The sequence below is a fragment of the Peromyscus leucopus genome, unplaced genomic scaffold, assembly GCF_004664715.2.
Source record: "Peromyscus leucopus breed LL Stock unplaced genomic scaffold, UCI_PerLeu_2.1 scaffold_1340, whole genome shotgun sequence".
Classification (NCBI taxonomy): domain Eukaryota; kingdom Metazoa; phylum Chordata; class Mammalia; order Rodentia; family Cricetidae; genus Peromyscus; species Peromyscus leucopus.
Window position 1 is genome coordinate 79,089 of NW_023504491.1, and position 72,089 is coordinate 151,177.

The window sequence follows — 72,089 nt, forward strand, 5'->3', positions numbered from 1 at the left end:
AACAATACTTATGATAATGAACATAAACTGTCTATCAGATATAAGTCCATTAATTGTGAAGTACCTTGGTGTACCCAGAATGCTGACTTAGTCTCCATATATAATTCTAGAAAGTAAAATATCATTATCTGAAGAATCTTTAAAAAAGAAACAATATTACATTTACTAGATATCAAATTAGAGATTGGCATTTGTCCTTTGCAAGAAGACTCTCGAAGGAAATGATTAATGAAAACTCTGGTATGTTAACCATTCTGAAGTGGAATGCCACATGTCCATCAAAATATCATCATCACAAAACAGAGTTGATAGGTTAAAAGAAAATAAGTGTGTGTGTGTGTGTGTGTGTGTGTGTGTGTGTGTGTGTGTATTGATTGAGTAGAAAATAATTGGTAGTGGATCTCAATGGACTTTCAGCAATGTGTATTTCCTCCAAATTCACAGAACACTTAAGAAACTAAATTTAAAAATCAATAAAGTTATGTAGGTCTAGACAAAATTTGAGAGATTCATACTTCAGAAACAGCCATACTTCTAATGGTCATCTCTCTTTACTCCCTTATTTAATAAAGCAAAAGAAGCCAGTCTCAGTAAAGAATTATGGGACATCTATGTGAAAATGTCTGCTGCATATGGAATCCCAAGAGAAAATATACAAGATATCATCAAAAACGGTAAATATTTGTGTTTCACAAAGAGGATATTGATCTGAAATAAGAGAAAATAATGAAATTTCTTGATTTCCATTTCCATTCTTGAAAAACAGAAATAAAAATTATTGAGTAAATGAATGAAATTTTTAACTGTGTATATGTTGTACTTCACAGACACCTGTCCTCAATGAACCTATGGATTTGGTGAGTTAAAGTCAAATAAAAATCTTTGTCTGTCAGAATTCAATATAATAAACAAAACAAACATTTAATGAAAATATTCTATCCAGAAAAAATAAACAAGTATATTATGGGAAAACTTTTACAATAATACAAAAAAGGAAGAAACATTAAAACATCAAGAAAAACAAAAACTATACCTGAAATCATTAAGAAAATATTCCTATGCATTTTAAAGATCATAGAGTTCTACAGTCTCTTTTATTTATTATGTATGAGATGTAAATAAAAAAATAAAATTGACTGAGGGAGTGCAATCACTTCATTTCAAGGCCAATTGAAGAAATATCATGAGCAATGAATCACTATATATGATGAACACATCTGCTTAAGTGTTTAATGTGCTACACTGACTAGAATTAACAACTCACAATATAAAGGGGATTTGAATTTATGAAACTTCCATATATATTTTTCTGTACTAAATGCAAACTGAAGCACTTGATAAAATAAGGTTTCTCAGTCTAAAATCATCAGAATTGTGCAAATATTAAATCTTTAATCTAGTCCCTATGATCAAATTTCTGCTCAAGAATTCCATCATTCTGCACCTCATCTCTCAAACATGGATTTCTATAGGTTCTATAAAACTTACTGTATTCATTCGCATTTAATATATTTCCATTGATGTTTCTAATTTGAAATTTGTAATTTCACAGGTTTCAAGATTGATACGACTTGCTACATATCTGTCCATGGCATCTAATTCACAAATGTGAAGGTGGACCCATCTTTCTTTCCCAATTATGCATTCACCTTTCTTGTGGTGTTCAGATTCATCACACTGTTCTTTCTTCAAGTTTCTTCCCTTGCCCTTTTTAGTGGAATTTTCTTTCTTTGTGAATCAATGAATAAATTTCATCTACTGGCATAAAATTTTTAAAAATTTCTTGAGTTGTTTAGTTAGTATTAAATATAAATCTCCAGTGTGGGACTCATTTCCTCTATGAATGTGTGTATAGACTGTGTGTGAATGCTATGTTTTTACAGTCTGTGTGCATCTATATCAAGGTGTTTGTGTGAAGTACAAGCATAAAATCTAGGTTTGAGTTCCTCCTATCTACCTTCTTCTGGGTGCTAGGCATCAAAATCAGATTGTCAAATTTAAGAATCCAAAGCTTTGCTGGGCAGTGGTGGCACATGCCTTTAATCCCAGCACTCAGGAGGCAGAGCCAGGAGGATCTCTGTGAGTTCAATGCCAGCCTGGTCTACAGAGTGAGATCCAGGACAGGCACCAAAACATCACAGAGAAACCCTGTCTTGAAAACAAACAAACAACAAACAAAAATCCAACACTTTACACCCTGGACAATCTTATTGGTCTATGTCACATTTTAATTGAAACAAATTTTCTGACTGCCACAGTCGTGCACAATATTGGGTGCACTTCAATATTTACATGGAAAACTGTGTGGGGGTTGACTGTGAAGTTCATATCAAATGAACTTCCAAACTTAAGACTTATTTATAAAGAGTTTAAATCAAAATGTAAGTCAATTTGAAGGCTTAGTGCCTAGCACTAATGGAATAAAGCCATCTGATTGGATCCAACAAAACACGATGTGTGCTTCATAAATACATGATGAAAGATCTTGTAACCATGACAATTAAATGGATTGGAGTAAAAATATTCAAAACAGGAGTCATGGGTTGTACCTAGGGTCTAATATCTCCAAAGTAATGAGTTTTAGCTCAGGATTACACAACCTGACATGTATATATTCCTGCAGAACTGGCCTCAAATCCAATTAGAAAACTATATTTTTCTATAGTAAAAATTATATGATAAAATTCAAATATTCAAAACTGAGGGCATCTTGTCAGGGGCGACTGTAGTAGCATTCAGGGTCAAGTGCTAAGTAAGACCATGGATTTTCTTTCTACTCTTAAGTAATGAATGTTTTACACCTTCAAATGTGATATTATCCAGCAATGTCATGAGTGTCTATCAACTTTCTTCAATTATGATTAGTTTGGGGTCAATATCTACTTACCTTCCTTCCCACAGACACCCCACTTCTGCATAAAATTTCAGTAGATGTTAACCTACTACACTTTCTTCTCTGTTGTGTACAACTATGTCCATTAACTGAATGAATTTTGTGGTGTAATGATGGTAGATTTTCTTAACTATCCCTCATACATTCAATATGTTGCTTAATTCATCAATGGACATCTCATTTTTCCTCTCATGTTGCTAATTCAACACTCTACTCCTGTATTTTATTTTCAAATGCCAATGTTATCCTTTGTCTACTGTTCACTATTCTGTAAGCTACTTACCCAGAGTGGGCAGTTTCTGGACGAGACTCATTTTAACTCCAGATTAAATATTCAAAATAAATATATTGAAAGCTAGTGTCTACATATGAGACTGTTATCCACATTAAAAAAAACTTATTTAGAGTAGCTCACAAGTCCATATTCAAGGACTCAATATTCTTATTTGGGTTTCAACAAATAACAATTTCAAACAGAAAATTTAATTTGATATGTCAATGATTATGGTCAATCTTCTGAATCCATCAATTTTAACTGCTATTTTACATTACATGTCATTTGTTAAGAGGGCACAAACTCAAAGGCATTTGACTATGTATACCTTACAATCTTGACTCAGCCCACAGGAAATCAAGTAATAAAGAAATTTCATAAGGACCCTCTGAAAGGCATGTATGGAATCACACTACAATCTTGGGTACTAATTTTCTTGATCCACAGAATGTTGAGAAAATTAGCCAACTTCAAGAGAAATAACCACCATCTTTATCCAGTTTCTGACATGAGCCCTCCTATAAGTCCTCAGACAAAGAACTTTTTTGAAACTTCTTTGAGGACCTCACAACAAAAGTTTTGTAGCTTTTTTATTTTGGTCATTTGTATTCACATCAATTTAAATGAAAGCATTCATGGTACAGTATTGTGTAAATGTCGGCTGGCAGAGGCCATATTGTTTGGAATCCTCAGGAAGCAGATGGATACAACATACATTATAAAAGAGGGTTTAATAGACAGAGAAGTCAATGTATGTTTGGTCAGTTTGAAGTAATCTGCCTGGAAGATGTTTTGGGCTTTTGAAGACACCATAGGTGCCATAGAAAACCATACAACAGTGAGCAGCCATTTCAACATTATGTGCCATCTCCATTTCAGTAAGATATGTGTATGCTCCCCTTTCAGGCTCTCCTTGCCCCTCTGACAATTGTGGAGCATCCCTTTTCATCATTGGACATGACACCATTTGGACAAGGAGTGTAAGATTAGCAGGCTTGTGTGGTCATCCCTCATTGGCTGGGCATGATCAGGACCACTGTCATAGACTGTTGCTAGGCCCTCATGCAGACTCTGCAGGATCAGGAATTCCGACATCAATTAGGAACTCTGACGGTGACTTTTGCTAGGTCCTCAGGCGACTCTGCACAATCAAGGAACTCTAATATGGACTAGGAACTCTGCCAGCTACTGTTGCTAGGTCATCAGACAGACTCTGAACAATCTGGAACTCTGACATTGACTAGGAACTCTGATGGCAACTGTTGCTAGGTCCTCAGGCAAACTCAAGTTTGGCTCTCAAGGAGTAAGGTACTTGAATTCCTTGACTACTGGTCTTAGCCAATTTTCTCAACCCTGTGAGCCTGTCCTACTACATATCCACCCTTTATTTTATTACCAAGATATATTAAGGGACCCTGGTCAGCTCAGCTTCTATATTATCCACGACAGCTAACACACACAATTTTCCAAATTAATCAGACATGGCAGAGGTTGTGACCTTTGACTATTTTTTAAACTCTTGGCATGATATAGAAAGACTGTTGGATCCCTCCTGGATTCTCACTTGTGTTCTGATTGGCGGGTAGCACTTTTTTTAAATTTATTTTATTTTACAATACTATTCAGTTCTACATAACAGCCACAGATTCCCTTGTTCTCCCCCTTCCTGTCCCCCTTCCCTTCCCCCAGCAAGCCCCCATTCCCATCACCTCCAGATCATGGCCACCCCCAAGGACTGAGATCGACCTGATAGACTCAGTCCAGGCAGGTCCAGTCCCCTCCTCCCAGTTGAGCCAAGCATCCCTGTATGAGTCCCAGGTTTCAAACAGCTATCTCATGCAGCGAGCCCAGGACCTGGTACCACTGCCTAGATGCCTCCAAACAGATCAAGCCAATCAACTGTCTCACCTATTCAGAGGGCCTGATCCAGTTGGGGCCCCTCAGCCTTTGGTTCATAGTTCATGTGTTTCCATTCATTTGGCCATTTGTCCCTGTACTTTATCCAACCTTAGTTTCAACAATTCTCGCTCATATAAACCCTCCTCTTGTTCGCTAATTAGACTCCCAGTGCTCTACCCGGGGCCTAGCCGTGGATGTCTGCATCCAGATTCCTCAGTCCTTGGATGGGGTTTCTGGCACAACTATTAGGGTGTTTGGCCATCCCATCGCCAGAGTAGGTCAGACACGGCTGTCTCTCGGCCTTTGCCAGCAGTCTTTTGTGGGAGTATCTTTGTGGTTTTTTGTGGGCCTCTTTAGCACTTTGTTTCTTCCATTTCTCATGTGGTCTTTATTTACCAATGTCTCCTATTCCTTTTTCTCCCTCTCTTTTCTTGATCCAGGTGGGATCTCCCGCTCTCTTTCCCTCGACCCTCGCCGTTCATTGCTCCCACTCATGTCAAAGCTGTTCATGTATATATCATCCATTTCTCCGTCATTGGGTGATCCCCCCTGTGTTTCTTGGGGTCCTGTTTTCCCGGTAGCCTCACTGGTGATGTGAGTAGCAGTCTAGTCATCCTTGTCCTACATCTAGTATCCTTCTATGAGTGAGTACATACCATATTTGTCTTTCTGATTCCTTTTTAAATGGCTCCCACCACAAATCCCACAACAACAGGCACCATTGAGGTGACTCTACAAAAGTCAATCGCTCTTACATATCCATCTCATGGCCCGCTAAAGACATGTACATGCCTGCCTTTCTGAAATCCCAAAGGCCTGACCCTCCCAACCTGGGTAACTCCTCTGGGATGGATGCTCTTCAAGGGCTGGTAGTCACAGATGGGTAAGACCTTGCTTGGCAAGCCAACCTAAGATAGGCACAGTCTAGTTACTGGAACCCTGAGGTGGGGTCAACAGTACAGAAGCAAAGGACTCTGACTCCCACTGAGCACCCACATAATAAAATAAAGGATGGATATGTAGTAAGACAGGCCCATAGGATCGACCAAACTGGCTCAAACAAGTTGCCAAGTATTCACATGTCCTCCTTTTTATGAGTCTACCTGGAGTCTGCCTGAGGGCATAGCAACAGGCACTGTCAGAGTTCCTGATTGTGCCCAGCCGATGAGGGATGACCTCACAAGGCCCCCAGATTGTGACATATCCTGGCTGCTGGGATGAGAGTATATAAGGCCTTCTCTGTTGTTGAATAAGCAACTTTGCTGTTTGCTTTCAATGGACTCCTGGTGTCTGTGTCATTGATGCCATTTCTTCTTACTCCCTCCCCTAAGGGAGCTGTCAGTTTCCACTAACACCTCCCGCACTCTGATCCCAATTCCTCATCACAATCTGGAATTGTCTTATATTTAGAGATTCCCCGGGAAGCCTGATATACTTCTCACCATTTTTCTAAGAGGTAGGTCAAAATTGCTCTCCGGTTAGACTTTTTCAGCTTAAGTTCAGCTACATAGAGTAGAATTAAGTGTGGATTCTCACTATATTTGGCTATAAACTGGTAGTTACAGTATATAAATATATTATAATTATATATAGTATATTATACATATATCAAATACTATATCAATAATAATAATTATAAAATTAAGGAATCTTACCTGAGTACCAGGCTCTTAGATGTCACTCCAGCCTAGTCATGAGGTCAGTTCCTAATAAGTGGGATTTCCCTACATCAACCTGAGCACAGAGAGTGAGGGTTTATGGCTTTTTGTTAGAGTCATACACATGGAGATTCTCCATGGATTACAAGGTCCAGTGGGAAAATAAGAAAAGGTCATATTAGTCAGAGAAGCACATTTAACATCACCTTGTGCATAAAGTAAATGTATGTGTTACTCTTGGACAAAGATAGTTTAGTTTTCCCTTGTAGAAATAGGTAATGTCTAATATCACATTGTAGAGGAAGGAAAGGCCTAAGGATCCCTCTGACCCACGTATAGATGGAAGATCACTTATTTCAATAAAAGCGTATGGCGACTCTTTTGTACAGGGAGTTCTGTAACCCCTTTCTAGTTTCTGACTAGCTTGGGCAAGGGAGTATTTCTGAAACTCTTTATTCAGAGGAAAAAAGAGTCTAGCCACATTTTTCAGATGTGGAGATGCAATTCACCCTTTGCAGCAGGTGAAAGCCCTAGGTGACCTTGGTTAGTGGGAGAAGATTTGGGTTCTACCTCATTAAGTTCTCAATGTACCTCCCAGTTATAGATATGCATATCATGAATCAAATCTTTGAGAGTGCAGAAAGAAATCAGAATTTTCTTCCAGTAGGATGGTGCTCTTCTGTGCAATGATGCTTCCACAAGAATTTGTTTGGCTCTATGGATGAAACAGAAAATTTTCATGTACATTTACTACCTTCTAGGCTGATGAATACAATTCTCTTTTAAACTCTATATCATCTTCCCTGTTACATAGACCAGGATGTTGTGTGGCCCATCTGGAGCAGACATTGAAGTGGCTGACTCAGTCTGATGGGGAGGCTCTTATATGCAATGGTAAGTCAACATACAAAGCAAGGTCAGCTAAATACATCAGAGGTGTAGAACTGAAGTGTCTTTGAAGAGATGAGTATCTGAACCACCTCCATGATCATAAGGAACACTTTGGAGTTTTCAATTATCAGAGAATTATGCCCAAAACTACCAAAGAAAATGTAGAATATCTATAGCCCTCTTATTTGCAAGTGACATTATAGGTTCCCTAACCCACTGTGCAGTCTGGAAGCATCCAATATTTTTTTCTACAGAGAAAGGGAGTATAAGGCTCCTTTCATCTCAGTCCCTGATACTGAGTAGGAAAATGATTTTGACCCAATTGTAAGAATAGACAAATGGGAGTGTCATGTAAGACGAAATGAAAATATCAAAATCCTTGGGCCAAAGGACAGAAGTCAGAGACAGCCTTTGTTCTAAGTGATGGGTCTGACATCTTATCTAAAAGAGAATGAGGCAGTGGCTAATACATGGAATAAGGATAATTGAACATCTATAAAAGAAAAAAAAAAAAAAAAAAAAAAAAAAAAAAAAAAAAAAAGAAGAGTAAATCATGGAATCATGGAGTACTTGACACTCTATGAAAGAAAACTATGAGGAACTCTTGAACAAAACTGAATATCAGAATCCCTTGGTCCATGGTGGGAAGAGTCACACTTCCCTGTCTTAAAAGAGATCATCAGTAGAGGGATATCCCATCATGGCTCATCAGCTTTGAAATATTCAAGCAATGTTCAGTATTTCCATAAGTTGTGTTGAATCTGTGAGGAACTAGCTAGCATTAAGAAGATGTTTGTAACAGCAGTAATGACTATCACTGGCAAGTTATCACATCTATATGTGTTTTGAGCTCAGATGTGGGCATGAATGGTGGATTTACTCAATTTTTGGTGACTGGCTTGAAGGTAGATGGCATGAATTCTAGACTCTGTTTACAAACATTGGGCTCTGGGATACCTAGCTTGGATACTCTTTGGAGAAGGAGTCTCTCAAAGGTCCACATGAGAAAGATGATCAGAAAGCCATAAAGTAAAGGCTGAAGCAATCATGACTCAGAGAACATGTTGGGCATAATAGAGAAGAAAAGGGATATCCCAGAATACCTCAGGCCATAAATAAATAAATAAATAAATAAATAAATAAATAAATATCCCAGTCTATCTAATGAAGGGTAAGATGATGCTGGAATGCAATATCAGATTCAAAGTTCCTTTTATTCTACACTACCCATTCTCAAAATGTGAACCATGACCCCCAGAGGGGTCATATATAAAGTGTCCTCCCCATCAGATATTTATATTCCAACTCAGAAGAGCTGCAATATTATAGTTAAGAAGTAGCCACGAAATAATGTTATAGTTGGGTTCTGAAAATCCTTAGCCCTTGGGAGGAGATTGGATGCTCCTTTTAGTCAATGGTGAAAGAATGAAGAGACCCCTCATTAGCATATGCCACGCCCCTAACCACCATGCATAGAGGACACCCCTCATTATCATATGTCATGACCCTAATTATAGTACACAGAGGACACCCCTCATTAGTATATGACACACCCCTAATCACCATACACAGAGGAGACCCCTCATTAGCATTTGTCATGCCCTTAGTTATTATGCACAGAAGAGAACCCTCATTTCATACAACAGGCCCCTATCCACCACGCACAGAGTACATCCCTCATTATCATATGCCACGCCCCTAATAATCATCCACAGAGGAGACTCCTCATCAGGATACACCAGGCCCCTGATTTTCATGCACAGAGCACACCCCTCATTAACATATCCCAGGCCCCCAATCACTGCGAAGACAGAGTAGATCCTCATTAGTATACACCATGCCCTCAATAATCATGAAGACAGAGGAGACCCTTCATTTGCATACACCACGCCCCTATCCACCATGCACAGAGCACACCCCTATAGCATATGCCAAGCCCCTAATCATCATTAAGACTGAGGAGATGCCTCATTAGCATACCTCACCCCTAATCACCACAAGACAGACGATACCCCTCATTAGGATTGCCAAGCCCCTGCTTATTAGGCATAGAGGAGAACCTCATTAGCATATGTCATGCCCCTAAACACCATGCACAAAGCAAAACACTCACCAAACTTTTGTACTAGAGATACACAAAGTTCCCTTTATCACTGTACATCCACAGACCACACACACACATACCCATGATTATACACGCTATACACACATCTTGACATAAAGGATTCCCATAGTGGGGGTTTCTATTTAATACTAGGTAGATGCAAAAATAAATAATTTTATTTAAACACTCATTCCAGCACAAAAACATTACTCAGCCTGGTGGTGGGGGGGGTGCACACCTTTTATCCCAGCTCTCAGGAGACAGAGTCAGGATGATCTCTGTGAGTTCAAGGCCTGCCTGGTCCACAGAGTGAGAATCAGGACAGGCACCAAAACTGCACAGAGAAACCCTGTTTCAAAAGAAACCTAAAAAAATAAAAAGATGAAGAAAATCTTTATTCAATGAATCACAGAGAAAGACAACTGGTCCAAATATGCAAGGGAGGAAATTTGAGTGCAAGGACTAAGTTCAGGATTTGAACAACACAGGAAAGGTGATCAGACCACCGGGAGAGAAAAATGGTACAACTTTGAATTGGTGATTTTGATGCCATGAACAAATATGGAGCAAGTAGGCTCCGTCTTGTCACCTGTATTATTTGGAGCATTAATAAAAAAAAATGTTACATTGTAATAAAGACGTCATGCTGTATGGAATACACAAGAGCATGAGATGGATGACGGTGTGTAGAATGGTGGATTTCTCACCCTGAAATCTCATTATTCAGATTCCTTCTAAAGACAAGCAAGTGGATTTCATGCTTCCTTTTCAGGATCTTAGTATCAGGAACCTTATTTTCTCAGTGCTTGTGGTTGCATTTCTTTTTAATATAAAAGTAGTAAGTCATGTAGAAAGATGTATATGCAAGTTGGAAAGATGCAAATCCACTTTACATTATATTTTATCTCAATTCAGTGCATCACCTTCAGGACTTAGCATGATGCTAGTCCTATTTAGTCATTGATTGCCCTCCTAAATTTATCCACTTTACCTGGAAAATAAATGATCATATGCCTTACATGAATCTTTTCTATTTGAAACCCATACCAAATAATTAAATAAATAAAATGTCTATAGAAGTCCATAAGTAGGGAATTTAAAAAAAACAATTTCAGCCATATTTTATGATGTTACCAGTGTTGGAAAGATGTTTCTTCTTCTTTGTATTATTTTAAAAGTTTTTTTACAATATGTTTTGAGCATATTTCTCCAAATTGAGTATTTTTGATTAAGTAATTAATTTGTTTGAAAAATACTCGAATTCAAACAGGCATGCAGCTTTATTAACTCTCCACTCACCAGATGAATATCTCCATTGAGGACAGGTGTCTCTGAAAGAGAGGATATACAAAATAAAAACGTAATTTTTTAATCATCACTCATTTTTATTTCAATTTTTTAAGTCCTAGACATGGAAGTCAAAGGTTTTCATCATTTTTCTCTTCTTTTCTCAAATCAGTTTTTTTTTCATTTTTCTCTTCTTTTCACAAATGAATTTTTTTTCATTTTTCTCAAATCAGTTTTTTCATTTTTCTCTTTTCTCAAATCAGGTTTTTCATTTTTCTTTTCTCACATCAGTTTTTTCATTTTTCTCTTCTTTTCTCAAATGAGTTTTTTTCATTTCTCTCTTTTTTCTCAAATCAGTTTTTTTTTTTTTCTCTTCTTTTCTCAAATAAGTTTTTTCATTTTTCTTTTCTTTTCGCAAATCAGTGTTTTTATTATTCTCTTCTTTTGTCAAATCAGTTTTTTTATTTTCTCTTTTTTCTCAAATAAGTTTTTTTCATTTTTCTCAAATCAGTATTTTTTATTTTTCTCAAATCAGTTTTTTTTCATTTTCTCAAATCAGTTTTTTCCATTTTTGTCTTCTTTTCTCAAATCAGTTTTTTTTTTCATTTTTCTCAAATCAGTAGAAATGTAAAGCAAGCACAGTATCATGAGAACTACATTTCCCACAATGACTTTCTCTGTGTGGTCAGAACTACCTTTCCCACAGTGCCGTCCTCTACATCATCAGAACTACATTTCTGACAGTTCTTTTCTCTACATCATCAGAACTACATTTCACACAGGGAATTTTCTGTGTCATCTGAACTACATTTCCCACAATGGACATTCCTATTTCTTCAGAACTACATTTCCCACAGTGCTTTCTCCTCATCTTCAGAACTATATTTTCCACAGGGCTTTTCTCTATATCCTAAGAACTAAATTTCCCACAGGTTCTTTCTCTACATCATCAGAACTTCATTTCCCACAATATCTTTCTCTGTGTCATCAGAAGAAGACTTCCCACGGCGCATTACTCTACATCATCAGAACTACATTTCCCACAGTGCCATTCTCTATTTCATCAAAAGTACATTTCCCACAGTGCCCTTACTTACATCATTGAACTATATTTCTCAGAGGGCAATATTCTCTACAGAATCAGAACTACATTTCCTACAGTTGCTTCCTCTGTGTCATCAGAACTACATTTCCCAGGTGGTGTTCTCTATGTCATCAAAACTACATTTCCAAAGAACCTTTCTCTAAGTCTTCAGAATTACATTTCACACAGAGCTGTTCTGTATGTCATCATAAATACATTTCCCACAGGGCCTTTCCTGTGTCATGAAAACTACCTTGCCAACAGTACCTTTCTCTGTTCATCACAACTACATTTCCCACAGTGCCTTTTTGTGTGTTGTCAAAACTACATTTCCCACAGTGCCTTTCTCTACATCATCAGAACTACATTACCCACAGTAGCTTTCTCAACGTCATCAGAAATACATTTCCACGGTGCCTTTCTCTACACAATCAGAACTACATTTCTCTAATCTCACTGATAAAGAATTTATATCTAAAATATACATATTCAAACCAAGAAATCAAATGTATAAAACAAAATTTCTCATCTGATAAAGTTCTAATATACAAAATATATTATTGAACCCTAGAAATTAAAAAAAACAAAAACTGTCATCTGATAAACGTTTAATATTAAAAATATCATATTGAATATAATTAGACAAATAAAGCAAAAGTTGTCAACTGATGAAGGTCTAATATCAAAAAATGTACTTGTTGAACCCAAGAAATTAAATAAAACAACTTTTTATCTGATAGAAATCTAATATTCAAAATATATTATTAAATACAAGAAATTAAATAAAACAAAAATTCTCATCTGATAAAAGTCTAATGTCGAACATATCCATATTCAGCACAAGATATTAGATAAATAAAACAAAAATTCTCATCTGATGAAGAACTAATATCCAAAATATACATATTGAATGCAAGTAATCAGAAAAACAAAAATATTCACATGTGATAAAAGTCATATATCAAAATTTTCTTATTGCAAAGAAGAAATTAAAAAAAAATTCTCACCTGAAAAGCTCTAATATCTAAAATATACATATGTTCCAAAGAAGTTTAAAAAAGGAAATAAAATTCTCATGTGAAAAAGGTCAAATATAAAATATACTTATTGAACAAAGGAAATAAAATAAATAAAAAACTATTATATGATAAAGGTGTAATATACAAAATATATATATTGAACACAAGAACTCAGATAAATAAAAAAATTATGAACAGATAAAAGTCTACTATCCAAAATATACATATTGAACATAAGAAATCAAATAAATAAAAAAATTCAGACTTACTAGAGAATCTGTAAATATAAGACTATTCCAGATTGTGATGAAGAATTGGGATCAGTGTGCGGGAGGTGTTAGTTGAAACTAACACCTCTCTTAGGGGAAGGAGTGAGAAGACACAGCATCAATGACACAGACACCAGGAGTCCATTGAAGGCAAACAGCAAAGTTGCTTATTCAATAACAGGGAAGGCTTTATATACTCTCCTCCCAGCACCCAGGTTGTGTCACAATCGAGGGTCTTGTGAGGTCATCCCTCATTGGCTGGGCACCATCAGGAACTCTGACAGAGCCTGTTGCTAGGCCCTGAGCAGACTCCAGGTTGGCTCATAAGGAGTACGACTTGTGCATGCCTTGGCAACTGGTTTGAGCCAGTTTGCTCGACCCTATGGGCCTGTCCTACTACATATCCACTCTTTTATTGTAATATGTCTGGCATGCAGTGAGAGTCAGAGTCCTTTCCTCTGTTCCTGTTGACCCCACCTCAGGGTTCCCAGTAACTGGACTGTGCCTGTCTTAGGTAGGCTTGCCAAACAAGGTCTTACTTGTCAGTGACTACCAGCCATTGAAGAGCATCCATACCAGGGGAGTCACCCTGGGTGGGGAAGGTCAGGCCTTTTGTATTTCAGAAAGCCAGGCATGCACAGGTCTGTGGAGGACCATGAGCTGGATGTCCTATAGCGATTGACTTCTGTAGAGTCACTTCAGTGGTGCCCATTGTTGCCGGATGTGTGGTGGAAGCCATTTAAAAAGAAGAGAGATTAAAAGTGCTTTAACAAACTATTTTAGAAAGTTAACTGATTCAGAAGAGGTTGATATTTGTATCATTGTTTCAGATAAGTCGAGATCATTGCAGAACCAAAGACTGGGTGGAGATGCTTATGTGACAAGATTCTGGATGCTCGCTGATAAATTCTCTACTCTCACAGAAAGTAGGCTTCAGAAAGAAAAAAATGGAACCAGAGGTGTGTGAAATACTAAATCTATTCTGCTAATGATCCATCTAAGTCATTTTGGCTCCTCATTCTAAATTTCCACAGACATCACAACCCATGAACCAAGTGGGAATGTTTACACATTCTGTCCACCTTAAGTGGATAAGTCAATTCTAGAATACATTTTACAAGTGTTTGAAACAGAAACAATGAAAAAAATGTATGAAATTTAGTGAAATTATTGTCAGTTGATTATATGGACAATCTTGGGAACTGGAGAGTTTTCATATATATATATATATATTCTATAATGTTTTATTGTTTAAATTTAAAAAATGTAACTCTAATACTTGAAAAAATAAGGTTTCTGATCTATAAAATACTTAGAATCATGCAAATATTAAATCCACTCACTTATCTTTAATCTAGTACCTATGATCAAATTTCTGCTTAAGAATTCCTTCATTCTGCACCTCATCTCTCAAACATGCATTTCTACATGTTCCATAATACTTACTGTATTCATTCACATTTAATATATTTCCATTGATGTTTCAAATTACACAGGTTACAAGATTGAGACGACTTGCTACATATCTGTCCATGGCATCTAATTCACAAATGTGAAGGTGGACCCATCTTTCTTTCCCAATTATGCATTCACCTTTCTCGTGGTGTTCAGATTCATCACACTGTTCTTTATTCAAGTTTCTTCCCTTGCCCTGTTTAGTGGAATTTCTTGCTCTGTTAATCAGTGAAGAAATTCATCTTCTGGCATAACCTTTTAAAAAATCTACTGCATTAGTTAGATCTTCAGTATGGAACTCATTTCTTGTATGAATGTGTGTATAGAGTGTGTGTAAATGGCAATGTTTGTACAGTCTTTGCATGCATCTATATTAAAGTGTTTCTGTGCAGTGCAAGCATAAAACTTGGGATTGAGTTCCTCCTATCCACCTTCACATGGGTGCTAGGCATTAAAATGAGACTGTCAAACTTAAAAGTCCAAAGCTTTGCTGGGGAGTTTTGGCACACACCTTTATTCCCAGCACTTGGGAGGCAGAGCCAGGTGTTTCTGTGAGTTCGAGGCCAACCTGGTCCACAGAGCAAGATCCAGGACAGGCACCAAAGCTATACAGAGAAACTCTATCTCAAAAAACAAATGAAGAAAAAGCAAACAAAACAAACCAAAAAAAAAAAAATCCAAAGCGTTACACACTGGACAATCTTATTGGTCCTATGTCACATTTTAATTGAAACAAATTTTCTAACTGAGCCATGCACAATATTAGCTGCACTTCAATCTTTACATGGAAATTCGTGTGTGTGTGTGTGTGTGTGTATGTGTTGAGTGTGAAGTTCTTATCAAATGAACTTCCAAATTTAAAACTGCTGATTTAAAGAGTTTAAATCAAAATATAAGTCAATTTGAAGGCCTAGCGCCTAGCACTAATGGAATAAAGCCATCTGATTGGATCCAACAAAACAGAATGTATGTTCCATAAACACATGATGAAAGATATTGTAACCATGACAGTTAAATGGAGTGGAGTAAAAATATTCAAAACAGGAGTCATGGGTTGTACCTAGGGTCTAATATCTCCCAAGTTATGAGCTCTATCCCAGGATTACACAACCTGATATGAAGATATTTCCACAGAACTGGACTCAAATCCAATTACAAAACTATTGTTTTCTATGATAAAATCCAAATGTTACGAGACTAAGTGCATCTTGCAGGTGGTGAGTGTAGTAGCATTTATGATCAACTGCTAAGTAATACCACTGATTTCCTTTCTACTCTTAAGTAATGTTCTATACCTTCTAGTGTAATATTATTCAGCAATTTCATGGGTGTCTATCAACTTTCTGCAATTATGATTAGTTTGGTGTCAATATGTACTTACCTTCTCTCACACAGATGCCCCCATGTCTGCATAAAATTTCAGTAGATCTTTATGTACTACACTTTCTTATCTGTTGTGTACTGCTATGTCCATTAACTGAATGAGTTTTGTGGTTCTAATGATGGTAGATTTTCTTAACTATCCCTCATACATTTAATATTTCTGTTAACTCATCAACAGATATTTCATTTCTCCTCTCATGTTGCTAATTCAACACTCTAACCCTGTATTTTATTTTCTAATGACAATGTTTTCTTTCTTTTTTAAAAGATTTATTTATTTATTATGTAGACATGAGAGGGTGCCAGATCTCATTATAGATGGTTGTGAGACACCATGTGGGTGCTGGGAATTGAACTCAGGACTTCTGGAAGAACAGTTGGTGCTCTTAACCTCTGAGGCATCACTCCAGACCCAATGTTTTCTTTTATCTACTATTTCCTATTCTGTAAACTACTTACTCACAGTGGTCAGTTTCTGGATGAGTCTCATTTTAACTCCAGATTAAATATGTTAAATAAAAATATTGAATGCTAGTGTCTACGTATGTGAACTTTATCCATATGAAAACAACTTTAATTAAAGTAGCTCACAAGTCTATAGTCAAGGAGTGAATATTCTTATTTGTATTTCACCCAACAACTGCAAACAAAAATTTTAATTTGACGTGACAGTGATTATTATCAGTTTTCTGAAGCCATCAATCTTAACTGCTATTTAAATTACATGCAATTTGTTAAGAGGCCAGAAACTCAAAGGCATTTGACTAAATATATTTTACAATCTTGACTCAGCTCACAAGACATTGAGTAATAATGAAATTTTATAAGGACCCTCTGAAAGGCATCTATGGAATCTTACTAAATTCTGCAGTACCGTTTTTCTTGGTTGACCGAATGTTGAGAAAATTAACCAATTTCAAGAGAAATAACCACCTGTATCCAGTTTCTGACATGAGCCCTCCTAAATGTCCTCAGACAAAGAACTCGTTTTTAACTTTTTGGAGAACCTTACAACAAACATTTTGTAGCATTTATATTTTGATGATTTGTTTTCACATTAATTAAAACAAAAGCATCCGTGGTGCAGTGTTATGTAAATGATGGCTGACAGAGACTGCATTGTTCGGGATTCTCAGGAAGCTGATGGATAAAACACACATTATAAAAGAGGGTTTATTAGATGGAACAGTCAACTTTTGTTTGGTCAGTTTGAAGTACTCTGCCTTGAGGATGTTTGGGGCATTTGAAGACACCATAAGTGCCATCAAAAACAATACAAAAGGTGGAGCTCCAGGAGTCCAATTAGTGAGAAAGAGGAGGGTTTCTATGAGCAAGAATTGTTGAGAACAAGGTTGGATAAAGCACAGGGACAAATAGCCAAATGAAGGGAAACACGTGAACTGTGAACCAATGGCTGAGGGGCCCCCAACTGGATCAGGTCCTCTGAATGGGTGAGACAGTGATTGGCTTGATCTGTTTGGGAGGCATCCAGTCAGTGGGACTAGGTCCTGTGCTCAGTGCATGAGCTGGCTGTTTGCAGCCTGGGGCTTATACAGGGACACTTGGCTCAGTCTGGAAAAAGGGGACTGGACCTGCCTGGACTGAGCCTACCAGGTTGATCTCAGTCCTCAGGGGAGTATTTGTCTTGGAGGAAATGGGAATGGGGGGTGGGCTGGGAGGAAGGTGGGGGGGAGAACAAGGGAATCCGTGGCTGATATGTAAAATTATATTAAATTATAAAAACCATAAAATAAAATAAAAAACAATACAACAGTAAGCGGCCATTTCAACATCATGTGCCTTCTCCATTTGTGTAAGAAATGTATATGCTCCCCTTTCCTGCTCTCATTTACCCTCTGATGACTGTGGAGCCTCCCTTTCCCTCATTGGACATGACACCATTTGGATGAGGAGCATTAGTTTACCAGGCTTGTGTGGTCATTCCTCATTGGCTGGGCACAATCAGGATCTCTGACATGAACTGTTGCTAAGTCCTCAAGCAGACTCTACTTGATCAGGAACTCTGACATCGACTAGGAACTCTGGCAGTGACTGTTGCTAGATCCTCAGGCAGACTCTGAAAAATCTGGAACTCTGATATCAACTAGGAACTCTGTTGCTAGGCCTTCGGGCCGAATCAAGTTTGGCTCTCAAGGAGTAAGGTACTTGCATGCCTCGGCTACAGGTCTGAGCCAATATGCTCGATCTTATGGGCCTGTCCAACTACATATCCACCCTTTTATTTTATTACGTGGGCGCTCAGTGGGAGTCAGAGTCTTTTGCTCCTGTCCTGTTGACCCCGCCCCAGGGTTTCCAGTAACTGGACTGTGCCTGTCTTAGGTAGCCTTGCCAAGCAAGTTCTTACTTATCTGTGACTTCCAGCCCTTGAAGAGCATCCATTCTTGAGGAGTCACCCTGGGTGGGGAGGGTCAGGCCTTTGGGACTTCAGAAAGCCAGGCATGCACAGGTCTGTGGAGGGCCGTGAGCTGGATGTCTAAGAGCAATTGACCTCCGTAGCATCACCTCAGTGGTGTATGTTCTTGTGGGATGTTTGGTGGAAGCCATTTAAAAAGGAGAGAGTTTAAAAGTGCCATCTGCCATTCAAAACACAAATGAGAATCCAGGAGGGATCCAACAGCCTTTCTATATCATGCCAAGAGTTTAAAATTAGTCAAAGGCCACAACCTCTGCCCATGTCTGATTAATTTGGAAAATTGTGTGTGTTAGCTGTCATGGATAATATAGAAGCTGAGCTGACCAGGGTCCCTTAATATATTTTTGGTAGTAAAATAACGGGTGGATATGTAGTAGGACAGGCCCACAGGGTTGAGGAAATTGGCTCAGACCAGTAGCCAAGGAATTCAAATACCTTACACCTTGAAATCCAAACTTGAGTCTACCTGAGGACCTAGCAACAGTTGCCATTAGAGTTTCTAGTCAATGTCAGAGTTCCAGAATGCTCAGAGTCTGTCTGATGACCTAGCAACAGGAGCTTGCAGAGTTCCTAGTCCATGTCACAGCTCCTAATTGTGCAGAATCAGCCTGAGGATCTAGCAAGAGTCACCATCAGAGTTCCTGGTCGATGTCAGAATTCCTCATCCTGCAGAGTCTGCATGAGGGCCTAGCAACAGTCTATGTCAGTGGTCCTGATCATGCCCAGCCAATGAGAGATGACCACACACGCCTGCTAATCTAACACTCCTCATCCAAATGGTGTCATGTCCAATGATGAAAAGGGATGCTCCACAATTGTCACAGGGGCAAGGAGAGCCTGAAAGGGGAGCATACATATATCTTACTGAAATGGAGATGGCACATAATGTTGAAATGGCCGCTCACTGTTGTATGGTTTTCTATGGCACCTATGGTGTCTTCAAAAGCCCAAAACATCCTCCAGGCAGAGTACTTCAAACTGACCAAACACACATTGACTGCTCTAATAAGCCCTCTTTTATAATGTATGTTGTATCCATCTGCTTCCTGAGAATTCCAAGCAATGTGGCCTCTGCCAGCCAATATTTACACAACACTGTACCACGAATGCTTTCATTTAAATTGATGTGAATACAAATGACCAAAATACAAAAGCTACAAACTTTTGTTGTGAGGTCCTCAAAGAAGTTTCAAAAAAAGTTCTTTGTCTGAGGACTTATAGGAGGGCTCATGTCAGAAACTGAATAAAGATGGTGGTTATTTCTCTTGAAGTTGGTTAATTTTCTCAACATTCTGTGGATCAAGAAAATTAGTACCCCAGATTGTAGTGTGATTCCATACATGCCTTTCAGAGGTCCTTATGAAATTTCTTTATTACTTGATTTCTGTGGGCTGAGTCAAGATTGTAAGGTATACATAGTCAAATGCCTTTGAGTTTGTGCCCTCTTAACAAATGACATGTAATTAAAATAGCAGTTAAATTGATGATTCAGAAGATTGACATAATCATTGACATATCAAATTAAATTTTTGTTTGAAATTGCTATTTGTTGAAACCCAAATAAGAATATGAGTCCTTGAATATGGACTTGTGAGCTACTCTAATAAGTTTTTTAATGTGGATAAAGTCTCATATGTAGACACTAGCTTTCAATATTTTTATTTTGAATATTTATTCTGGAGTTCAAATGAGTCTCCTCTAGAAACTGCCCACTGTGGTAAGTAGCTTACAGAATAGTGAACAGTAGACAAAGATAAAATTGGCATTTGAAAATAAAATACAGGGTTAGAGTGTTGAATTAGCAATGTGAGAGGAAAATGAGATATCCATTGATGAATTAAGCAACATATTGAATGTATGAGGGATAGTTAAGAAAATCTACCATCATTAAGCCACAAAACTCATTCAGTTAATGGACATAGTTGTACACAACAGAGAAGAAAGTAGTAGTTGATAACATCTACTGAAATTTTATGCAGAAGTGGGGTGTCTGTGGGAAGGAAGGTAAGTAGATATTGACCCCAAACTAATCATAATTGAAGAAAGTTGATAGACACTCATGAGATTGCTAGATAACATCACATTAGAAGGTATATAACATTACTTAAGAGTAGGAAGGAAATCCATGGTCTTACTTAGCACTTGATCCTGAATGCTACTACACTCACCCTGACAAGATGCACTTAGTTTTGTAATATTTGGATTTTATCATAGAATTTTATATATATAGAAAATATAGTTTTCTAATTGGATTTGAGGCCAGATCTGCAGGAATATACTACATGTCAGGTTGTGTAATCCTGGCTAGAGCTCATTACTTAGGAAATATTAGACCCTAGGTGCAACACATGACTCCTGTTTTGAATATTTTACTTCTTCCATTTAGTTGTCATGGTTACAAAATATTTCATCATGTGTTCATGGAACACAGATCTGTTTTGTTGGATCAAATCAGATAGCTTTATTCTATTAGTGCTAGGCACTAAGCCTTCAATTGATTTTATTTTAATTTAAAGTCTTTAAAATTAGAAATTTTAAGTTTGGAAGTTCATTTGATATGAATTTCTCATGAAACACACAAACACACACATTTTCCATGTAAATATTGTAGTGCAGCCAATATTGTGCATGGCTCAGTTAGTCAGAAAATTTGTTTGAATTAAAATGTGACATAAGACCAATAAGATTGTCCAGTGTGTAAAGTTTGGATTTTTTGGTTTGTTTGTTTGTTTCGAGACAGGGTTTCTCAGTGATGTTTTGGTGCCTGTCCTGGATCTCACTCTGTAGACCAGGCTGGCATTGAACTCAGAGATCCTTCTGGCTCTACCTTCTGAGTGCTGGGATTAAAGCCATGTCCTAACACTGCCCAGCAAAAGCTTTGGATTTTTAAGTTTGACAATCTGATTTTAATGCCTAGCACCCAGGTGAAGGTGGGTAGGAGGAACTCAATCCCAAATTTTATGCTTGCACTGCACACAAAGACCTTGATGTAGATGCACACAAAGACTCTACAAACAAATCACTCTATACAAACATTCATACAAAAAATGAGTTCCATACTGAAGATCAAAATAACGCAGTAGATTTTTAAAAAGTTTATGCCAGAAGATGAAATTTATTCACTCATTCACAGAGAAAGAAAATTCTACTAAACAGGGCAAGGGAAGAAACTTGAGGAGAGAACAGTGTGAAGGATCTGAACACCACAAGAAAGGTGAATGGACAATTGGGAGATAAATATGTGTCCACCTTTAAATTTGTGAATTAGATACCATGGACAGATATGTAGCAAGTTGACTCAATCTTGAAACCTGTGAAAGTACAAATTTCAAATTAGAAAAATTAATGGATCATAGTTCATGTGTTTCCATTTGTTTGGCTATTTGTCCCTGTGCTTTATCCAACCTTGGTTTCAACAATTCTCGCTCATATAAATCCTCCTCTTTCTCACTAATTAGACTCCCGGCGCTCCACCCAGGGCCTAGCCATGGATATCTGCATCCAGATTCCTCAGTCCTTGGATGGGGTTTTTGGCACAACTATTAAGGTGTTTGGCCATCCCATCACCAGTGTAGGTCAGTCCCGGCTGTCTCTTGGCCATTGCCAGGAGTCTTTTGTGGGGGTATATTTGTGAGCTATGAACCAAAGTCTGAGGGACCCTCAACTGGATCAGGTAGTCTGAATAGGTGAGACAGTTGACTGACTTGATCTGTTTGGGAGGCATCTAGGCAATGGTACCAGGTCCTGGGCTCGTTGCATGAGTTGGCTGTTTGAAACCTGGGGCTTATGCAGGGACACTTGGCTCAATCTGGGAGGAGGGGACTGGACCTGCCTGGACTGAGTCTATCATGTTGAACTCAGTCCTTGATGGAGGCCTTGCTCTGGAAGAGGTGGGAATGGGGGTGGGCTGGGGGAAGAGGATGGGGCAGGAAGGGGGAGAACAAGGGAATCTGTGGCTGTTATGAAGAACTGAATAGTATTGTAAAATAAAATAAAATAATAATAATAATAAATTAATGGAAATATATTAAATGTGAATGAATACAGTAAGTTTTATAGAACATATAGTAATGCATGTTTGAGATGAGGTGCAGAATAATGGAATTTTTAAGCAGAATTTAGATCATAGGAACTAAATTAGAGATAAATGAGTGGATTTAATATTTGCAGAATTATGATGACTTTAGACATAAGAAACCTTAATTATCAAGTGCTGGAGTTTGCATTTTTATGTTAACAATAAAATTTAGTACAGAAAAATAAATATGGAAGCTTGATCAATTCAAATCCCCTTTAGATTGTGAATTATTATGTCCAGTCGCTGTAGCATATTCAAGACTTAATCTGATGTTAGTCATATTTAATGATTCATGGCTCACAATATTTTTTCTCTTTGCCTAGAAATGAAGTGAATTTTATTTTTCTATTTACACCTCATACATAATAAATAAAGGAGACTATACAACTCTATGAACTTTAAAATATGTAGGGATGTTTTCTAAATGATTTCAGGTACAAGTTTTGTTTTGCATATGTATTGGTATTGTTTCTTTTTTTGTATTATTGCAAAAGTTTTCCCATCATATACCTGTTCCTATTTCTGCACACAGAATATTTTCATTAAATGGTTGTTTTGTTTATTATATTGAGTTCTGACAAAGATTTTTATTTTACTTTAACTCACCAAATCAGTAGCTTCATTGAGGACAGGTGTCTGTGAAGTATAAGATATACAAAGTTAAAATGTAATTCGTTTACTCAATAATTTTTATTTCAGTTTTCAGCAACGGAAATGGAAATCAAGAATTTTCATCATTTACTCTTATTTCAGATCAATATTCCAGTTACAAAATACAATTATTTACCGTTTTTGAGGATATCTCATATATTTTCTCTTGGGATTCCATTTTCAGCAGTGGTTGTCACATAGATGTCCCATAATTCTTTACTGAGACTTGTTTTTTTTGCTACATTAAGTATAAGAAGTAAAAAGAGATGACCATTAGAAATATGACTGTTTCTGAATTGTGGATTCCTCAAATTTTATTGTCTAGACCTTTATATAATTATTGATTTTTAAATTTAGTTACTTGAGTGTTCTGAAAATTTGGAGGAAATACACATTGCTGCTATGTCCACTCAGATCCACCACCCCTTTTTTTCTTAATCAGTACACACACACACACACACACACACACACACACACACACACACACTTCTCTTTTTAATCTATCTGCTCTGATTTGTACTGATGATATTTTGATGAATGTGTGTGTGGCTTTCCACTTCAAAATAGTCAACATACCAGAGTTTTCATTAATCATTTCCTTTCAGAGTCTTCTTGCAAAGCACCAATGCCAACCTCTAATTTAATATCTATTAAATATGACATTGTTTCTTTTTTAAAGATTCCTCAAATCATGGCATTTTTCTTTGTATAGTTATATATGGCGACTAATTCAGCATTCTGGGTATACCAAGGTATGTCACAATTAATGGACTTATATCTGATAGACAGTTTATATTCATTATCATAAGTACTGTTAAATTTCCAATAAATTTGATGTCAAAATAGAGTCTTTGGTTTAGTGAAGATATTTCTTCATTTCTCACCAAGGATGGTGTTACAAAAAAAAAAAACTTTGTTTTTGAAAACTGATGTCTTATATATGTGATGCTTGCCACTTAGTTCATAATCACTTCTGACTTAAATACCATATGAAAATTTAGTTAAGGATTCTATGTACCCCAAATTGTGGTCCTGTACATAACTGAAGAGAGACTTCCTGCCAAATAATGCTGATTCTTGAACAATGGTGTTAAATATTTTCTTATAAAAAGGCAGGCTAAACATGTTCATAGCCATTTAAAATTAGATACTACATTTACAGAATGCTGCACAAAATCTTCTGTATCCTCCATTCTTTTCAACAAAATCCATGCACATGATGACTGTGGTATGTGAAACAGGATATAAGAGAAATGAAATGGGACCTGAGACTGAGAGGAAATATTTCATTTGGATTAGATAGCATGAATGTATTCTGCTCTTTACTTTGATTTGATTACATGTGTTTATGTATTCATAAAGTAAGCATTACAATATCAAAGATCTGAATAAGTAAATAAAATAATTTTAAAAATTCATTGTAGTTTCAGAATTAATTGTCGATAACTGTCATTACTATCTGGCAGTCAAGAAGACACTATGAGAATTAACTAAAATTTAAGGCATCCATTCAAACTTTTTTTTTTGTTTTTCGAGACAAGGTTTTTCTGTGTAGCTTTGCACCTTTCCTGGGACTAACTTGGTAGCCCAGACTGGCTTCGACTCACAGATCTGCCTGGCTCTGCCTCCTGAGTGCTGGGATTAACGGCATGCAACACCACTGCCTGGCTCATTCGAACTTTTAAGTTCTTTAAAAATTTGGTAATAAAATTAATTGATTTTATGGTCTATTAAATAATAATTATACCTGTACATATATATGTGCGTGTCACAAAATTCTACTTTAATATAGATTTTATATGATAAATAGAAATTGAAAAACACAAATGATAGTACATGATTTGACTAAATAAATAATCCTAAAATACAAGTTTATGCAATTTGTATATTTCCCTAAAAAGTGTGATACCCAACAAGTGTAACTTTTAACTTTAAAAAATTTTAAATTTTAACTTTCTACACATGACTTGAAAAAAATATTTAGCAAAGTGTAATACTGAAATTCTATAACTGTCCAATAAAATATATTGGGTCATTTTTCTACTCTCATAAAATTTAGGTGATGTAACATAATCACAGATTCTATAATTTTCATAACCACTTCCTACATTTTCAGACTGGCATGAACCTCAAACACTGACTTTCTTACTGTATCATCAGGCAAAATATTTTATTTATTTTTCTTCTTTTAAAAACTATTTTATCCTATACTAGAAACCTCTCAAAATACCAAGGTTGTTCATATAATCAATTGACAATAATTTCACTAAATGCCATGCATTTTTCAGTGTTTCTATTTAAAACTCTTGTAAAACATCTTCTAGAAACTACTTATCCACTTAAGATTGACAGAATATGTAAACGTATCCACAAGGTTCATGGGTTGTGATGTCTGTGGCAATTTAGGATGAGGATTCAAAATGAAATAGAAAGACCATTAGCAGAATAGATTTAATGTTTTACACACTTTTGGTTTCTTTTTCACTCTTAACCCAGTTTCCTGGGAGAGAAGAAAATTTAACAGGGAGCATCAAGAATCCTCTCATAGAAGCATCTTCACCCAGTTTTTGGTTCTGCAATGATCTCGACGTATCTGAAACAATGATGCAAATATCAACCTCTTCTGAATCAGTTTACTTTTAAAAATAATTTGTTGAAGCTACTACAATGTTAAGGACTATGAGTATGGATTTAATGCACTGCATATATATTTAGTCACCTGACAGTGTAAGATACTCACATGATGGTCTTATGATGGAAGTAGCAATTTGATGAAGAAGAAGTGTGTAGAGCTGGCATCCATCGTTTTGCCTAAATGTGAAAGGATAATAACTCCATTTTCATCAGTCGACATTGCATAGACATCCTTTATCTTCAACAGATAGATAACTCGCAATACTTTTTATCCCCAAAGAAGAATGGATAATTTTATTAGAATGTTCATGTGTGCTCCACAGATTGTCCTCCTGTGACCAAATTACAAGTTTGTGAACATAGACACTGAGAGTATTTGTTATATATATTTTATGCAATTTGGGTAATACAAAATTTATAATATTATCCTATACTACACACACAAATACACACACACACACACATATATACATACACATAAAAATATACACACACATATAAATATACACACACAAATAAACACACATACATATATGCACACATATACACACACAAACACACACATATATTTATATATACACATAAACACACACACACATATATACACATATATTCATATATAATATATAATTTGCGTTGTAAGATTCCTGGTTAAACAACTCATTTGCAATGTAGACTTTCCAAACACTAACACCTAAATAAAACAGATGTCATGATTCCTGTGTTGAAACACATACCCAGCAGGGATTGCATTTGACTGCATTCTGGTGTAACATGTCAGCACAGCATGACCTATGATGATATGATATTATGATATGATATATCTATGATGATTAACCATCTGACATCATTGACTTATTTTCACACTATGCCAAGGAAATTGGGGCCATACACTTCTAATTAATATTCAGTATTTTGCTTCTTGTATCTGAATGAATTTAACTTACCTGATATAAAATGTGATGAAAACTTCATCATAATTATTGTACTGCAGAATATGATGTACGTGAATTCTTAGTGGCCCATTCTCCTTTATTAAATTTAAATCATCAGCTGCTAAGTAGAGGGTTCGATAGTTTTCTAAAAGCTGTAAAAGAATATGCATTCTGACTACTCAGATAAATGTTGTACTCTCAGTTTCAATGTCAGTTAAAATATTTAGTAGATATTCATAAGTATCTTATCTGAGATATGTGTGTAAACAATGACTTTTTGTGATTTCTGAATGCTACAGTTCTAAACCAAAAACAATATTGAGCTCCCATGAATAATGCTACAGTCCTAAATTCTGAAATGATGTTGAGCTTCCAAGCATGAATTATATTATGAAAAGATTGAAGAAATCTGTGTATCAAAGAAAAGTGTGCACACATATACTGCTTACCAAACTTAGACCGAACTGACATGGTTTATAACTTTTTAGTCCTGGAACAAAAAAAAAGGATTTCTCAGCTGGGCAGCAGTGGTGCACACCTTTAATCCCAGCACTCGGGAGGCAGAGATAGGTGGATCTCTGTGAGTTCAAGGCCAGCCTGGTCTAGAGAGTGAGATCCAGAACAGGCACCAAAACTACACAGAGAAACCCTTTCTCAAAAAACAAAAACAAACAAAAAAATGATTTCTTAGATGACAATGGATCTTCTAATCACAGTTAAAGATGTTGTGAATGGAACACCAAAATAATTGAAGAAGCTTTAAGTATTGACAAATGACATCTCCTCAAACAAAGTCAATTAAATAAAATCCCCAATAGAGTGGAGAGTCAGAGAAACCAAAGAAAGAACCATCTTATTTTTAGGAACACTCATCCAACCGACTAGTTTGTGTAATTTACAAAAAATTAGGAAATAAAAACATAAAAATCTGATTAATATGGCCTGATAAGGGGGGGATAGGAGGGAGGAAATTTTTAGGTAAAGGCATTCATATCTCATTACAAAAATGTATAAAATGCCAATAATTAAGAAAAATTATAAGGGGTGACTAAATTAAACAGACATTCCTCCAAAAAATAGAGCTTTATATCCATAAATGTAAGAGAAAGGTTGATTAAAATTTTAATATTCGATTTTTTCCCAATTAGAAGGCCATGGTCAGAGATAAGACTGCTGAAAAATGTTAGGAGGGCCGAGTCCAAAGGGAACATACGTCCTCGGCTACTCGGCATGTAATCCAGAGAAGATAGCTGTGAATGGGTTTGTGGAGGTTGCTCAAAGCATATTTTAACCTAGAACAAAATCCTTACTTACCAGCATAGGAATATACCCAAAGACTTTGTGTCTTGATACTAGATAAAATATATCCATGTAATTTAATATTCATTTCAAAAGGGCTAATACTCACATCACCATAAATGCTCATTGAAAATGAGATAATTAAGAAAACCATGCTATCAATTCAAAATAGAGCTGGGTGATGTATCAAATCAGGAACGTTTAAGGTAAGTGGGCAAAATGTGAAAAGTTATACAGCACGAAGTGACTTAGGGTCAGAAAAACAATATCACACTTCCCTTATCATTTTGACACTAGCTTCACATTTATGTTTTATGTGTTTTACTTTTAATATATTTAGAACCCAGGAAGCTTTCAACTGTCCATGTGGGGAAAGGTGACTTCAGAGAAGATGGATTGTAAAATACAAATGAGCACATAGTAGAGAGAGGATTCAGTGGGTCGAAAGAGTTACTGCTCATTGTGACCTACAGTATAAAAAAGGATAGGGAGAAAAATCAGATGACAGGTATTTAAACTAAAAACTTAAATGATACAATTATTTCAGATTTTTTTCACATGTCCCCTTTTAATGTCAAACTCCATCTAGGCGCCATCTCTTCTGTCACCACCCTAAACCGTGTCATCTTCCCAAACATCCAACTTCAGGCTAGCAACTGTATTGAGAAAAATTCTACCTATTGCCAAATATTCAGAATGTGAAGAGATAATTGTTTTTGTGTCAAAGCAAAGAAATATGAATATACATCCAATGAAATATAAAAAGACTTACAGAATAAGCAAAAGCAATAAGAAAGGACACTGAAGTTAATGATTATTTTATAATTGAAGTATTCCAGTCAGCAGTGTTAGGTTGAAAGTAGGAAATAATTAAACTATTTAGCCTGTGAACATGGGGGATTCTCTGAAAATTCCCAGTCAGCAAAGAAGGGTTCCCACAGTACTAGCAAATGACTCAAAAGTAAACAATCACATTTTTTATTACCAGTATTTCCACACAAATAAATTTTATTTACTGTAAGTTTTGAGACAAAATGTCATTCCTATACAGGAACCTACACGTTATACCTAACCTTATTAAAATACATTTCTTTTATAACACGTTTTTATGTTTTGAAATTTAGAATTGTGTTTTTAGTAAATCCAAAAGAAGATCTTGCTACCGACAGCCTTCAACAATATTACTGTAATTAAAATGTCCATTCAAACTTATAAGTCATTTTTGGAGAGGAGGAGTAATTGAATTCATGTTTATTTTGATAATCCTATGCATGCCTTGTGCTCTATTTTTTTTAAAAAAATTATAAAATGTATACTATCACAATGTCTTTCATGTATAACCATACAAATACACAAACCATATATTTGTACTGAATTGTTAAAATCTCAAGCATTGTTAAAACTAGAAGACGTTAAATTCATTTTGTCTGGTGGATAGAATTACTGTGAATACAACAACTGCAGGTTTAGACGGATTAATAAGGATCGCTGCACTAATTATGACAATATTGTAAGCTGCTTTGCTTTAGGAAAAATAAAAATAAAATTTATCTAGCATTAAGAACCTCTTCTATGCCAACAAAGCTGATGACAGCCATTAACAGAATGCTCTTCAAGCGCTTGTAGTCACAGACGGGTAAGACCTTGCTTGGCAAGCCAACCTAAGACAGGCACAGTCCAGTTACTGGGAACCCTGAGACAGGGTCAACAGGGCAGAGCAAAGGACTCTGACTCCCACTGAGCGCCCATGTAATAAAATAAAAGGGTTGATATGTAGTAGGACAGGCCCATAGGGTCAAGCAAATTGGCTCAGACCAGTTGCCAAGGCATGCACATGCTGTACTCCTTATGAGCCAACCTGGAGTCTGCTGAGGGCCTAGCAACAAGCTCTGTCAGAGTTCCTGATCATGCCCAGCCAATGAGGGATGACCACACAAGGCCACCAGATTGTGACACAGCCTGGGTGCTAGGCATGGAGTATATAAAGCCGTTTCCTGTTATTGAATAAACGAGTTAGCTGTTTGCCTTCAACAAACACATAGTGTCTATGTCATTGATGCCATTTCTTCTCACTACCTCCCCTAAGGGAGCTGCTAGTTTCCACTAATACCTCCCTGACTCTGATCCCAACTCTTAATCACAATCTGGAAAAGTCTTATATTTACAGATTCCCCAGTAAGCCTGAGATACTTCTCACCATTTTTCTAAGATTCACGTCAAAAGTTGCTCTCTGGGTAGACTTTTTAACCTTAAGTTCAACTAAATGGTGTAGAATGAAGTGTGGATTCTCACTATATTTGTATATAAATTGTAGTCACAGTATATAAATTATATTATTATTATTATATAATACATATTATAAATATATCAAATATTATATAAATAATAATAATTATAAAATTAAGGAATCTTACCTGAGTACCAGGCTCTTAGATGTCACACCAGCCTAGTCATGAGGTCAGTTACTAATAAGTGGATTTTCCCAACATCTACCCTAGCACAGAGTATGAAGGTTTAAGGCTTTTTAGTTAGAGTCATACACATGGAGATTCTCCATGGAGTACAAGGTCCAATGGGAAAATAAGAAAAGGTCATATTAGTCAGAGAAGCACATGTAACATCACCTTGTGCATAAATTAAATGTGTGAGTTACTCTTGGACAAAGATAGTTTAATTTTCCCTTGTAGAGATAGGTAATGTCTAATATCACATTGTAGAGGAAGAAAAGGCCTGAGCATCCCTCTGACCCACATGTAGATGGAAGATTGTGTTTTAAAAAATAGTCTACAGTGACTCTTTTGCAGAGGGAGTTCTGTAACCCCTTTGTTGGGGTGATAAGCTATGAGACTAGCTTGGGCAAGGGAACATTTCTGAAACTCTATATTCAGAGGAGAAAATAGTCTAGCCATATTTTTCAAAATTTACCCTTGGTGGCTGGTGAAAGCCCTAGGTGACCTTGGTTAGTGGGAGAAGATTTGGGCTCTACCTCATTAAGTTCTCAATGTGCCTCCTAGTTACAGATATGCATACCCTGAATTGAATCTTTGAGAGTCCAGAAAGAAATCATAATTTTCTTCCAGAAGGATGTTTCTCTTCTGAGCCATGATGCTTCCACAAGTCTTTATTTGGCTGTACTGATGAAACAGAAAATTTTCATGTATGTTTACTTTCTTCTATGCTGATCAATATAATTTTTCTTAAACTCTATATCATCTTCCCTGTTATATAGAACAGGATGTTCTGTGGTCACATCTGGAGCAGAAGTTTAGGTGGCTGACTTGGTCAGCTGGGAAGGCTCTCATAGGCATTTGTAAGCCACCATACAAAGCAAGGTCAGCTAAATAGATCACAGGGGTAGAACTGAAGTATCTTCTAAGAGTTGAGTATCTGATCCACCTCCATGACCATAAGGAACACTTTGGAGTTTTTAATTATCAGAGAATTATGCCCAAACTGCCAAAGAAAATATAGAATATCTATAGCCCTCTTATTTGCATGAGACACCACAGGCTCCTTAACCCACTATGCAGTCTGGAAGCATACAATATTTTTTTCTATAGAGAAAGGGACTATAAGACTCCCTTCATCTTAGTCCCTGTTGTTGAGTAGGAAAATGATTTTGACCCAATTGTAAGAATGGACAAATAGGAGTGTCATGTAAGATGAAAATGAAAATATTGAAATCCATGGGCCAAAGGACAGAAGTCAGAGAAAGCCTTTGTTCTAAGTGATAGGTCTGACATCTTATCTATAAAGGAGAATGAGCTGGGAAGTGGTGGCACACACCTTAAATCACAGCACTCACGAGGCATAGGCAGGCAGATCTTAATGAGTTCAAGGCCAGCCTGGTCTACAGAGTGAGATCCAGGAAGGGTCCAAAGTTACACAGAGAAACCCTGTCTTGAAAAAAATTAAAATAAATAAAAAGGAGAATGAGTGGGAATATCATAGAATCATGGGGTACTTGCACACCTTCTAGGAAAGAGAAACTATGAGGAACTCTTGAACAAAACTGAATATCAGAATCTTCTTGGTCCTTGGTGGGAAGAGTCACACTTCCCTGTCTTGAAAGAGATCATCAGTAGAGGGATATCCCATCATGGCTCATCAGCTTGAAATATTCAAGCAATGTTCCTATTTACATAAGTTGTCTTGAATCTGTGGGGGACTAGTTAGCATTAAGGAGATGTTTGTAACAGCAGGAATGACTATCACTGGCAAGTTAGTCACATCTATATTGTGTTTTGAGCTCAGATGTGGGCATGAATGGTGGATTTACTCAATTTTTGGTGACTGGCTTGAGGGTAGATGGCATGAATTCTAGACTCTGTTTACAAACATTGAACTCTGGGATACCTAGCTTGCATACTCTTTGGAGAGGGAGTCTCTCAAAGATCCACATGAGAAAGATGATGAGAAAGCCATGAAGTAAAGTCTCAAGGGATCATGACTCAGAGAACATGTAGGGCATAGTAGAGAAGAAAAGGAAAATCCCAGAATACCTCATGCAAAAAAATTAAGATCCCACTCTATCTTATGGAGGCTGGGATGATGCTGGAATGCAATATTAGATTCAAGATTTCTTTTATTCTAGAATACCCATCCTCAAAGTATGTACCATGGCCTTGAGAAAGATCATATATAAAAAATATTCCATATCAGATATATCTATTCCAACTCAGAAGAGCTGCAATATTACAGTTATGGAGTAACCAAGAAATAATGTTATAGTTGGGTTCTGAAAATTCTTAGCCCTTGGGAGAAAATCTGATTCTTCTTTCAGTCAATGTTGGAAGAACAAGGAACTTAGTAGATGGGATTTCTGAGAGGAAGGTGTCACTGGTCTATCAGGCACACCATTTTACAATGTGGAATTTATACTCCCTTGGCCAGAAGAGGAAAATTGGATACCACTTTCAGCAGACATTTACAAACCTTGAAAGTGTGTTCTTCATAAGAGTTGCCATGGTTCTGGTATCTCTTCACAGCAGTAGAAACCTTAAATCCACTACAGTATATTTCCATTGAATAAATGTAAAATTTATATTCTTTCATGTTAAACTCCATGATTAATTTGTGAGCACAGAAGTGTCATAGAGCAGATGATGCAATCAGTGATGTGTGCTTTGTCCATGCACATAAGTTCTCTGATACGCATTGTTGATACCCTTAAAATGTGCATAAGGAAATGATAATATTCAATGTTTACAAAGTAGCAAGCTCTTCTCCATAAATTTGCTTCTTTAGGCAATCCTATAAATCATGGTAGAATTTCTCCCCATTGCAATATTCAGTTCATCATTAGGTTCATTTAGCAGAGTGAATATCATAGGTTATTGCTCAGAACCTGTGAGTTTCTAATGATGTAAATAATAGCCTAAATTAGAAATTTAAGAAGTGAAGTTTAAAACTGCTTCTCCTTTATATAGCACAGGATCCAAGAGTAGAGTCTCCTCATTGTCCTTCAAACTTATATAATGTATTTCCTCATGTATTTGAGAATAAATCACATCATGGCAGAATTCCTTGAATGAATATGTCAACAGTGTCAACTTATGTCCTGTACTGACTGCCAAACAGGATACTCTGACAAATAAACAAGCTTCCAATATGAACCACACTTTATATTGCATTTGATCCAAAAGGTAAACAGATGAAATGTGTTTTAGTTGATATCCCCTGTTACAACTGAAAAACTGATCATTTCTCAAGAAGCTGGAAACCAAGAAATAGAAAAATGAAGATTCTTCTGTTAATGGCTGTCATCAGCTTTGTTGGCACAGAAGAGGTACTTAATACTAGATAAATTTTATTTTTCCTAAAGCAGAGTAGCTTACAATATTGTCATAATTAGTGCAGTGATCCTTATTTAGATTAATCAGTCTAAATCTGCTGTTGTATTCACAGTAATTCCATCCACCAGAGAAAATGGATTTAACGTCTTCTAGTTTTAACACTGCTTGAGATTTTAATAATTCAGTAAAAATATAAGGTTTGTGTATTTGTATGGTTATACATGAATAACATTGTGATAGTATGAATTTTATAATTTTTTTAAAAAATAGAGCACAAGGCATGTATAGGATTATTCAAATAAATATGAATTCAATTTATTTCTCTCCAAAAATGGCTTATAATTTTGAATGGACATTTTAATTAGTGTAATATTGCTGAAGTCTGTCTGTAGCAAGACCTTCTGTTGGATTTACTGAAAACACAATCATAAATTTAAAAACATAAAAACCTGTTATAAAAGAAATGTGTTTTAGTAGGGTCAGATATAACATGTAGGTTCCTGTTCATGAATGACATTTTGTCTCAAATCTTACAGTAAATAAAATTTAATTTGTGGGGAAATGCTGGTAATAATAATGTGATCCTTTGCTTTTGTGTCATTTGCTACTACTGTGTTAACTCTTCTTTGCTGACTAGAACTTTTCAGAGAATCCCCCATGTTCAAATGCTAAATAGTTTAATTTTCTCTTCGTTTCAACCTAACAGTGTTGACTGAATGACTTCCATTATAAAATAATCATTAACTTCAGTGTCCTTTCTTATTGCTCTTGCTAATATTGTAAATGATTTATATTTCATTGGATGTATACTCATATTTCTTTGCTCTGAGAAGTAAACAATTATCTCTTCGTGTTTCTGGATATTTGGCAATAGATGAAACTTTTCTCAATACAATTGCTAGCCAGAACTTGGTTGTTTGGAAAGACCACACAGTTTACGGTGGTGACAGAAGAGATGCCATAGATGGAGATTTACATTAAAAGGGGTGCTTTAACTCCTTTAACATGTGAAAAAAAATCTGAAATAATTGATTATTTAATTTTTCAGTTGAAAGTATATGTCAGATCAGGGTTATGTTTATGATGCAAATTGCCAATATTTATACTTTGATTGTGTATTCATTATTAATTTGATACATATATAATTTGATTATATATTATAATATATCATAAATATACCATATATTTACATTAATTTGTTTATAAATTGTAAGGATATGGCTATTGATTCTACATTAAATTCATCTTCTTGAACTAAATATTTTAATAAATATATATTAAGTTGGGATAAATGAAATCATTCAGTGTATAAAATTAGGCCATGCGAAATTTGGATATATAGAAGTGGGAACTATGCTGAAATTTATTTGAATGCCACTTCTGATATCTTATAAATAATTCAATAAAAGACAGTATTCAAGATTTTTTCCATACTGTGACTTATATATAATGCATTCCTCAAAAAGCTTAATTCTTTCTTTCTGTCTCATGAAGTCTATGACAATTTACATGGACACTTTTGAAATTCAGCAGGGCTGTGTCCAAAAAAGCACCTGTCAAAAAACCTGGAGATGACATATTTGAATTCAAAGAACTTTGTCTATCATCAGAATAAATGTTTCTTTCATGCTATTTATTTTAGCTGTAATTAAGACATTGATATTCTTAGGTATTATTTTCAACTCTTCTTGTTTCTCATTGTTATTATTATTTTGTCTGTGAATTTAGAGTTTTGTTATTATCCTTAAGTTGCTTTTGTAAATTTTCATCGGAGAACATATGATCCATATAAATGTGAATATATGCAATCACACATCATATCAGAAAAGTTCATTTTATTATTTTCTTTAATTTTATATTTTTAAACATTTATCAAATATGCACATACACAATTTTTTCATTAATTTAAATTAGATTATTTTCTCATAAAATGCATCCTGGTTATAGTTTCCCTCCCCTCTACTCCTATCAGTTCCTCTCCACCTCCTCTCCATTCTGCACCCACAACATTTTGATCTCTTTCTGAGAAAAGTAGAGGCTTTTAAGAGATAACCGAGCATAACAAAATAAAGCATAGTAAAATGGATCAAAAAATATCTTTTCAGTTTTTGACATGACAAACCAAGTGGAGAAAAAGTGTCCCAAGTGCAGATAACTTGGGTTTCAGATGGCATAAGTCTTTCTTCCATTAATTTTAATGTATTTAATGATATATCCATATTTGAAATTTTTACATTTACCTTCTACTTGTTCCTTCCAAATCCACTATTGCTCATCTCCATACATATCTTTTTCCTCATTTTGTTAATATTTCTTTTTTCTTAAGACTATCAATCCAATGAGCACTGCCTATGTGTGTATGACAGGAGCATAATATCCTACAGTGAGGGAAAAGTCCAAAGCCAGCTCAAGAAAGAGACTGAATCTCACTTCAGCTGCAGACATCAATGATCAATATCTTTTCAGCCAGGAACTGAGCTGCCGATTTTTTTGCCATTTGTATACTGTAATTGAAACTCTCTTCATCCTCAAAATTCTGGTGAAGGTAACATGGACTTCTGCTTATTTATATGTGCACCACTGAAATCATTTAAATCATGACATTTCAAATAACTCCCCATTTCTCTGACAATTACATTTTTTATAATGTTTTCCTCGATGTTTTTTTAATCATATTTCTATTCTTGGGTGTGTAGTAAGCATGCAGAGAAGCTTATTTTAAGAATATTCTGCAGTTAGGTTCTTCTGCATTTACTCATTACAAAAAAAGCTTTCTCATACCTAGGTGGGGATCAGCGCTAATTTATGGATGTGAATATCAATATTTAGAAGTCAGTTTGAAAACACAGTAATTTAGAAAAGTGACAATGGTCCTTCCTCTAGGGTGCATGTCTTGTATGTGTTTTCACAAAATTTAGAATTCCAGACTTAAATTAACTCATGTACACCAGACCACCTCAAGTTCAATCAAGAGAGCTGCTAATAGATCCCTTAAACACATTTTCTATGGTTCACCAGGGGGTCATCTCAGGCAGATGATGAGTATTGAGGCCTGAGAGATCAAGTAATACCTTTGGTGCCTTTTCTTCAGCAGTTGTCTGTGTAGAGTCTTCATAATTATGAAAGCCATATGTAGGAGAGAATGCTTCCTTCTCAGTTTTAAAGCATCCTTCTTTTTTAAAAAATTTATTTATTGTTATATTTTATATATACACCAGAATAAGGAATCTGATCCCATTACAAATGGCTGTGAGCCACCATGTGGGTGCTGGGAATTGAACTCAGGACCTCTGGAGGAGAAATCAATGCTCTTAACTGCTGAGCCATCTTTCCAGCGCTAAAAGCAAGGTTTTTTTTGTTTGTTTTTCACCCCCCCCCCCCGGAGCTGATGACTGAATGCAGGCGTGGCACTTGCTAGGCAAGTGCTCTACCACTGAGCTAAATCTAAAACCTGTCCTTCCTATCCCCATTATGAGGCCATATTAATAAGATTTTTATGTTTTTAATTCCTAATTTTTTAGTTCTTTGTAGATTACAGAAACTGTTGGATGAATGTCCCTGAAAAAAATCGTTTCTTTCTCTGGTCTCTCCATCCTACTCGGGATTTTATTTGTAAAATGTTTCTGTTTCAGGAGATGCCATTTGTCAATACTGGAGCTTTCTTCAATGATTTTGGTTTCCATTCACAACATCTTTACCTGTGATTAGAAAATCAATTATAGGCTAAGAAATCATTTTTGTTTTTTTTTGAGACGGGGTTCTCTGTGTAGTTTTGGTGCCTGTCCTGGATTTCACTCTGTAGATCTGGCCTGTCTCAAATTCAAAGAGATACACCTGCCTCTGCCTCTTGAATGCTGGGATCAAAGTCATAAGCCACCATCACCCAGCTAAGAAATCCTTTTTTTTTTTTTGGTTCCTGTACTTAAAAGATAGAAAGCATGTCTGTTCAGTCTAAGTTTGGTAAGCAGTATATATGTGCTTACACATTCTTTGGAACACAAATTTCTTCAATCTTTCCATATTATAGTTTGTGCATGAAAGCTCGACATTGTTTCATGTTTCAGGAATGTAGCATTTAGAAAGAGGAAATGACATTGCTTACACACATATCACTGGTAAGTATATCACATAAGAATATCTACTAAATATTTTAATGGACATTGAAACTGAAAGTAAAGAATTTAACCATATGTTCAGAGTGCATATTCTTTTTCAGCTCTTAGAAAAATATCAAACCCTCTACTTAGCAGCTGATGATTTAAAATTGATAGAGGAAAATGGCCACTAAGAATTCACATACGTCATATTCTACCACACAATAATTACGCTGAAGTTGCATCACATTTTATATCAGGCAAGTTAAATTCATTCAGATACAAGAACCAAAATGTTGAATATTAATTAGTAGTACACGGCCACAATTTCCTTGTCGATGTGTGAAAATAAGTCAATGATGTATGGTGAGATTATATTTGTACTAAAATGTGATTTGTATGTTAATAAATAAAGCTTCCTGGGGGTCAGAGCTAATAGCAAGCCATAGCAGCAGCTGGGTGGTGGTGGTGCATGCCTTTAATCCCAGCTCTTGTGAGGCAGAGCTATGCAGATCTCTGTGTGTTCAAGGATACAGCCAGCATGGAGACACATTCTTTTAATCTTAATACCAACCATAGAAGACCTGGAGGCCTGTACAGACAGGAAGTGACTCAGAGTTCATGTGGTTGGGTTTACAACCAATGAGAAGGCAGAGCAGAAACACTATAAAAAGACAGACACACAGGAAGTAGCTCTCTTTCGGAGAGGTAGGACAACAGAGACAGTGAAGGGTAAGGTTTTTAGCTCTTAGCTATTGCTCTGACCTCTTGGCTTTCATCTCTGTATTGGCTCTGTGTTTCTTATTTAATAAGACGGTTGGTTACATCTACAATGATGTCAGATGGTTAATCATCACATATATATCACATCATAATATCATATCAACATAGGTCATGTTGTGCTGATATGTTACCCCAGAATGCAGTGAAATGCAATCCCTGATGGGGGCGTGTATCAACACAGGAAACAAATGATCTGTATTATCTAGGTATTAGTGTCTGGCAAGTCTACATTGCAGATGAGTTGTTTAGTCAGTAATCCTACAGTGCAATATTATAATTTTTATATTAACAAAACTGAATAAAATATATATAACAAATACTCTCAGTGTCTCCATTCACAAATGTATAAAAACTTCTAATTTGGTGAGAGGAGGGCGATATGTGGAACACATGTGAATATTTTAGTAGAATTATCCATTCTTCATAGTGGATAAAAAGCATTGCAAGTTATCTGTGAGTTGAAGCTAAAGGATGTATATGCAATGTCACCTGATGAAAATAGATTTTTTTTTTGTTATTTTGTGTTTAGGCAAAAGGATGGATGCCAACTCTACACACTTCTACTTCGTAAATTTATTACTTTCTTCGTAATCCCATCATGTGAGTATCTTACACTTTCAGGTGACTAAATATATATGCAATGCATTAAATTCACACTCATAGTACTTAACACTGTAGTAGCTTTAAGAAACTGTTTTAGAAAGTAAACTGATTCAGAAGAGGTTGATATTTGCATTATTGTTTCAGATAAGTCAAGATCATTGCAGAGCCAAAGCCACCGTGAAGATGCTTATGTGACAGGATTCTGGATGTTCTCCGATAAATTCGCTACTCTCCCAGAAAGTTGGGTTCAGAAAGAAAAAAATGGAACCAGAGGTGTGTGAAATACTAAATTTATTCTGCTAATGATCCATCTACATCATTTTGGCTCCTCATCCTAAATTTCCACAGACATCACAACCCATGAATCAAGTGGGAACGTTTACACCTTCTGTCAATTTTAAGTGGATAAGTCATTTCTAGAATATATTTTACAAGTGTTTGAAACAGAAACAATGAATAATGTATGAAGTATAGTGAAATTATTGTCAGTTGATTATATGGACAATCTTGGTAACTTGAGAGTTTTCGAGTACAGGATAAGATAGTTTTTGCATGAAGAAAACTAAATAAAATATTTTGCCTAATGATACAGTAAGGAAGTCAGTGTTTAGCATTCATGCCAGTCTGAAAATGTAGCAAGTGGTTTATGAAATTTATAAAACCTCTGATTGGGTTAAATCATCTGAATTTGATGAGAATAGAAAAAAATGATCCTACATATTTTGTTGGACAATTACAGAATTTCAGTACTATACTTTGTTAAATATTTGTAAAAACTCATATATAGAAAGATAAAATTAGACATTAGGTATCACACTTTTTAGGGAAATATAAAAAATGCAAAAACTTGTATTTTAGGATTATTTATTTATTCAAATCATATACTAACATTTGGATTTTTCAGTTTTTATTTATCACATAAAATATACATTAAAGTAGAATTTTGTGATACACACATATACTTATTTCACAAATCATAATTATTTTTATTACCAAATTTCTAAATAATTTAAATGTTAGAATGAATATCTTGTATTTTATTTAATTTTCATAGAATATTCATAATCACAAGATATTAATGACTGTCACTGACAATTCAAAAACTACAATGAATTTTAAAATTTTATTTATTTATTTATTTATTCATTTTTTGACGGTAGAATTCCTACATTATGCATACACAAACACAAATACCAAATCAAAGTAAAGAACAGAATACATTCATGGTATGTAGTCCAAATGAAATATTTCTTCTGTCTCAGGTGTCTTCTTATTTGATTTATATCCTGTTTCAAATACCACAGTCATCATGCACATGAACTTTTTTGAAAAGAATGGAAAAAATGGAAATTTGTGTGCAGCATTCTGTAAGTGTAATATTTAATTTTAGATGGTTATGAACATGTTTAGCCTGCCTTTTTATAAGAAAAAAATTGACACCTGTTTTCAAGAATCAGCATTACTTGGCAGGAAGTCTCTCTTCAGTTATGTACAGGACCACTTTTTGGGGTACATAGAATCCTTACCTAAGTTTACATATCTCTATTTCAGTCAGAAATGTCTATGAAGTGAGTGGCAAGCATCACATATATAAGACCTCAGTTTTCACTAACAAAGTTTTATGTGTCACACCATGCCTGGGGAGAAATAAAGAAATATCTTCACCAAACCAAAGACTTTATTTTGACATCAAATTTATTGGAAAATAAACTATACTTATGATAATGAATATAAACTATCTATCAGATATAAGTCCATTTATTGTGAAGCACCTTGGTGTACTCAGAATGCTGATTTTGTCTCCATATATAATTATACAAAGTAAAATATCATTATTTGAAGAATCTTTAGAAAAATTATATCTACTAGATATCAAATTAGAGATTGGCATTGGTGCTTTGCAAGAAGACTCTAGAAGGAAATGATTAATGAAAACTCTGATATGTTGACCATTCTGAAGTGGAAAGCTGCACAGTCATCAAAATACCATCAGCACAAATCAGATTTGATAGGTTAAAAAAAAGAAGTGTGTGTGTGTGTGTGTGTGTGTGTGTGTGTGTGTTGATTGAGTATAAAATAATGGGTAGTGGATATGAGAAGATGTAGCAGCAATGTGTATTTGATTCAAATCTACGGAAGAAAATATTCAAGAAACGACATTTAATAATCAATAAAATTATATAGAAAACAAAATTTGAGGAATCCTTACATCAAGATGTCATATTTCTAATGGACATTTTTTACACTTCTCTTTAATGGAGCAACGGAAACCAGTCTCAGTAAAGAATTATGGGACTTCTATGTGGCAGTGAATGAAAGATATGGAATCCCAATAAAAAATATACTAGACATCATCAAAAATGGTAAATAACTGTGCTTTGTTACTAGAAAAAATTGATCAGAAATAATAGAAAAATCACAAAAGATCTTGATTTCAATTTCCAGTTCTTAAAAATTGAAATTAAAATTAATGAGTAAATAAATCACATTTTCACTTGGTATTTTTATCTTTCACAGATACCTGTCCTCAATGAAGATCCTGATTTGGTGAGTTAAAATTGAATAAAATTCTTTTTCTATTGAAACTAGCACAGTTTATGAAGACACAAATCAATAATTTAATTTAAAAAATTATACCTGCAGATAAAGAATCAAAATACATTTTTGAAAACATTTAAAATAACACAAAATAAAGAAACAACTTTAAAATTTTGATATATCATAAAGAGTGACTGAAATTATTTTTACAAACTATCCCTATATGTTTTACAGTCTGTAGAGTTGTATAGTATTTTTTATTTATTGTATATGGGATTCAAACAGAAAGTGAAACAATCATTTCTGTTCCAGGTAATGTAAATAAGTATAGTGAAGCTATGAATCATTAAATATGATGTATATATCTGCTTAAGTGTTGAATATGCTAAACTGACTAGACTTAATTCAAAATCTAGGGGATTTGAAACTTTCAAACTCTCATATATATTTTTCTATACTAAATTTTATTGTTTAAATTTAAAAATGAGCTGGCCAGTGGTGGCACACACCTTTAATCCCAGCACTCGGGATGCAGAGCCAGGCAGATCTCTGTGAATTCAAGGCCAGCCTGGACTACCAAGTGAGTTCCAGGAAAAGGTGCAAAGCTACACAGAGAAACCCTGTCTCGAAAAACCAAAAAAAAAAATTTAAAAATGTAACTCTAGTACTTGAAAAAATAAGGTTTCTGATCAATAAAATACTTAGAATCATGCAAATATTAAATCCACTCACTTATCTTTCATCTAGTACCTATGATCAAATTTCTGCTTAAGAATTCCTTCATTCTGCACCTCATCTCTAAAACATGTATTTCTACATGTCCCATAATACCTACTGTATTCATTACCATTTAATATATTTCCATTGATGTTTCAAATTACACAGGTTACAAGATTGAGACGACTTGGTACATAGCTGTCCATGATATCTAATTCACAAATTTGAGGGTGGACCCATCTTTCTTTCCCAATTGTGCATTCACCTTTCTCGTGGTATTCAGATTCATCACACTATTCTTTCTTCAAGTTTCTTCCCTTGCCCTGTTTAGTGGAAATTCTTGCTCTATGAATCAGTGAATAAATTTCATCTTCTGGCATAAACTTTTTAAAAATCTACTGCGTTATTTAGATCTTCAGTATGGGACTCATTTCTTGTATGAATGTGTGTATAGAGTGTATGTGAATGGCAATGTTTGTATAGTCTTTGTGTGCATCCATATTGAAGTGTTTGTGTGCAGTGCAAGCATGAAATTTGGGATTGAGTTCCTCCTATCCACCTCACCTGGGTGCTAGGCATTAAAATCAGATTGTCAAACTTAAAATTCCAAAGCTTTGCTGGGCAGTTGTAGAGCACACCTTTAATCCCAGCACTTCGGAAGCAGAGCCAGGTGTATCTGTGAATTCGAGGTTAGCCTGGTCCACAGAGCAAGATCCAGGACAGGCACCAAAGCTACACAGAGAAATGCTATCTCAAAAACAAATGAAGAAAAAGCAAACAAACAAACAAAAATCCAAAACTTTATACACTGGACAATCTTATTGGTCTTATGTCACATTTTAATTGAAACAAATTTTCTGACTAACTGAGCCATGCACAATATTGGCTGCACTTCAATCTTTACATGGAAATTCGTGTGTGTGTGTGTGTGTGTGTGTGTGTGTGTGTGTGTGTGTGTGTGTTTGTGGGTTGAGTGTGACAGTTCTTATCAAATGAACTTCCAAACTTAAAACTGCTGATTTATAAAAAGTTTAAATCAAAATATAAGTCAATTTGAAGGCTTAGTGCCTAGCACTTATGAAATAAAGCCATCTGATTGGATCCAATAAAATACGATGTGTGTTTCATAAATACATGATAAAAGATATTGTAACCATGACAGTTAAATGGATTGGAGTAAAAATATTCAAAACAGGAGTCGTGGGTTGTACCTAGGGTCTAATATCTCAAAAGTAATGAGTTTTAGCTCAGGATTACACAACTTGACATGTATATATTCCTGCAGAACTGGCCTCAAATCCAATTAGATGTCATGCTGTATGGAATACACAAGAGCCTGAGATGGATGCATGCACTTTGTTGAAAAGAATGGAAAATGCAGAAATATGTGTGCAGCATTCTGTAAGTGTAATATCTAACCTTAGGTGTTTATAAACAAGTTTATTAGCCTTCCTTTTTCATAAGAAAATGTTGAACACCTGTTTTTAAGCATTAGCATTCCTTGGCAGGAAGTCTCTCTTCAGTTGTGTACAGAACTACAATTTGAGGTACATAAAATCCTTAACTAAATTTTCATAGTGTATTTCAGTCAAAACTGTCTATGAAGTGAGTGGCAAGCATCACATATATAAGACATCAGTTTTCACAACCAAATATTTCGTCACCATCCTCGGGGAGAAATGAAGAAATACCTTCACAAAACTAAAGACTTCATTTTGACATCAAATTTATTAAAAAAGTAACAATACTTATGATAATGAAAATAAACTCTCTATCAAATATAAGGTCATTAAATGTGTCATTCCTTCGTGTACCCAAAATACTGACTTAGTCTCCATATATAATTACACAAAGTAAAATATCATTATCTGAAGAATATTTAAAAAAGAAACAATATGACATGTACTAGATATCAAATTGGAGATTGGCATTTGTCCTTTGCAAGAAGACTCTCAAAGGAAATGATTAATGAAAACTCTGGTATGTTAACCATTCTGAATTGGAAAGCCACATGTCCATCAAAATATCATCATCAGAAAACAGAGTTGATAGGTTAAAAGAAAATAAGTGTGTGTGTGTATATTGATTGAGTAGCAAATAATAGGTAGTGGATCTCAATGGACTCAACTTGACTGAGGGATTGCAATCACTTCATTTAAAGGCCAATTGAAGAAATATCATGAGCAATGAATCATTATATATGATGAACACATCTGCTTAAGTGTTGAATACGCTACACTGACTAGAATTAACAACTCACAATATAAAGCGGATTTGAATTTATGGAACTTCCATATATATTTTTCTCACCTAAATGCAAACAAGCCTTGATAAAAATAAGGTTTCCTATGTCTAAAATCATCAGAATTGTACAAATATTAAATCTTTAATCTAGTCACTATGATCAAATTTCTGCTCAAGAATTGCATCATTCTGCACCACATCTTTCAAACATGGATTTCTATATGTTCTATAAATCTTACTGTATTCATTGGCATTTGATACATTTCCATTGATGTTTCTAATTTGAAATTTGTAATTTCACAGGTTTCAAGATTGATATGACTTGCTACATATCTGTCCATGACATCTAATTCACAAATGTGAAGGTGGACCCATCTTTCTTTCCCAATTGTGCATTCACCTCTCTCGTATAGTTCAGATTCTTCACACTGTTCTTTCCTCAAGTTTCTTCCCTTGCCATGTTTAGTAGAATTTTCCTTCTCTGTGAATGAGTGAATAAATTTCATCTTCTGGCATAAACTTTTAAAAATTTTATTGTGTTATTTAAATCCTCAGTATGGGACTCATTTTTTGTATGAATGTGTGTATAGAGTGTGTGTGTGTGTGTGTGTGTGTGTGTGTGTGTGTGTGAATGGCCATGTTTGTACAGTCTATGTGTGTATAAAATCTGTGTTTGACTTCTTCCTATCTGCCTTCATCTGGGTGCTAGCCATCAAAATCAGATTGTTAAACTTAAGAATACAAAGCTTTGCTGGGCAATGTTAGCACACGCCTTTAATCCCAGCACACAAAAGGCAGAGCCAGGTGGATCTCTGTGAGTTTGATGCCAGCCTGGTCTACAGAGTGAGATCAAGGACAGGCACCAAAACATCACAGAGAAATCCTTTCTCGAAAACAAACAAACACTCAAACAAAAATCCCATACTTTACACACTGGACAGTCTTATTGATCTTATGACACATTTTAATTGAAACAAATTTTCTGACTGCCACAGTCATGCACAATATTGGCTGCACTTCAATATTTACATGGAAAATTGGGGGTGGGGTTGACTGTGAAGTTCATATCAAATGAACTTCCAAACTTAAGACTGCTGATTTATAAAGAGTTAAAATCAAAATGTAAGTCAATTTGAAGACTTAGTGCCTAGCACTAATGGAATAAAGCCATCTGATTGGATCCAACAAAACACGATGTGTGCTCCATAAACACATGATGAAAGATCTTGTAACCATGACAATTAAATGGACTAGAGTAAAAATATTCAAAACAGGAGTAATGGGTTGTACCTAGGGTCAAATATCTCCAAAGAAATGAGCTTTAGCTCAGGATTACACAACCTGACATGTATATATTCCTGCAGAACTGGCCTCAAATCCAATTAGAAATCTATATTTTTCTATAGTAAAAATTATATGATAAAATTCAAATATTCAAACTGAGTGCATCTTGTCAGGGGGTGGCTGTAGTAGCATTCAGGGTCAAGTGCTAAGTAAGACTATGGACTTTCTTTCTACTCTTAAGTAATGAATGTTTTACACCATCGAATGTGATATTACCCAGCAATCCCATGAGTGTCTATCAACTCTTCAATTATGATTAGTTTGGGGTCAATATCTACTTACCTACCTTCCCACAGACACCCCTGCTTCTGCATATAATTTCAGTAGATGTTTATCTACTCCACTTTCTTCTCTGTTGTGTACAACTATGTCCATTAACTGAATGAATTTTGTGGTTTAATGATCGTGGATTTTCTTAACTATCTCTCATACATTCCATATGTTGTTTAATTCATCAATGGACATCTCATTTTTCCTCTCATGTTGCTAATTCAACACTCTAACCCTGCATTTTATTTTCAAATGCCAATGTTATCCTTTGTCTACTGTTCCCTATTCTGTAACTACTTACCCACAGTGGGGAGTTTCCTGACGAGACTCATTTTAACTCCAGATTAAATATTCAAAATAAATATATTGAAAGCTAGTGTCTATATATGAGACTATTATCCACATTAAAAACACTTATTTAGAGTACCTCACAAGTCCATATTCAAGGACTCAATATTCTTATTTGGGTTTCAACAAATAACAATTTCAAACAGAAAATTTAATTTGATATGTCAATGATTATGATCAATCTTCTGAATCCATCAATTTTAACTGCTATTTTTAATTACATGTCATTTGTTAAGAGGGCACAAACTCAAAGGCTATGTATACCTTACAGTCTTGACTCAGACCACAGGAAATCAAGTAATAAAGAAATTTCATAAGGATCCCCTGAAAAGCATGTATGGAATCACACTGCAATCTTGGGTACTAATTTTCTTGATCCACAGAATGTTCAGAAAATTAGCCAACTTCAAGAGAAAAAACCACCATCTTTATCCAGTTTCTGACATGAGCCCTCCTATAAGTCCTCAGACAAAGAACTTTTTTAAAACTTCTTTGAGGACCTCACAACAAAAGTTTTGTAGCTTTTTTATTTTGGTCATTTGTATTCACATCAATTTAAATGAAAGCATTCATGGTACAGTGTTGTGTAAATGTCGGCTGGCAGAGGCCACATTGTTTGGGATTTTCAGGAAGCAGATGCATACAACATACATTATAAAAGAGGGTTTATTAGACAGAGTAGTCAATGTGTGCTTGGTCAGTGTAAGTACTCTGCCTGGAGGATGTTTTGGGCTTTTGAAAACACCATAGGTGCCATAGAAACCCATACAACAGTCAGCGGCCATTTCAACATCATGTGCCATCTCCATTTCAGTAAGATATATGTATGCTCCCTTTTCAGGCTCTCCTTGCCCCTCTGACAATTGTGCAGCTTCCCTTTTCATCATTGGACATGACACCATTTGGACAAGGAGGGTAAGATTAGCAAGCTTGTGTGGTCACCCCTCATTGGCTGGGCACAATCCGGACCACTGTCATAGACTGTTGCTAGACCCTCATGCAGACTCTGCAGGACCAGGAACTCTTACGGTGACTTTGCTAGGTCCTCAAGCCAACTCTGCACAATCAGGAGCTTTGATGTGGATTAGGAACTCTGCCAGCTCCTGTTGCTAGGTCATCAGACAGACTTTGAACAATCTAGAACTCTGACATTGACTAGGAACTCTGATGGCAACTGTTGCTAGGTCCTCAGGCAGACTCAAGTTTGGCTCTCAAGGAGTAAGGTACTTGCATTCTTTGGCTACTTGTCTCAGCCAATTTCCTCAGCCCTGTGGGCCTGTCCTACTTCATATCCACCCGTTATTTTATTACCATAAATATATTAAGGGACCCTGGTCAGCTCAGCTTCTATATTATCCAGAACAGCTAAAACACACAATTTTCGAAATTAATCAGACATGGGCAGAGGTTGTGGCCTTTGACTAATTTTAAACTCTTGGCATAATATAGAAAGGCTGTTGGATACCTCATGGATTCTCACTTGTGTTCTGATTGGCGGGTGCCACTTTTAATCTCTCTCCTTTTTAAATGGCTTCCAACACACGTCCCACAACAACAGGCACCACTGAGGTGACTCTACAGAGGTCAATGGCTCTTAGACATCCATCTCATGGCCTCCTACCACCATGTACATGCCTGGCTTTCTGAAATCCAAAAGGCCTGACCCTCCCAACCCGAGGTGATTCCCCAGGAATAGATGCTCTTCAAGGGCTGGTTGTCACAGATGGGTAAGTCCTTGTTTGGCAAGCCAACCTAAGACAGACACAGTCCAGTTACTGAAATCCTGAGGCGGGGTCAACAGGACAGGAGCAAAGGACTCTGACTCCCATTGAGTGGCCACATAATAAAATAAAGTTTGGATATGTGATAGGACAGGCCTGTGGTGTCGAGGAAATTGAGTCAGACCAGTTGCCAAAGCATGCACATGCTATACATTTACAACCCAACCTGGAGTCTTCCTGAGAGCCTAGCAACAGGCTCTGTCAGAGTTCCTGATGGTGCCCAGTCAATTAGGGGTGACCTCACAAGGCCACCAGATTGTGACAGAGCCTGGGTGCTAGGCAGAGAGTATATAAGGCCTTCCCTGTTATTGAATAAACAAGTTTGCTGTTTGTCTCAATGGATTCCTGGTGTCTGTGTCATTGTTGTCAGTTCTACTTGCCTCCTCTAGTAATGTGTAGAAATTTGTAATTTGGTCACAGAACGATCTGTGGAGCAGCCATGAAAATTTTAGTTGAATTATCTATTCTTCATAGTGGATAAATATTATTGCTGGTTATCTCTCTGTTAAAGAGAAAGGATGTATATGCAATGTCGACAGATGAAAATAAAATTATTGTTGTCTCATGTTTAGGCAAAAGGATAGATGCCAGCTCTCCACATTCTGCTTCATAAATTTGATAATGCCATCATAAGATCATTAAGTGAGTATCTTATGCTGTCAGGAGATTAAATATATATGCAGTACATTAAATTCATACTCATAGTACTTTACATTGTGGTAGCTTTAACAAACTTTTTAAAAAGTAAACTAATTCAGGAGAGGTTGATATTTGTATTATTGTTTCAGAAACATCGAGACCATTGCAGAGCCAAATCCAGGGTAAAGATGCTTCTATGAAAGGATTCTTAAAGTTAACTGATAATTTTTCTTCTCTCCCAGGAAACTGGGTTCAGAATGAAAAAGAAAGCAAAAGTGTGTAAAACATTAAACCTATTCTGCTAATGGTCTTTCTATGTTATTTTGGCTCCTCATTCTAAATTTGCACAGACATTACAACCAATAAACCATGTGGGAACGTTTGCACATCCTGTTCATCATAAGTGGATAAGAAGTTTCTAGAAGCTGTTTTCCAAGAGTTTGAAACAGAAACACTGAAAAATGCATGACGTTTACTGAAATTTTATCAGTTGATTGTAAGGACAAACTTGGTAACTGGAGACTTTTCTAGTATAGGATAAGATAGTTTTTTGCATGAAGAAAACTAAATAAAATATTTTGCCTGATGATACAGTAAGAAAGTCAGTGTTTGAGGTTCATGCCAGTCTGAAAATGTAGCAAGCGGTTTATGAAAATCATAAAAACTGTGCTTGGGTTAAGTCACCTAAATTTTATAACAGTAGAAAAAAATGACCCTACATATTTTATCGGACATTTATTGAATTTCAGTATTACACTTTGCTAAATATTTTTTTAAAAGTCATATGTAGAAAGTTAATATTTAAAAATTATAAAAGTTAAAAGTTACTCATACAGGGTATCACACTTTTTAGGGAAATATAAAAAATGCATAAACTTGTATTTTATAATTATTTATTTTCTTTATTTTTATTTTTTGGTTTTTCAAGACAGGGTTTCTCTGTGTAGCTTTGCACCTTTCTGGATCTTGCTCTGTAGACCAGGCTGTCCTTGAACTCACAAATATCTGCCTGCCTCTGCCTCCTAAGTGCTCGGATTAAAGGTGTGTGCTACCAATGCCCGGCAGAATTATTTATTTAGTCATATCATGTACTATCATTTGTGTTTTTCAATTTCCATTTATCACATAAAATGTATATTAAAGTAGAATATTGTAACACATAAATATATGATTATTATTTCATAAATCATAAAATCAATTAATTTTATTAACACATTTTTAAAGAACTTAATAGTTAGAATGAATATCTTAAATTTTATTTAATTCTCACAGTGTTTTGATTGCCAGATAGTAGTGACTGTCATTGGCAATTAATTCAGAAACTACAATGAATTTTAAAAATTTATTTATGCAGTTCTTTGATATTGGAATTCCTACTTTATGCAAACACAAAAACTTATAACCAAATCAAAGTAAAGAACAGGATACTAATCTGCTACTGTAATCCAAATGAAATGCTTCTCAGTCTCAGGTGACACTTTGTTTGTATTATATCCGGTTTCAAGCACCACAGTCATGATGTGCATACATTTTGTTGAAAACAATGGAAAAAAAATATGTGTGCAGCATTCTGTAAGTGTAATATCTAACTTTAGGTGGTTATGAACATGTTTATTAGCCTGCCTTTTTCATAAGAAAATATTTAACACCTGTGTTCAAGAATCAGCATTCCTTGGAAGGAAATCTCTCTTCAGTTATGTACAAAACCACAATTTGAGGTACATACAATCCTTAAATAAATTTCCATAACATATTTCATTCAGAAATGTCTATAAAGTGAGTGGCAAGCATCACATATATAAGACATCAATTTTCACAACCAAAGATTGTGTGTCACCATCCTCGGGTAGAAGTGAAGAAATACCTTCACAAAACTAAAGTCTTCATTTTGACATCAAATGTATTGGAAAATTAACAATACTTATGATAATGAACATAAACTGTCTATCAGATATAAGTCCATTAATTGTGAAGTACCTTGGTGTACCCAGAATGCTGACTTATTCTCCATATATAATTCTAGAAAGTAAAATATCATTATCTGAAGAAACTTTAAAAATAAATAATATTACATTTACTATATATCAAATTAGAGATTGGCATTTGTCCTTTGCAAGAAGACTCATGAAGGAAATGATTAATGAAAACTCTGGTATGTTAACCATTCTGAAATGGAAAGCCACATGTCTATCAAAATATCATCATCACAAAAGAGAGTTGATAGGTTAAAAGAAAATAAGTGTGTGTGTGTGTGTGTGTGTGTGTGTGTGTGTGTGTGTGTGTGTGTATTGATTGAGTAGAAAATATTTGGTAGTGGATCTCAATGGACTTGAGGCAATGTGTATTTCCTCCAAATTCACAGAAAACTTAAGAAACTAAATTTAAAAATCAATAAAGTTATGTAGGTCTAGACAAAAAATATTGAGGGATTCATACTTCAGAAACAGTCATACTTCTAATGGTTATCTCTCTTTACTCCCTTATTTAATGAAGCCAAAGAAGCCAGTCTCAGTAAAGAATTATGGGACATCTATGTGAAAATGTCTGCTGCGTATGGAATGCCAAGAGAAAATATACAAGATATCCTCAAAAACAGTAAATGATTGTGTTTCATAATGAGAATATTGATCTGAAATAAGAGAAAATAATGAAATTTCTTGATTTCCATTTCCATTCTTGAAAAAAAGAAATAAAATTATTGAGTACATGAATAGCATTTTGAACTTTGTATATCTTATACTTCACAGACGCCTGTCCTCAATGAAGCTATGGATTTCGTGAGTTAAATAAAATAAAAATCTTTGTCTGTCAGAATTCAATATAATAAACAAAACAACCATTTAATAAAAATATTCTATCCAGAGAAAATAAACAAGTATATTATGGGAAAACTTTTACAATACTACAAAAAAATGGAGAAACATTAAAACATCAGTAAAAACAAAACTAAACCTGAAATCATTAAGAAAAAAACCTGACATATTTTAAAGTTCATAGAGTTCTACAGTCTCTTTTATTTATTATGTATGAGATGTAACTAGAAAAAATAAAATTGATTGAGGGACTGCAACCACTTCATTTCAAGGCAAAGTGAAGAAATATCCTGAGCAATGAATCATTAAATATGATGAACACATATGCTTAAGTGTTGAATATGCTACACTGACTAGACATAACAATTCACAATCTAAAGGGGATTTGAATCCATGAAACTTCCATATATATTTTTCTGTACTAAATTTTATTGTTTTCATGAAAGATGCATACTCAAGCACTTGATAAAATAAGGTTTCTTATATCTAAAATCATCAGAATTGTGCAAATATTAAATCTTTAATCTATCCCTATGATCAAATTTCTGCTCAAAGATTCCATCATTCCACACTTCATCTCTCAAACATGGATTTCTGTATGTTCTATAATACTTACTTTATACATTTGCATTTAATATATTTCCATTGATGTTTCTAATTTGAAATTTTTAATTTCACAGGTTTTGAGATTGATACAACTTGCTACATATCTGTCCCTGACATCTAATTTACAAATTTAAAGGTGGACGCATCTTTCTCTCTCAATTATGCATTCATCTTTGTCGTGTAGTTCAGATTCTTCACATTGCTCTTTCCTCAAGTTTCTCCCCTTGCCCTGTTTAGTAGAATTATCTTTCTCTGTGAATTAATGTATAAATTTCACCTACTGGCATAAACTTTTAAAAATTTATTGTGTTATTTACATCCTCAGTATGGAACTCTTTTCTTGTATGAATTTGTTTATAGAGTGTGTGTGAATGGCAATGTTTGTACAGTCTTTGTGTGCATTTATATCAAGGTGTTTGGTGCAGTACAAGCATAAAATCTGGGTTTGATTTTTTCCTATCTACCTTCATCTGGGTGCTAGGCATCAAAATCAGATTGTCAAACTTAAGAATCCAAAGCCATTCCTGGGCAGTTTTAGGATATGCCTTTAATCTCAGCACTCAGAATGTAGATCCAGGAGGATCTCTGTGAGTTCAATGCCAGCCTGGTCTACAGAGTGAGATCCTGGACAGGCACCAAAACATCCCAGAGAAACCCTGTCTCAAAAAACAAACAAACAAAAGAATCCAAACCTTTACACACTGGACTATCTTTTTGGTCTTATGTCACATTTTAATTCAAACAAATTTTCTGATTAACTGAGCCATGCACAATATTGGCTGCACTACAATATTTACATGGAAAATTGTGTGTGTATTTTTGTGTTTAATGAGAAATTCATACCAAATGAACTTCCAAACTTAAATTGCTCATTTTTTAAAGACTTCAAATTAAAATATAAATCAATTAAAGCTTAGTGCCTGGCACTAATGGAATTAAGCTATGTGATTTGATCCAGCAAAACAGGATCTGTGTTCCATGAACAAATGATGAAATATTCTGTAACCATGTCAACTAAATGGAAGAAGTAAAATATACAAAACAGGAGTCATGGGTTGCACCTAGGGTCTAATATTTCCAAAGTAATGAGCTCTAGCCCAGCAATACAGAACCTGATATGCAGATATTCCTACAGATCTAGCCTTAAATCCAATTAGAAAACTATAGTTTTCTATGATAAAATCCAAATATTACAAAAGTAAGTGCATCTTGTCAGGGGTGAGTGTAGTAGCATTCAGGATCAAGTGCTAAGTAAGACCATAAATTTTCTTTCTACTCTTAAGTAATGTTACATACCATCTAGTAAGATGTTATTTAGCAATCCCATGAGTGTCTATCAACTTCCTTCAATTATGATTAGTTTGGGGTCAATATCTACTTACCTTCCTTCCCACAGACCCCCAACTTCTGCATAAAATTTCAGTAGATGTTTATCAACTACACTTTCTTATCTGTTGTATATCACTATGTCCATTAACTGAATGAGTTTTGTGGCTTAATGATGTTAGAATTTCTTCATTCTCCCTCAAACATTCAATATGTTGGTTAATTAATCAATGGGCATTTCATTTCCCCTCTCACATTGTTAATTCAATACTCTAATCTGTTTTTTTTAAATTTTCTATTGCCAATATATTTCTTTGTCTACTGTTCCCTATGTGTTAAGCTACTTACCCTCAGTGGGCAGTTTCTAGAGGAGACTCATTTAACTCCAGAATAAATGTGCAAAATAAAAATATTGAAACCTAGTGTCTACATATGAGTCTATAATTAGAGTAGCTCACAAGTCCATAGTCAAAGATATTTTATTTGGGGTTCACTCAATAGTAATTGCAAACAGAAATTTTAATTTGACATGATAATGATTATTATCAGTCTTAACTGCTATTTTAAATGACATGTAATTTTTAAGAGGACACAAACTCAAAGGCATTTGACTAAATATATCTTCTCATCTTGACTCAGCCCACAAGATATTGAGTAATAAAGAAATTTCATAATGCCCCACTGAAAGGCATCTATGGAATCACACTACAGTCTGGGGTACTATTTTTCTTGATCCACAGAATGTTGAGAAAATTAACCAACTTCAAGAGATATAACCACTGTTTTTATCCAGTTTCTGGCATAAACCCTCCTAAAATTCCTCAAAGAACTCTTTTGAAACCTCTTTGAGTACATCACTACAAATGTTTTGTAGCTTTTGTATTTTGGTCATTTGTGTTCACATCAATTTAAATGAAAGCCTTCATGGTACAGTGTTGTGTAAATAATGGCTGACTGATGACGTAGAGAAAGAACCTGTGGGAAATTTAGTTCTTAGGATACAGAGAAAAGCCCTGTGGAAAATATAGTTCTGAAGATGAGGAGAAAGCACTGTGGGAAACGTAGTTCTGAAGCAATAGGGAATGTCCATTGTGGGAGATGTAGTTCAGATGACACAGAAAATTCCCTTTGTGAAATGTAGTTCTGATGATGTAGAGAAAAGAACTGTCAGAAATGTAGTTCTGATGATGTAGAGGACCACACTGTGGGAAAGGTAGCTCTGACCACACAGAGAAAGTCATTGTGGGAAATGTAGTTCTCATGACACTGTGCTGGCTTTACATTTCATCTAGATTCCTTCTTTTGCTGGGATGAAAAATTCAAATAAAAATCAACTCAGCAGGATGATGTTTATTTAATATTCATAGTAATAGGGTGTATTAGACTTAAACGTCCAGGTCAGAGTCCATTATTGGGGAAAGTTAAAGCTGGAAATGGAAGCGAGGTCTCCTTGCTCTCTCAGGATGCTATTTCCTCCCTGGAGAATCCAAGTTCTATGGAGGAGGCTCCTGGCTGTCCATGTCTCTGGTCACTCAAGCTCATCTTTCACTCACAATCTTTTATCTGTCTTTTAATGTATTATTAATATACTTATTAATATAATATTATTAATGTATTACTAATGTCAACATGTCAGATGGTGGAGCCCAGTCCCATGTGATCCGAGTATCTTGCTTTCTCTCGCAGTCCAGGCCCTCCTGCCTGGGCGATGGTGCCATGTGCCATGAGAAAGGTCCTTGAACCCTTGTCACAATCAGGTCAGTTCTTGGATTGTGTCAATAAATCACAGTCAGGGCCGTTCTTCATAAAAATGACAATACACCAAGCTGATAAGAAAAAATTAATGGATTTAGAGTTTTTTGAACTGAAATTAAATTTTTTAATTTTTTTGAAGTTAAATGTTATGACATTGAATAATAATGCTGTAGATAGCACGTCTTTAAATTGACCACGTGCATACCCCATCATTTTCATAAAGATTTATTAATTTCATTTTATGAATGAATGCATGTGTTACATGAACTAGTAGCAGAGTTTGGCTTCAAGCACTGTTGCATAGTTTCCATGAGGATCCCTAACGTGAATACTAAACAACAAGCTTCTAAAATTGAAAGAATCATTTTAAATCTTCAACAGTTTCTTTATACCATTCAAATAAAGAAAATATGTGCAAATTTCCTTTAGCATGTGTGTTCCTGATATGATCTTTCATAAATATAAGGATATGGATGTCAGAGAATGTGGCCATGATTTGACCATGTGTAGTTCATAGGATTCTTTTAAACCTGCAAGGTCGATTCCCCAGCTAATTTTATGCTGCACTTCAACCTCAGATTACGAGGTAAGAAAATATTCTAAGCACAAAACCACATGGCCAATCTCGGTGCCTGCAAACGTCCATAAAATTAGAACCAGGTATGGAGAGATTGCTGAGTGGTTAGACTTCCTGTTGCTTCCAAGACACAGAACTCTCAGCTTCCTTTCAAGCACCATGACAGTCTGCAGGCTGGCGTGCTCCCCACCATGATGAAAAATGTAAATAAGCCATCCTAACTGAATATATTAATTTATTTAGTATATTTCCATTGTATAAATGTAAAATTCATATTCCTTAATGTTAAACTCAAGGATGATTTTGTGACCACAGAAAGGTCACATAGCAGAGGAGAGAATCAGTGATGTGTGATTCATCAAGGCACGTAATTTGTCTGCGGCGCATCTGTGATAGTGTTAAAATATGCATATGAAAATTGTAATCTTCATTGTTTACAAAGTAACAAGCTCTACTCATTACAATTGGCCTCTTTACACAAGCTTAGAAATCATGGTAGAGCTTTCCCCCTTTGGAACATTCAGTTCACCATTAAGTCCAATAGCAGAGTGAATATCAGAGGTTATTGCTCAGAACCTATGAATTTCTAATGATGCAAATAATAACATAAATTGGCAATTTAAAAATCGATGTTTGAAATTTCATCTCCTTTATACAGCAGAGGATCCAAGAGTACAGTCTCATCATTGTCATTAAAAGTTATATAATGTGTTTCCTCGTGTATTTGACAATAAGTCACATCACACCAGACTTCCCTGAATGAAAATGTCATTGACAAAATGTAACAGTGTCAATCTAAGTCCTGGACTGACTGCCAAACAGGATACTCTAACAAATAAACAAGCCTCCAAAATGAACCACAATTTATATCATATTCGATCCACGAATGGAAACAGATGAAGTGTGATTTCATTGATATCCTCTGTAACAACTGAAATAAGGATCATTTCTCAAGAAGCTGTAAACCGAGACATAGAAAAATGAAAATTCTTCTGTTAACAGCTGTCATCAGCTTTGCTTGCACAGAAGAAGTACTTAATATTGGTTAAATTATTTTTCCTAAAGCAGAGCAACTTACAATATTGTCGTAGACACTGAAACAATGCTCATCAATCAGTCTAAAGCTGCAGTTGTATTCACAGTAATTCTATCCACCAGAGAAAATGGATTTAACATCTTGTAGTTTTAACAATGCTTGAGATATTAATAATTCACTACAAATATATGGTTTGTGTATTTGCATGGTTATACATGAAAGACATTGTGATAGTATGATTTTTATAATTTTTTTAGAAAATATAGCACAATGCATGTATAGGATTATTCAAAAAATATGCATTCAATTTCTCCTCCTCTCTAAAAATGACATACAAGTTTGAATGGACATTTTAATTAATTTAATAATTAAGGTTATATTGCTGAAATCTGTCTGTAGCAAGACCTTCTGTTGGATTTACTGAAAACACAATCATAAATTTAAAAATATATTATAAAAAATGTATTTTAATAAGGTTAGGTATAACATGTAGGTTCCTGTTCAGAAATGACATTTTGTGTCAAAACTTACAGTAAATAAAATTTATTTGTGGGGAAATGCTGGTAATGATAATGTAATACTTTGCTTTTGTGTCATTTGCTAGTACTGTGGTAACCCTTCTTTGCTGACTGGGAATTTTCAGAAAACCCCCTATGTGCATATTCTAAAGTAGTTTAATTTTCTCCTCGTTTCAACCTAAGTGTTGACTGGATGACTTCAATTATAAAATAATCATTAACTTCAGAGTCCTTTCTTATTGCTCTTGCTAATACTGTAAGTGCTTATATTTCATTGGATGTATACTCATATTTCTTTGCTCTGACAAACAAACTATTATCTCTTCATGTTTCTGGATATTTGGCAATAGATGAAACTTTTCTCAATACGATTGTTAGCCAGAACTTGGATGCTTGGAAAGACCACATGGTTTAGGGCGGTGACTGAGGAGATACCATAGATGTAGATTTACATAAAAAGGGGTGCTTTAACTCCTTTAACATGTGAAAAAATTCCGAAATAATTGATTGATTTAATTTTTCAGTTGAAAGTACATGTCAGATCAGGATTATGGTTATGATGCAAAGTGCCAATATTTATAATTTGATTATGTATTCATCATTAATTTGATATATTACAATTTGATTATACATTATAATATATCATAAATATATTATATATTTATATTAATTTGATTATGAATTGTAAGGACATGGCTATTGATTCTACATCAAATTCTATCTTCCTGAACTAAATATTTTAATAAATATATATTAAGCTGGAATAAAGGAAATCATTCAGTGCACAAAATCATGCCATGTGAAAGTTGGATTAATAGAGGTGGGAACTATGCTGAAAATTATTTGAATGTGACTTCTGATATCTTATAAATAATTCAATAAAACACAATATCCAAGATATTTTAATATATTGTGACTTATATATAAAATGCATTCCTCAAGAAGCTTAATTCTTTCTTTCTGTCTCATGAAGTCTATGACAATTGAAATGAACACTTTTGAAATTCAGCAGGGCTGTTTCCAAAAAAGCACCTGTCAAAAAATCTCGGGGTGGCATATTTGAATTCAAAGAACTCTGTCTATCATCAAAATAAATGTTTCTTTCATGTTATTTATTTTAGGTGTAATTAAGACTTTGATATAGTTAGGTATTATTTTCAACTCTTCTTGTTTCTCATTGTTATAATTATTTTGTCTGTTAATTTAGAGTTTTGTTATTATCCTTAACTTGCTTTTGTCAATTTTCATAGGAGAATATATGATCAATATAAATATGAATATGTGCAAATGCACATCATATCAGAAAAGTTCATTTTATTATTTTCTTTAATTTTATATTTTTAAACATTTATCAAATATGCACAATTTTTCATTAATTTAAATTAGATTATTTTATCATAAAATGCATTCTGATTATAGTTTCCCTCCCCTCTACTCCTATCAGTTCCTCTCCATCTCCTCTTCATTCTGCAACCACAACATTTTGATCTCTTCCTAGAAAAGTAGAGGCTTTTAAGAGATAACTGAGCATAACAAAATAAAGCATAGTAAGATGGAGCAAGAAATATCTTTTCAGTTTTATGACATGACAAACCAAGTGAAGAAAAAGTGTCCCAAATGCAGATAACTTGGGTTTCAGATGGCATAAATCTTTCTTCCAATAATTTTAAAGTAATTAATGATATGTCCATATTTCAAAATTTTACATTTATCTTCTACTTGTTCCTTCCAAATCCACCATTGCTCATCTCCACACATATCTTTTTCCTCATTTTGTTAATATTTCTGTTTTCTTAAGACTATCAATCCAATTAGCACTGCCTATGTGTGTATGACAGAGACATAATATCCTACAGTGAGGGAAAAGTCCAACACCAGACCAAGAAAGAGACTGAATCTCACTTCAGCTGCAGACATCAATGACCAATACCTTTTCAGCTAGGAACTGTGCTTCAGATTTTTTTTTTTTGCCATTTGTATGCTGTCATTAAAACTCTCTATCTCCTGTTATCAGGCAATATTAATCAGATTTTTACATTTTTAGTTCCTAATTTTTTATTTCTTTGTAAATTAGACAAACTAGTCTGTTGGATGAGTGTCCAAGAAAAATGGTCTCTTTCTCTGGTTTCTCTGACTCTCCACTCTACTGGGGATGTTCTTCATTCCAAGATTGATTTTTCCATATCCTGCCTTCAAAGTTTCTCATTTTTTCAAGAATTCGGACATTATTATTCAGGCACACTGAGCACCCATAACCTAGGAGAAAACATGCATTATCTGTGGGCTACTAGAAATGATTCGACCAAGTATTCACAGTGAATTTGTTCATGCTTGTCCCCAAATTTTTATTTAACAATCTATATTTTGTGGAATCTGAGTGCTCTTTGGTGCACTTCTGTTGAAAACCATTTTACTTATATATACATATATAAATTATATATTATAAATTTAGTTTATATTTTATTAATTTATATTCATATTATATTTAATTAAATTTAATAGTGTATATGAATTGTATATTATAAATTTAATTTATATTTGTCATATTTAATTAAATTTAATTATGTGTATAAATAATATATTATTTTAATTAATATTTAATTTATATTTTTATTAGATTTAATTAAATTTCATTAAGTATATAAGAGCTGAAATGCTGTGGTAGGAATTGCTTAACTCAGAAAGTTTACTTTGACTGATACAGAATCAAGTTATGAGAATGTGGGGAACATTATTTAGTCAAACGACTATAACTTTATACCATGGATTGTATTGCACAGAAATAGATTTTTCTCGATGAAGCTTCTTTAAACACATTTTATTCGGCTTAATACTTTTTTTTTGCTTTTTAAATTTTTATTTATTTATTTATTTATTTTATTTTACAACACCATTCAGTTCCACATAATAGCCACAGATTCCCCTGTTCTCCCCTCTCGCCCCCTCCCCTCCCCCCAGCCCACCCCCCATTCCCACCTCCTCCAGATCAAGGTCTCCCTCGAGGGCCAGGATCGACCTGGTAGACTCAGTCCAGGCAGGTCCAGTCCCCCCTCCCAGACCAAGTCAAGCGTCCCTGCATAAGTCCCAGGATTCAAACAGCCAACTCATGTAAGGAGCCCAGGCCCCGGCACCAACGCACAGCTGCCTCCCAAACAGATCAAGCCAAATAACTGTCTCACCCATTCAGATCCAGCCGGGGTCTCCCCAGCCCTTGGTTCATCCCCGTGCTTTATCCAACCCTGGTTTCAACAATTCTTGCTCATATAAACCCTCCTCCTTCTCATTAATTAGACTCCCAGCGCTCCACCCGGGGCCCAGCCGTGGATGTCCGCATCCAGATTCCCCAGTCCTTGGATGGGGTTTATGGCACAACTAACCGGGTGTCTGGCCATCCCATCACCAGAGTAGGTCAGTTCCTGCCATCTCTCGACCATTGCCAGCAGTCATTTGTGGGGGTATCTTTGTGGATCTCCGTGGGCCTCCCTAGCTCTCTCCTTCCTCCCCTTCTCATGTGGTCTTCATTTACCATGGTCTCCTATTCCTTGTTCTCCCTCTCTTTTCTTGATCCAGCTAGGATCTCCCACTCTCTTTCCCTCGACCATTGCCCTTCATTGTTCCCACTCATGACCAGGCTGTTCATGTAGATCTCATCCATTTCTCCATTTCGTGTCTTTTTTGGGGTCTCGTTTTCCAGGTAGCCTCACTGGTGATGTGAGTAGCAGTCCAGTCATCCTTGTTCCACATCTAGCATCTTCCTATGAGTGAGTACATACCATATTTGTCTTTCTGAGTCTGGGTCACCTCATTCAGGATGATTTTTTCTAGATCAATCCATTTGTCTGCAAACGGTATGATGTCATTGTTTTTCTCTGCTGAGTAGTATTCCATTGTGTATATGTGCCACAATTTCTTTATCCATTCTTCAGTTGAAGGGCATCTAGGTTGTTTCCAGGTTTTGGCTATTAAAACAATGCTGATATGAACATAATTGAGCAAGTGCTCTTGTGGTATGATTGAGCATTTCTTGGGTATATGCCCAAAAGTGGTATAGCTGGATCTTGGGGGAGATTGATTCCCAATTTTTTAAGAAAGCACCATAATGATTTCCAAAGTGGTTGTACAAGCTTGCATTCCCACCAGCAGTGGAGGAGAGTTCCCCTAGTTCCACAACCTCTCCTGCATAAAGTGTCTTCAGTGTTTTTGATCATAGCCACTCTAACAGGCGTAAGGTGGTATCTCAGAGTTGTTTTGATTTGCATTTCCCTGATGATTAGGGATGTTGAGCAATTCCTTAAATGTCTTTCAGCCATTTGGGTTTCCTCTGTTGAGAATTCTCTGTTTAATTCTAAAGCCCATTTCTCAATTGGACTGTTGGTCATTTTGATGTCTAATTTCTTGAGTTCCTTATATATTCTGGATATCAGTCCTCTGTCACACGTGGGGTTGGTGAAGATCTTTTCCCATTCTGTAGGCTGTCGCGTTGCCTTGTTGACCGTATCCTTTGCTCTACAAAAGCTTCTCAGTTTCAAGAGGTCCCATTGATTGATTGTTTGTCTCAGTGTCTGCGCTACTGGTGTTATATTTAGGAAGAGATCTCCTATGCCAATGCGATCAAGACTACTTCCTACTTTCTCTTCTAGCAGGTTCAGAGTAGCTGGATTTATGTTGAGGTCTTTGATCCACTTGGACTTAAGTTTTGTGCACGGTGACAGATATGGATCTATTTGCAGCCTTCTACACGTTGATATCCAGTTATGCCAGCACCATTTGTTGAAGATGCTTTCTTTTTTCCATTGTACAATTTTGGCTTCTTTGTCAAAAATTATATGTCCATAGGTGTATGGGTTAATGTCAGGGTCTTCAATTCGATTCCATTGGTCCACGTGTCGGTTTTTATGCCAATACCAAGCTGTTTTTATTACTGTAGCTCTATAGTAGAGCTTGAAGTCAGGGATTGTGATGCCTCCAGAAGTTGTTTTATTGTACAGGTTTCTTTTAGCTATCCTGGGTTTTTTGTTTTTCCATATGAAGTTGAGTATTATTCTTTCCAGGTCTGTGAAGAATTGTGTTGGTATTTTGATGGGGATTGCATTGAATCTGTAGATTGCTTTTGGTAAGATTGCCATTTTTACTATGTTAACCCTGCCTATCCATGAGCATGGGAGATCTTTCCATTTTCTGACATCTTCTTCAATTTCTTTTTTCAGGGACTTAAAGTTCTTGTCATATAGGTCCTTCACTTGCTTGGTTAGTGTTAGCCCAAGGTATTTTATGTCATTTTTGGCTATTGTAAAGGGTGATGTATCTATAATTGTCTTCTGAGCTTCTTTGTCCATTGTATATAGGAGGGCTACTGATTTTTTTGAGTTGATCTTGTATCCTGCTATGTTGCTGAAGGTGTTTATAAGCTTTATCAATTCCTGGGTGGAATCTTTGGGGTCACTCAAGTATACTATCATGTCATCTGCAAATAGGGAAAGCTTGACTTCTTCCTTTCCAATTTGTATCCCCTTAATCTCCTTATGTTGTCTTATTGCTCTGGCTAGAACTTCAAGTACTATATTGAATAAGTATGGGGAGAGTGGACAGCCTTGCCTCGTTCCTGATTTTAGTGGAATTGTTTTGAGTTTCTCTCCATTTAATTTGATGTTGGCTGTTGGTTTGCTATATATTGCCTTTATTATGTTTAGGTATGTTCCCTGTATTCCTGATCGCTCCAAGACTTTTATAATGAAGGGGTGTTGGTTTTGTCAAATGCCTTTTCTGCATCTAGTGAGATGATCATGTGGTTTTTTTCTTTGAGTTTGTTTATATGGTGTATTACGTTGATGGACTTTCGTATGTTGAACCACCCTTGCATCCCTGGGATGAAGCCTACTTGATCATGGTGGATAATTGTTCTGATGTGTTCTTGGAGTCTGTTTGCCAATGTTTTATTGAGTATTTTTGCATCAATGTTCATGAGGGAGATTGGTCTGTAGTTCTCTTTCTTTGTTGTATCCTTGTTTGGTTTAGGAATCAGGATAATTGTAGCCTCATAGAAGGAGTTTGGTAATGTTCTTCTGTCTCTATTATGTGGAACAATTTAGAGAGTATTGGAATTAACTCTTCTTTGAAGATCTGGTAGAATTCTGCGCTGAAACCATCTGGTCCTGGGTTTTTTTTGGTTGGGAGACTTTTAATGACTGTTTCTATTTCCTTAGGGGTTATTGGGCTATTTAAATAGTTTATCTGGTCTTGATTTAACTTAGGTATGTGGTACTTATCCAGAAAAATGTCCATTTCTTTTAGGTTTTCCAGTTTTGTGGAGTAGAGGTTTTCAAAATATGACCTTATAATTCTCTGGATTTCCTCAATGTCTGCAGTTATGTCCCCCTTTTCATTTCTGATTTTGTTGATTTGGATTCTCTCTCTCTGTCTTTTGGTTAGTTTGGATAAGGGCTTGTCTATCTTGTTGATTTTCTCAAAGAACCAACTCTTTGTTTCATTAATTTTTGTACTATTCTCTTAGTTTCTAATTTATTAATTTCACCTCTCACTTTGATAATTTCCTGGCGTCTATTCTTCCTGGGAGACTTTGCTTCTTCTTGTTCTAGAGCTTTCAGGTGTGCTGTTAAGTCACTAGTGTGAGATTTCTCCAACTTCTTTATGTGGGCATTTAGTGCTATGAATTTCCCTCTTAGCACTGCTTTCATAGTGTCCCATAAGTTTGGGTATGTGGTGTCTTCATTTTCATTGATCTCTAGGAAGTCTTTAATTTCTTTCTTTATTTCTTCCTTAACCCATTGGTGATTCAGTTGAGCATTATTCAGTTTCCATGAGATTGTAGGTTTTCTGTAGTTTTTGTTGTTGTTGAAATCTAACTTTAAACCATGGTGGTCTGATAGAACACAGGAGGTTATTCTAATTGTTTTGTATCTGTTGAGATTTGCTTTGTGGCCAAGTATGTGGTCGATTTTAGAGAAAGTTCCATGGGGTGCTGAGAAGAATGTATATTCTTTCTTGTTAGGATGGAATGTTCTGTAGATATCTATTAGGTCCAATTGGGTCATGACATCAGTTAAGTCCTTTATTTCTCTGTTAAGCTTCGATTTGGGAGATCTGTCCAGTGGTGAAAGTGGGGTGTTGAGATCTCCCACTATTAATGTGTGGGGTTTTATATGTGGTTTAATCTTTAGTAATGTTTCTTTTACATATGTGGGTGCCCTTGTGTTTGGGGCATAAATGTTCAGAATTTAAACTTCATCTTGGTGGATCTTTCCTGTGATGAGTATGTAATGTCCTTCTTTATCTCCTTTGATTGATTTTAGTTTGAAGTCTATTTTGTTGGATATCAGGATGGTACCCCTGCTTGTTTCTTGAGACCATTTGATTGGAAAGTCTTTTCCCAGCCTTTTCTTCTTAGGTAGTGTCTGTCTTTGAATTTGAGATGTGTTTCTTGTATGCAGCAGAAAGTTGGGTTCTGCTTTCGTATCCATTCTGTAAGTCTATGTCTTTTTATAGGTGAATTAAGTCCGTTGATATTAAGGGATATTAATGACCAGTGATTCTTCATCCCTGTTATTTTTGGTGGTAGTGTGTGTGTACTTCCCTTCTTTGTGGTTTACTGTTGTGACTTTATCTATTGCCTGTGTTTTCGAGTGTGTATCTGACTTCCTTCGGTTGGAATTTTCCTTCTAGTGCTTTCTGTAGGGCTGGGTTTGTGGATAGGTATTGTTTAAATCTGGCTTTGTCTTCGAATGTCTTGTTCCTTCCTTCTATGATGATTGAAAGTTTTGCTGGGTATATTAGTCTGGGCTGAGATCCATGGTCTCTTAGTGTCTGCATTACATCTGACCAGGTTCTTCTGGCTTTCAAAGTCTCCATTGAGAAATCGGGTGTTATTCTGATGGGCTTACCTTTATAGGTCACTTGGCCTTTTTCCTTGGCTGCTCTTAATATTCTTTCTTTATTCTGTACATTTAGTTGTTTAATTATTATGTGTCGAGGGGACTTTTTTGGGGGGTCTAGTCTGTTTGGTGTTCTATAGGCTTCTTGTATCTTCATAGGCATTTCCTTCTTTAAGTTGGGAAAGTTTTCTTCTATAATTTTGTTGAAAATATTTTCTGTGCCTTTGAGTTGGTATTCTTCACCTTCTTCTATCCCTATAATTCGTAGGTTTGGTCTTTTCATGGTGTCCCAGATTTCTTGGACATTTTGGTTCATGACTTTGTTGGCTTTAGTGTTTCCTTCGACTGATGAAACTATTTCTTCACTGTATCTTCAATGCCAGAGAGCCTCTCTTCCACCTCTTGCATTCTGTTGGTTATACTTGCATCCGAAGTTCCTGATCTTTTACTCAGGTTTTCTATTTCCAGCATTCCCTCTGTTTGTGTCTTCTTTATTTTTTCAATTTCCCTTTTCAGTTCTTGGACTGTTTCCTTTGTTTGTTTCATTGCTTTATCATGATTTTCTTTCAGTGCTTTATTGTTTTCTTCCAGGACTTTATTGTTTTCTTCTAATTTGTTTGCCCTTTCCTCCAGTTGTTTACAGCGTTCTTCCAATTTTCTTGTCTTTTCCTCTACACAAGCCTCTACCTTCTTCATGAAGTTACTCATAAGGCTACTTTCTTCTGCTTCTTCCAATTTTTGGTGTTCAGGTCTAGATGTTGGAGGCGGGCTAGGTTCTGGTGATGCTGTATTGCTCTTCATTTTGTTGTATGTACTTTTGCCTTGACGTCTGCCCATCTCCTTGTGGTTCCTTCTTGGTCTTATCATTGTACTTTTTTCAGTAAGAGCTGACAGATTCAGGAAGACTCTCTCTCTTGTCCAAAAGGGACTTCTCTTGTCCAGCTCTCTGGTCCAGAAGGGAAGTCGGGGGCAGGCTCTGGTCCAGAATGGCAGTCAGGGACAGGCTGGGAGCTGGGGGCCGGGGCTGCCGGGGGGCTTGGAAAAGGGGATCCCTCCTGGTGGTGCTAGAAGGGGAGCTGCCCAGTGGCCAGAACCTGGTGCCAAGTTGGGCAGGTCTTCCCGGAGTGGCTGGTGCCCAGGGATGGGGTCCGGGTTGGACCCAGGTACTCACCTCTGGTCCAGAAGGGAAGTCGGGGGCAGGATGGGAGCTGGGGGCAGGTCTCTAAGTCTCAGGAAGTGGCTGGGGTCTCGGGCAGATGGGCATGGGGGCAGGGTGCGGAGATTGCAGGGGCTGCCTGGGGGCTTGGAAAAGGGGATCCCTCCCAGTGGGGCTAGAAGGGGAGCTGCCTGGTGGCCAGAACCTGGTGCCAAGTTGGGCAGGTCTTCCCGGAGTGGCTGGTGCCCAGGAATGGGGTCCGGGTTGGTCCCAGGTACTCACCTCTGATCCAGAAGGGAAGTCGGGGGCAGGATGGGAGCTGGGGGCCGGTCTCTAAGTCTCAGGAAGTGGCTGGGGTCTCAGGCAGATGGGCATGGGGGGGCACCAGTGGTTTTGTGTGCTGTGTTATGAATGCTGCTGCAGGGAGCTGAATAGGGAGCATCAGTGAGCTGGAAAACGACAACATGGTGAGTGAGAGGCTGCCATCCCCAGACTGGTACTAGCAGTCGTGTGAATCATGCGAGCCAGTATGTTCAGTCCTCTCCTGGCTGGCTGGGTGCATGTGGCCAGATGCAGAGTTTGTCATGTCCTTGCCTGGTCCTGCATGATCCTGCATGGTCCTGTTTGTCATTCATGCTCCAGTGTGTTTCTGCCTGGCCCTTGTGGTCTTTGCAATTTCTGTGGCCGGCTATTACCCTTTACATAACTTCACTCCACAAGCAGCATCTGTGTAGAGAATCAGGAGTGGGGCTGTGCTTTGAAATATCCTTGTTGACATCACTGTGAAATGCTGGTGCCCTTAGTGCTTATGTTGTTGCTATAGAACACAGATTTGCCAAACTCAGAACTCCCTGGTCCATCTCACATCTCCCAAAAGTTCTGCACTTTCAAATTTAACATTAAAGTTTAGGAAACAACTGGTGTTTGTGAAGGGGCCCCAAAATAGCTTGAGCACACAGCAACCATGACAGGCTTAGGGGCGTAGACATGGCTTCTGAGACAGGCTTACTGGCAGTCAACATCCAGATCCAGGAAAATCCTCAAAGGGATATCACCAGGGATCCACCCAGGGATGAAGAAATACCTCACATTCCAACCATTAGGTGGCCAGATGTCCTTGAGTCTAGCACACACCTATTTTTGTTTTACAGCTACCCCTAGACATTTGTCAGCCAATCAGCATCCTAGACCCAGGAAATCCCCTCACCCCTACCTCTGCTTTGATAAAAAAAATTCCTACCCTGCCTGGGCTCAGGGCTCTCTGCTCTCACCACTGCATTGGACAGACAGAGGGACTGAGCCCCAGAACTTGAATAAAGTTCTTTGATTTTACACATGGGATTTGGTCTCTGTGGTGGTCTTTAAGGGGTCCCTGTGATCTGGGCACAACAGAGTTAATTTTGTGGAGCTTGTAAACAGTATCTCCTGTATCAAGTAGCACTCCACTGCTAACCTGTGATGTAGAAGAGTAGAATTGATGGTAATAGAATTGATGGTATAAGGGCTTCCCAGTTCTTTGGAGACATCGAGTCACAAAGTAGAGTTTACGAAAGGGAGGGCTTCATCCCAGTATCCCAAAGATAAGTAGTATGCTAACCATACCTGTTAGAGATTAGTAAAATAAGATGATAGTGCTTGTTTCTCAGGATTAACCAGCTACATTCCCATAACAAAGGGGACAACCTTGATTAATAACCAGCAGAAAGGTCCATTCCCTCCATTAAAAACCTGGCCTCTAAATGCTTCTCCAGTGACTATTACAATGTTACAGCCAACATTAAGTCCTGGTGTGCCACAAAACTATGTTAATTTTAGAACAGGGGCATCTCTAGTCTTTTTGAAAATCAGGTTTGAGACAAGGCCTTCTATGTTGATTGAGGTGGTCTTGAACCCTGTCTATAGCATCACAGGGCATTTCCCTTGCTATCTTCCTGACTAATTAATCCTAAATCTTGGTTTATACATCTGCAGAACTATAGAGTTCTAAAATTATCAGTGGGAGTCACATAGTGGACTGTCCATTGCAGAACAGGGAAAGGATTTGTGTGTGGAGCATGGCTCCTCCCTTCAGGCCAGAAGAGGAGGAACAGTATACTGTGTTCACAGTAGGGGGAAACAGAGTAGACAATAGCTGGATCATAGACTGAAGTTGAGTGCAGTGAGCTGCAGGGGTTTCCATTACACTGAAGGATTGATGTGGCATGGTGAGTGACTTTCTCTGTAATTTCCCTGCATGCATTAGTTTTTTCCAGGTGAATGAAGACAGACAGAATTAATGGGTGCACAGTTTTGGGAGGATAGCTACTAAGTATTTAGTTTCCAATTAGCAAACACTCCCATGAAGATATGTGCAATCCTGGTTGACACAGTAAAGTTGGCTTAGAGGTTTGAGGCACAGGACATTGGCTGTAAATCTGTGTCAGCTTACAGCACTCAGCAGCTAATAATGTACATGAGACAAAGTCATACAAGTCTTACTAAAGGCATTTTCTCTAACAGGAAAGTGAATGCTCTTTTTCAACATCAGCATAGCCTATTATTCCTTCAATTCTTTTTATTATTTTAAAGTCAATTATTGGTATCATTTTAAAATTTCATTTTCTTTAAATGAATTAGTGCTCTAATGAATGTTTGTTTCTACTTCCTAATGTTTTTAAATGTCACTAAAATTTTTATTCTATTTTTAATTAAGTGTAAGTTAATTAATTAATTAATTAAGTTAACTAATTAATGTCAGTTTAAAATAGTAGTCATCCATCTGTGAATTATGACTCCCTTTGGGGGTGTCAAAAAACCCTATCACAAGGGTTGCTTAAGACCATCAGAAAACACAGTTGTTTATAGTATGATTCATAACAGTAAAAAAATTATAGTTATGGGTAGTAGTTAAAAGAATTTTATAGTTGTGGGGGTCACTACAATGTGAAGAACTGTATAAAAGGGTCTCAGAATTAGGAAGATTGAGAATCACTGGTCAAATTAATGTCTTCTCTAGCTGAGGTTTCTCTCACAATACATAATTGAAACTTGTTCAAAAATTTAATGCTTACTCTGCTGCCTAGTCTTGGAAGACAGTCTTGCAACTGCCTCCAGGCTGGGCCTAGACTGGTGTGTGAAAACAAAGAATAAAAGGATGAATGAGTTTCCTCCAATCTCTCTGACTTTTATTGGGAACTTAAAATGAAGAGGTTCTGTGCAAGAATTGAGTTCACAGATGAACAGTAAAGCCAGGTGTATTCACAGCACAGAAAGGGAGGGCCAAGAAGGAGTTTCAACTTTTTACTCTGACAGTAGTTGATATTAGCAATGAGAAGTGAGGTATTAATTTTTCATGATGTCATTGTTTTAACAGTTGAGTAATATTACATTATATAAATGTATCACATCCTCTTTTTTTTTTTTTCATTTCTTGTATTTGCTTTTAACTATTGTATCAGTTCAATCAAGATCATGCTCTCATGCTATTAGTCACATCTCATCTTTATACATTCGTCAGTTTAGGGACATCTTCACTATTTTTTAGTTACTGGCTATTATGAATAAATCCTCATACATGAACATAGTTGAGCAAGAGTTCCTAGGGTAGGATGGAACATCCTTTGAATATATGCCCAAGAGTGGTATAGCTGAGTCTTGAGGTCCATAGATGCCCAGTTTTCTGAGGAACCATGGTATTGACTTCCATGGTGCCTATATTAGTTTTCACTCCTACACACAGTGGGGTTGTGTTGCCCTTGCTTCACTTCTTCATTAGCATGACATGTCACTTGGGTTTTTCATATTTGCCATTCTGACAGGTCTAAGATGGAATCTAAAAGTAATTTTGATTCAAATATCCCTGGTGGCCAATGATTTTAAACATTTCTTCAAGTGTTTCTTGGGTATTTGACATTCCTCTGTTGAGAATTCTCTGCTTAGATCCATACTCCATTTTTTTTAAATAGTTAGATTTTCAAGGGTAGGTACATGTATTTTTCCTGGTTGCAGCTCACAAATAAATACACTGAGGCTTATATTTACAAGTGCTCAGCCTACAGCTCAAACTTGTGACTAATTAGCTCTGATAACAGAAATTAAACCATTTCTATTCATCTATGTGCAGCCCAGAGGCTTGTGGCATTTACCTTTGTGGCGTGTCTTAATTCCTCTCTGTCTGATTGGTGACTCCTCTGTCTCTGAACTTCTTTTTCCCAGAATTCTCCTAGTCTGACTCTCCCTTCCAACCTCTTCCTGCCCAGCTATAGGCCAGTCAATTTGTAATTAACCAGTCAGAGTACTACATATTCACAATGTACAGGATTATTCCGTCGCATTCAATATCTTGTTTTTTGAATTCTTTGCATATATTGGATATTTAGCCTCTATTGGTATGGAATTGTTAAAAATTTTTCCCATTCCTTAAGCTTCCTCTTTAATTGACTATGTCCTTTGCCTTATAGAAGGTTTACAGCTTCATGAGTTCCCATTTATTAATTATTGACCTTAGTGCCTGCACTCTTGGTGTTCTGTTCAGAAAGTTGACTCCTGTGCCAGTACATTCAAGGCTTTCCCCCACTTTGTCTTGTATCATTTTCAGTGTGACAGGTTTTATGTTGGGGTTTTTGACCCACTTGTCCTTGAGTTTTGTTCAGCATGATAAAAGTGGATCTATTTGAATTCTTCTACATGCAGAAATTCAGATTAACAGGCACCATTTGATGAAAGTACTGTCTTTTTTTCCTTTTCATATTTCTTATTTTCATTATCCGAAAGCAGGTGTCCACATGTTTATGGATTTATGTCTGGGTCTTAAAAACTTGATTCCATTTTTCAACTTGTCTTTTTTACTGACACTGCCATGTTGTTCTTTTATTGTTCAAGATTGTTTTAGCTATCCCGTTCTTTTGGATATTCATATGAATCTACAAACTGTCTTTTATGGGTTTTAAAACAAATGTGTTTGAATTTTGATGAGGATCGTGCTGAATCTTTAGATTGCTGTTGGTTAGGTGGCCTTTTTACTCTGTTATT

At 36.0% G+C, this 72,089-nt stretch overlaps 2 long non-coding RNA genes across 2 annotated transcripts in view; both read left to right on the top strand.

The window, feature by feature from the left end:
* LOC119087120 overlaps positions 1 to 1,773 on the top strand; it is a 2,219-nt gene extending 446 nt beyond the window's left edge. Inside the window, exons 2-4 of the long non-coding RNA XR_005090564.1 lie at positions 573 to 674; positions 828 to 857; positions 1,553 to 1,773. This is a non-coding gene — a long non-coding RNA (uncharacterized LOC119087120). The remainder of the gene's footprint in view (positions 1 to 572; positions 675 to 827; positions 858 to 1,552) is intronic.
* Positions 1,774 to 39,429: 37,656 nt separating this feature from the next.
* On the top strand, positions 39,430 to 40,849 carry LOC119087119. Its single transcript, XR_005090563.1, has 3 exons — positions 39,430 to 39,519; positions 39,667 to 39,795; positions 40,785 to 40,849. It is a non-coding gene; the product is annotated as an uncharacterized LOC119087119 (long non-coding RNA).
* Positions 40,850 to 72,089: the final 31,240 nt, after the last annotated feature.